Genomic DNA, 72,089 nt, shown 5'->3' with positions numbered 1-72,089 from the left:
TGTTTTTTTAGACTGTGGTTACGTGCTCTCTCAGCTCTACATTCTATTCATTATACATCCCTCAGGCTCTATAAGATGGCCAATAGTAGGGAGCCTCATTGTCATAGATGTAAAAGAGATCATGGGTATTTAATTCATTTACTTTGGCGTTGCCCCAAGATACATCACTATTGGAGACAAGTACTGGATACCCTGAATGCGGTATTCAGGGTAAATATCCCCTTGGATCCTAAATGCTGTTTTTGTGTCCGTGAAGGGGTTGTAGAGGAGAAATTTCCCAGGATAGCCATAAGACACACCCCTTTTCATGCCTGAAAGCTAATCTTACAACTTTGGAAATCCCCTGATCCCCCTATGCATAAGTCTTGGGTAACCTCTGTAGGCAATTTGCTTCTTTTAGAAAGCCATATTTACCTATGCAGGGGCTGCCCCGATAAGTTCAAAAAGCTGTGGGGACCATGGCTTGATACCCCTGGACTTAGCCCAAGGGAGCTTGTATACCAGAGACTATTTCTGTGCCGGATAGGCCATAGGAGTATGACTCGTATTCAATTACGATAGACCTCTGAAATAATTTTGGGTGACGTTACTACTTCATTGTGTAGATCAGTGGTCTCCAAACTACGGCCCTCGGGCCAAATGCAGCCATTTGCCTGCCTTTATCCTTTATCTTGGGACACTACTCCCCCCAGTGATATAAAACACTATTCTGCCAACTGACACCAACAATAAAGCACAATATCCCCCACTGACACCAATGGATGGGCACTGCTTCTCCCCCTAATACTAAATATGGCAATTTTTACTACCACTGCTGCTGGCCATGGTCTGGCCCCCCGAAAGTCTGAGGGATAATAAACTGTCTCTTTGTTTAGAAAGTTTGCAGACCCCTGGTGTATATGGTATGCTGAAGATAGGTTAGATGGCACTAATCATATCTATATTCCACTATCTGTACGATTCTTTATATATTTTTTTCTCTTGTGCAAGATGATGTGTACCACCTTGTCCTGGATTATCAAACTGTTTGTATTTAATAAACATTTTTCTGATAAAAAAAAAAAAAAGGATCTCCTGGCTTCTGCTTCATTCTTCCTGCGGATCTGTGCCTTCTTCATATTTTCTGCCGCTTCCTAAATATTAACTCACCAGTCATATCAGCAGTCATCAGAGAGGCAGCTCTGAGATGAGGAAGCAAAGCCCTGCTACTCCACCGACATGGCCACCTTCAAACAGTTACAGTGTGAAAAAAAGAATTGTAAGTTTGTAATAAGGAAAAGACCAGTTGTCATTAGACCACAAGTAATACTGGAGACTAGTCCATTCCCCTCTGCCAGCTTTTTTGGGGCACAACTGTGCTCAGGTCCTCTTTAAATTGCCAATAAACACGGCAATTTGATAAAGTGTTTGCAAGTTAAATTCCAAATTGCAGCGATCAATTGCATACAATAATAGTTTTGATTGACTGCAAGGATATGGGATTGAGAGTTTCCCAATCGAATATGTCTAAAAAATAATCTGATAGATTTTTTTCCATGTTTTGATTCCATTTCAATTAGGTTTTTTAATAAACTGTGTTAAAGCTGTTAATTGATTGTCTAGTCTCAACTTCACAATTAACCAACCATATTGCGATTGTATTATTTTAAATTGAATATTGTTTTACCTTCATAAATGCTTTACATCATACTGTACTGATTAAAATTTAACATTTGCATATTCTGATTACTTCTTTATTTTGAATCCTCCAATTGTTTTCACAAGCTTATTTTCCAGTCATGTCACCATTATTTACTCAGCCTGTGCATCAGGTTTGCCTGAGTGTTTTCCAATGTTCCAGTGTTTTCAACTAATGGCCAAGAAGAAAAATTCCACCCAGGCCATTTATTTAAGTTAAATATTTTAGCAAACTTTATTGCATGCTTGATTTGGTTCAGTGACTCAAAGTGGTGAAAACAAAATGATCAACAAAGTAGCCATGCATTTAGCAATTTTAAAAGGGATCAGTGAGAGCCTAATGCCGCGTACACATGATCGGATTTTCCATCAGAAAAACCTTGGATGGTTCTTCCGACGGAATTCCGCTCAGGCTTGGCTTGCATATACACGGTCAAACAAACGTTCTCTGAACTTTCGACCGTCGAGAACGCGGTGACGTACAACACTATGATGAGCCGAGAAAATGAGGTTCAATGCTTCCGAGCATGTATTGAATTGTTTCCAAGCATGCGTCGGAATTTTGTGCGTCGGAATTGCTACAGACAATCGGAATTTCCAATTGCAACCAGCTCTCAAATTTTTGTTGGCGGAAATTCCGTCAGGAAAAGTTCGATGTAGCCTATACACGGTCGGAATTTCCGTCCAAAAGCTCACATCGGACTTTTATTGTCGGAAATTCCGACCGTGTGTACGGGGCATAACTGCTAAGCGGTAGGGTCTACCTGGCATAATCACATGATCAGTCACATGTTGCTGTATGAAGCAATACAAAGTTGCGGTATCCTTTTAGATGAATATTATGCTTTCCATGCACAGGGATACCTGTTTAGTGCTACCCCACCACCAAGGCAACAGTCCATTTAATCTGGCTCCAATAAAGGGGCTGTTTTGGTGGTTTATTCCTCAAAAAACTTGTAACAGGAGAGGGGCCATCGGGGCATGAGATACTCCAAAATGCTCAGTAGTTGGTAACTAGAGAACAATCTTTCCTAGTAGTAGTAGTAGCTAGCAGTGAACAGTCCAAGGCACCATAGCTGAATACCATGGGGATGGTTTTTGGGTGTTTGGTTACCTTGTGCTACCTCTAAGCTGTTGGTACCCGGGGGGGGGTCCAGCACACAGTCTCAGGGGTCCGTTTAGGTTCACTACTCACAAGTCCCCAGGACAGCTGCCTACTTCCAGCCTCCTCCAGACACAATCCAGTGAGTGAGATGGCACCTCCCTGAACCAGATCCCTTGTGTTGTGGTTCTGTGATTAGTTTTGAGCTGAGTCCATTCAATTCTTTAGTCCTGGCACTTCTAAGGCCTCTTAGAGCAGCTGTACAGACCATAGGCTGCTACACAGCAGCAGCTTCTGCACCTATGTAACCCTCCCTGGGAGAAGATACCCTCCTTTCCAGTGTCTCACACTATTTATTCACATCCCAACCTCCTACTGGACACTTCCCCATCTGACTTTTTCTGTCGGAATTTCCGACAGCAAAAAATTTGAGAGCTGGTTCTCAAATTTTCAGACGGGAAAAGTTCTTGTCAGAAATTCCAATCGTCTGTATGCAATTCCGACGTGGAAAAAAAACACACATGCTCAGAATCATTAAACTTAATTTTTCTGGGCTTGTTGTAGTGTTGTACATCAGCACGTTCTTGACGGTCGGAATTTTGTGTGACCGTGTGTATGCAACACAAGTTTGAGCCAAAATTCCGTCGGTAATCCACGGTTTTCTTGTCGGAATTTCCAATCGTGTGTACACAGCATTAGACTCTGAACAAGCCAGACCAAACAATCACTGCTCCCTTGATTACAGAAGGAGCCAAAGTTAAATTTGCCTAGCCACCTACACTAGAAGGGAGCTGCACCTCTTGTTCTTGGATGAATGAATATTGGTTCACCTCTATGGTATAGGGGTAATTAATACATTTAAAATCAGCACATTAATACCCGCTTTTAATACCTTGATTTCTGTTATATTATTAGAATGACCGTGATAATATTACAGGATGTGCCTTCACAAAGAAGTTGCTGACACCAAACAATATGGTGGAGAGAAAACCAATGTTCCTCTTTCAATATTACTTGCACAACACAGGAAGAGCTGCGGTTTTGCCTAAACAGAATTAAGATGAATAAACATTAGGGCCAGATATCATCCATCCCTGTGTTACAATAATAACAGATTTCCTATAAGGTAGACCCATCCAAAATATTTTTGTGCTTTAGATAGTTTAGAAAGGGGGACATCTGTCAGTGATACAAGAAGAAGTTAAGGCAATTTTCCTTAAAATTTGGGGAAATCCCACCCTTGACGAATGTTAGTGAAACAGGTGCCCCCAGTGGGGACAAAGACAACACTAAAAACATAACAGAAGCTCGATCCCATTTCCAAAAGCTAAAACCGTAAAATGTTTGGTCTGAATTTCCACTTTAACTCCATATAAAAAAACTTTAGTGGTTTAACAAGCAAATGAGGGTCATATCATTTTATACGGAAATTTCTGTGGGTCAGTATGGTTCCATGTACAGCCACCTTAACCACCTGCCTACTGGGCACTTACACCCCCTTCCTGCCCAAGCCATTTTTCAGCTTTCAGCGCCGTCACACTTTGAATGAAGATTGCGTGGTCATACAACACTGTACCCAAATACACTTTGAATGACAATTGCACAGTCATGTAACACTGTAGCCAAACAATTTTTTTTGCATTTTCTTCACACAAATCAAGCTTTCTTTTGGTGGTATTTAATCACTGCTAGGTTTTAATTTTTTACAAAAAAAAAAAAAAAAAAGATGAGCCAGGCAGAGTGTAACAGCGTCACAGATTCTCCTATTAAATGGGTCAGAGTAACAACAACAGTTCAGTGTTCTTATTTAGGGAGGTTTAGGCAAATGCCCCTCTCACCATTCCTGTGTCCAGAAAGAGAATATTATGGTGTTGGTCCTTATGGGTGCCCGACTGGCCACCTCTGTTGTAATATGTTGGCCGATTTATTTAGGATATTGTATTAAAGTACCATATTGACCAGGAATTCAGTTGAGTTGTCGAAGCCAACTGAATTTTAACATATCAAAGGGACAGCTGAAGACCCTTTGATGTGTTGATCTTATGCGAGTCTACCTAGGTGTGTGAGGTGGCCTGTTAACCTAATTGAACATTTCAAAGGGTACATTAGTTATATCAGGGGTGCCCAATCTTTTTAAGAGCGAGGGCCACTTAAATGACTTAGTAACAAGTTACGGGCCCTTTGATCTGATCAGATGGAAGGATACACTTCTGTTTCTGTTTTAGCAGATTGGATTGGAGGTAGGTGGATGTAAACAGACAAGTCTGTTTACATCTGCTGCTCCATAGAGGTGAATGGAGGGTCCGATTGGGTCAGACCAATTGGGGGAAAGGTGCCTAAGGCTGCTTTTAAACTGATGGCCTGCGGTCTACCCACATCGCAGGTGCAGCACAGTACACCTGTAGCTTTCCTGCGGGTTAACTGAAGGTGTGGTTCACTTTCTGAAAGTGCACCAAATCCACAGGTAATAACATAAGTCTATGGCTCAGTGCAGATAACCCACAGGTACACTGCACTACACCTGCACATAAGTTTGGAAGCAGCCCAGTAACCACTGCAGAACAGATATGCCCATACATACACTGTGATTTTAGTAATACACTTAACTTTAATAACAGTCTTTCATTCAGGTATGGCCGGCTGTTGCTGTCCCAGACAGAGTGCATTTGGTATCACTCAGCCTATGACAGGAGCCGGTGCTATACTATACAGGAGCTTCTGTGGCTCTGCTCTGCTCAGCACCTGCCTGCTTCCTTTGCTGCTGGCTTCATTCACAACACTGATGCTGTGGAATGGCAGGTCGGCAACCTGCAATCTGGGCTTGCCAACCCACCATCCCAGAGCAGGAGTTTGTGGGCCAAATCAGAGGGCTCTGCGGACCACTGGTTGAGCACCTCTGGTTTACATACTTAAAGAAGTATTTATTGATGGTACTTAAGGGGGTATTCATGGGAAACATTTGGTTGACCTAGCAGAAACCCTCCCCCACCCAGTGTCAGAACAGTATTTGAGAGGACGTTCAAGCTGGCATTCAGTCTTGTCTTGTCTCTCATATGATTATGAAAGCACAGATCTAGGAAAGATGGGACTCTAAAGCTGGTATTCGTTGTCATATTTACTCTGTTGGATTTTTGTCATCTGTTGCAAGTATTGGACTTTGTTCTGCGTTGGAAGTCAAAATAAAGTGCTCTCTCTGGAAGAATCGGGTTGCTGCTGGAACATAACTTATATCATCATTATAATAACTAAATCTTAATTATCTATTATCAGTGCCCAGGTGTGCCCTCTCATTAAGACAGCCCTGGTGTGTACCAGGGCTGTCTTAATGAGAGGGCACACCTGGGCACTTCCCAGGGGCCCCAGCTGCATGGGGGGCCCCTGCACTTTCCCCAAAGCAGCTGGTCCTTGAGCCCACTCTGCCCTGAAATTGGGGACCCCATGATAGCACTGAGAGCAGTAGATACACAGGGGAGGCAGTCTGCATCCTACCTACTTGATGTCTGTTTACCTGCACTGTCATCATTGTAGGGGCCCCAGAGCATTACTTTGCCCAGGGGCCCATGATGCCAATTAGATGGCCCTGCTACACACTATTTAATACTTCACTACAACTTCCTCACGGAAACACCACACGCTGACAGGGATGCCTGGAGATACTCCTGGGGTCTTTCCTTTAGTTCTGGATGTCAGGCTGTAGCAGGAATGATCACACAGACTTATGGCCGCAGCACACTTCTCCAGCATTCAGTCTTTTCTCTCCCCTCGGGGTAAATCTAATTTCCCCCAGGAAGCCTCTGGGGGTAAGATCCCTTCTCGTCCAAAAAGCTGCTGGAATCTGTAGTTCTCACTATATGAATTACAATGAAACAGCATGTGTTGAGGACTCCATTTCCCAGAGTTCTTTGTTGTACCAACATTCCTCCATTGATTGACCAGCTTCCCTCTGCCAATGAAGAAACAGCAGAAGGAAACAGAGTGGGCTATACTGCCAGTGAAGGCCTCTGACTCATCCACACCGGGAAGGAAAAAGGGAGGGGGGAAATTCCTCCCAGCTGCTGACACTCTGAACTTGTTACTGTCAGCTTCTTATGTTAATGTTAGTCTTAAGGCCCCTACACACGATCGAATGATATTCCGACAACATTAGTCCGATGGACGTGTTTTGTCAGATAATCCGACCGACTGTATGCTCCATCGGACAGTACTTCCAACAACAAATGTTGGATGGTCATGCTCTCAAATTGTCCGACAACAAATGTGTTCCATCAGATCATCAGATCGTGTGTACACAAATCCGTCGGACTAAAATCCAAACACACATTCTCTGAACCAATGCTAACCATAAGACAAAATTTGCATAAGTTGCCCAAAGGGTAGCGCCAAAGAGCAGAAAAAACACGTAGTTTCGTGAAGGCTGGCTGAAAAAGTTCTGCCGTCTGTATGCTGAACAAATTCCGGGCCAGCTCCCACCGGTCAGCACCTGCTACATACTCCCCCTACCAAAGACCCTTTGGTCCTCCAAAGGCAGTAAAGTCCTGAACCTGTTACATGCTTTATAGTTACACGCGGAGGAAAGAAAGGTTAATTCACACAAAAATCAAACAGTTTTCATTTGCATAAGAAGCTCAAACAGCTCATTTCATAACACAGAGTTGACAGATGAACCTCCCACCAATTGTCATGAGAGGGGAGGTTGTTCTATCCACAAGCCACAGAGACTGGGGTGACGCGTATACATGTGTCAGGGGGGTAAATTGGGGTTGTCCTCCACCAAATCAGTGATGGGAGGATCCAGCGCTTCAAGAGACCTTTGAGAGGTGAGAATAACCTTCTTAGAGTTTTCACCTAGAATGTCATACGTCTGCCTCTTAGGTGGGCGAATAATTATTCTCTCTCTCTCTGCTCTTTGGACTCAGAGGTTGTGCGCTCACTAGCCCCTTCCTCCTCCGCTTCTTCCTCCTCAGCAAGGAAGTGGTAATCAGCAAGGTCTGCTGCCGACAGAGGAGTTTGAGAGTCTTTTGAATCTTCTGAAGGCTGACTGAGTAAATTCTGGGGCCTCCGGCCTGAGAATCCCAGTGTCTGTCACTTTGGGAGGTGAAGAAGGGAGAGAGGCAGACTCTGACATTTGAGATGGCCACAGCCAGTCTACTCCCATCTCTTCATCCTGGCTGTTGTCTTCAGGGGTACTGACTGAGATCTTTGTGAAGTTGTAAGTGTAGGCCGGGGGCCCAGTTGTGATGGCACACAGACTGCTTCCAACAAGGGCAACAGATGATTACGTTTCCAGATCTTCTGCGGGCCCACACTTCCCTCTGGTCGGATCTGATATACTGGTAGCCCTGGTGTCTGATTACAGTCCTATGTAATTCGTAATTAGCCAACTGTTTTCCAGGGACACCCAGGTTTCTCAGCAACACTCTATCACCCGGCTGTAAGTCCTGCACTCGCACCCTGAGATCAACGTTTCTGTTGTTTCTCTGTCCTTGGGCATCCGAGGCAGCTTGGGCCGTCTCATAGTCGGTCTTTAGACTTCTCAGACGATCCACATACCCTTTGTGAGAAGCTGCTTGTGACAGACCCCCTTACTCAAGATGAGTCTATCCACCATAAATGCTTCCTCTGTCTGGTACCAGCACGATCCAAAATACCTCAGAGCACCCAGTCATTAGCTGTAACTCAATGTAGGATCAAAGCAACAACAATAAAACAATGTGTATTCAAACACATGTAACAACAGATATACACTCAGGGGACAATCACCGATCCCTTTGATTCAGGGCGGGGTAAACTGTACAAAACACCAATAAGGGACACACAGGTATTCAACATTTTAACAATAGACCACTGTAACGGGAGGGCCCGTGGAACCCAGAATCTCTTGGAAAGTATGAGATACCCTTGCTTCAGCTCCCCACGCACCTCTTATGTCTAAATCACTCTATGTCCATTAGGGGCATAGGGTCACTGAACAAATATATTTTGGACTACTTAAAATGGGACAGTAATATTTATCCACAATATCTCCCAGGATATATGTAAAAGACTATTCTTGATTTGTTTGATTCTGAACTCAACAGGTTAATTGAAAGAGGCTGATGTGTTTAACTCCAGCCACTTGTCTATTTTTTATGATGTAAATTAGTCCAGGCTAACTTCTAAGGATCTTTTTATTGTGGCTTGTGCTAATTGATCCTGTATTGTATGAAGGAGCCAGGCTGCTTAAAGGGATTAGTTAATTAGCTCATGTTAATTAGGTCAGGTCACAGGTGTAGTTTCAGAGTAATATGAGCAGAATATGTATGCACCTCCTCTCTTACTGTATATAAACCTGTGGTCTCTCAATAAAGATTGTGATTCATTCTTGAACCTCATACAGAGCGTTGTTTCGTATTTGGAGGAGAATTATTCGTATGGGGTCTTATTCGACTGGTTGGAGTGTCTGGTAGCTGCCTTGTGTTTGGGAATGGAATATCCTAAATTACGTTAACCCCTCTCATACACGGGGTGTCATAACAACCACCTTATCAGCAATGGTCTTAAAGGTGAAGGATATTGCTCACAAACATTAATGTCCCAAGTGAAAAGAGCCCCTTCACTTCTTCAGCACAAATCACACACACAGAATCCAGGACAACAGTGTCAAAAGAAAATGCTGAGTCCGGTGTGGTTGTACAGTGATGCTGCTTACACACGACCGCTTTTCATGACGAGAAAAATGCAATTTTTTAAATTGGTCGTCAAAAACGGTCGTGTGTAGGCTCCAGAGCATTTTTCTCGATGAGAGAAACTTTAGAACATGATCTATTTTTTCTCGTCATTTTTCACATCGTCGTGTGTACGCTTTAACGACGGGGGGAAAACCGCGCATGCTCAAAAGAAGTTATGAGAAAGAACATTTGCATAATCAACCCAAAGTGTGGCGCCATTCGAATGGAACTTCCCCTTTATACTGCCGTTGTACGTGTTGTACGTCACCGTGCTTTGCTCAAGCACTTTTTTTCACGATAGTGTGTATGCAAGGCAGGCTTGACAAGAATCATGTCGAGAAAAACAGTTTTTTTCCATGACATGAAAAATGGTCGTGTGTACGCGGCTTGAGTTGGGTTAGGCAGACCCAATTAGAGTTTTCAGTCACCCTGTGCCCCTAATATACACAGGATTACTTACACATAGGAGGGGCCAGGAAAGCTGGACAAGGAGCTTCCGGTTCTCTCCAAGGTAAGCTGTGTTCTGGTAGCCCCTCTGTCCAAAGTAACTCCCGTCACAGGGACCTCTGCTCTAAGGTATTCCTGCTCACTTCTCTGTCTAGCAGTTACTTAAAAGATCATGTAGTGAAGTTAGGGACAGAGAGGCTGGGCTAACACAGGTAGTAATAAAAAAACTCCCTTAATGCCGAACTTCCCTGCATCCCTCAGCGTTCTACAGCCAATGCAGGGTTATGGTCACTGCATCCCTTGGTTTCCTCACAGCCAATGCAGGGTTATAGTCCCTGCATCCCTCAGCATTCTTACCATCAATGCAGGGTTATGGTCACTGAGTCCCTTGGTGTCCTCACAGCTAATGCGACCCTTGGTGTCCTCACAGCCAATGCAGGGTTAGAGTTCCTGCATCCCTCAGTATCTTCACAGTCAATGCAGAGTCATAGTCCTGCATCCCTCACAGCCAATGCAAAGTTATGGTCCCTGCATCAGAGGATCTTAGACCACATGACTGCAGGGACCATTTTATATTTGTTTTTATTAGAAAAGTTATAGTGATGCAAACATACAAGAAACATAACTAGTCATTGTACAGTCACAACAGCATTTGGGATTTCAATACCAAGGATTCTGATGTCCAAAATTCCCAATTGGGATAACATGAAAGCATCATCAAAAAAAAAAAAAAAACAACAACAAAATGGAGAATTTATAAACAAGCAAAAACCTATTGTTTCCCTCAGCTTTGGGTGATTGACCGACAATGATCCTATAAATATAAACAAACCAGAAAAGATGATACCAAAGCCGAACAAACCAACATGGGCTTAATCCGGTCAAAGTGATAGAGATGTAAAAAGGGTAGTGGGAACAATGAAATTAGGGAGAGAAAATAAAGATAAAGGGAAAAGAAATAAGAGGGGGGAAAAAAAAGGGGGGGGAGAGAGCCACGGATCGGCACTCCAAGTCTCAGAACTGAGAATTAGAACTAGGCCACGTGCATTCTGGGATCACTTGTAAGGTAGCGGAGCTGCAGGGACCATTTTAGCAGTGTGGAGGAGCCTTTGGTGGCAGAAGATCAAGTACATTAAAGGAATTTTTTTTTTTTTGCTAAATACCTTCTTTTACCTTACTGCAGTACTGGTTTCATGTCCTTATTGTTCGTTTTTGCTTTGAAGTTGCTGTAATTCTGCTGTGATCTCCACACTTCCTGGTTATCTGGCTCCTTATAACCATCGTACTGGGAGCTTTTCACTGTGGTCTAAGCTGTCATTACTGTGTGTCTAAAACTTAACAGAACCAATCAGATTAATTTTAAAAACAAAACACTGCCCTGGATTTGTTTGTTTTTGTTCTGTGTGTCTCTCTAGTTCACAGGAACATGAAACCAGTTTAAAAGTGAAACTAACCTGCAGGCACATTATATGATTGATTTTTATCTATTTGTAATCATTTTTAAAAGGAATCAGTTAAATTTTATGTCTCTATACCCTGTAAACAGTCATTTCAGCAAAACATTTTTTTTCCTTTAGTGACCCTTTAAACTATGTTTGGTTTTTGCCATCACATTTCAGATGTATGTTGAATAACATAAATAAAGAACACGCACACAAAAAACAACAACATGGCTTTATACTGTGATTTGAAGACAATTTAGTACACTCATTCTGTCCTATGGAACACACAGAATAAGATGGATGGTCGGCTATGTGGCTGCCATCCAGACAGATTCATTATCTTTCTACTGTTGGTGAGAAAGATGATAGGCTTCGCTCATACACTGTATGGATTTCAGTGGAAATTTTTTTTTCAGCTGCTCTTCCAGTGAGTGACTCATCCTGCGTTCTCAGATCCTCATCTGCAATGTTTATCCAGCTTGTTAATTGGTCACTTCTTAGGAAATTTAGGTGAAAACCAACAGGCCCAGCAATATGGAAGTGAAAGTGCTAAGTTACCCAATTGATTTTTAAAAGTTTTGATATACGATGTAGAGTAGGGAAGCGTAACAATTTCTGCATGGTTTTTATTTGTGTCTGTGACCCCACTGGGGTTTTCACTCACTTCCTGTCCTTCCTGTGGCACCTAAGCAAGAAAAGGGAGCACAGTTGTCATTTGGACAGAAAGTCAAAGATGCAATAAGGCTATATGCACACTAACGTTTTTTAAGCTCCTAAAAGCTGTTATTAGCATTTTTTTTCTGCTCCTAAAAGCTAAATAGTGTTATCCTATGTGTCCATGCACACTACTTTAGGCTATTAGCATTTTTTGAGCTGCAGCATCTAGGAGCAAAAAAAAAAAAGTTTTTCAGGAGTTCCCTGCAGCAGAAACGCTCCTAAATGCTAATAGCATTTTTTTTGTAGCTTTTTTTTTTCCTTTCTCTCCAAAAACGACAATATAATGCTAATGCTCCTAAACGCTTTTACCACTTTCCGACCACCGCACGCACGTCAGGAGAATGGCAGCGGATGGCAAATGGGAGTCCCCTTTAATTCGCGGGCTACTTGGTGCGCGTGCACCCGCCGCATACTGCGTGACCGTGCCTGCGGGTCCCGCAGACTTGATGTCCTGAAAAGAAAAAAAACAGTGCGTCCACCCATGTCCCACGGTCATAGCACAGAGAGGCAGAACGGGGAGATGTAAACAAGGAACTTCCCTGTTCTACCTAGCAACATGACAGGGATCTACTGCTCCCTGTCATGGGGAGCAGTGATCGCTGTCATATCAGTGGTAGCCCATCCCCCCCCCAGTTCGAATCACTCCCTAGGACACACTTAGCCCCTTGATTGCCCCCTATTTTTTACCCCTTCCCTGCCAGTGTCATTTACACAGTAATCAGTGCATTTTTATAGCACTGATCGCTGTATAAATGACGATGGTCCCAAAAGAGTGTCAAAATTGTCCGATGTGTCTGCCGCAATGTCGCAGTCGTGATAAAAATCGCAGATCACCGCCATTACTAATAAAAAATATATAATAATAAAAATGCCAGAAATCTATCCCCTATTTTGTAGATGCTATAACTTTTGCGCAAACCAATCAATATACACTTATTGCATTTTTTTTTACCAAAAATATGTAGAAGAATACATATCGGCCTAAACTGAGGAAAATATTGTGTTTTATATATATTTGGGGGATATTTATTATAGCAAAAAGTATAAAATATAGCTTTTTTTCAAAACTTTCTTTGTTTATAGCGCAAAAAAAAAAAAACTGGAGAGGTGATTAAATACCACCAAAAGACAGCTCTATTTGTGGGGAAAAAAAGGACGTCAATTTTGTTTGGGTGCAACGTTGCACGACCGCGCAATTGTCAGTTAAAGCGACCCAGTGCCATACCACAAAAAGTGCTCTGGTCAGGAACAGGGTAAATCCTTTTCGGGGCTGAAGTGGTCAAAACACTGCTAAAACACTACTACAAAAAGCAATTACCAACATTTTTTTGTCCAGTGATTTTTTCCAGCATTTTTTTTAGCTTACAAAAAAAAAAAACGCTAGTGTGCATGGAGCTTTAATCTGCAGAAGTTCTAACTCAGGGGTGTCCAACCTTTTGACCTTCCTAGGCCACATTGGAAGAGGAGGAATTGTCTTGGGCCACACGTTAAATACACTAACAATAGTTAGTAATAAAACGTAAGTTTTCAAAATATAAAACTAGTGCAATATTTGAAATTGTTTTTGATAAACAAACGCATCAATATCTGGTTTGTTCGATGTAGTAGCAATTCTCAATGAATTTTTAAGATGATCATGAGATATTTTGGTTCTAATTTTGCCCTTCGTCTGCGTCATCCTTGAAAATAGTTGCTCCTAAATACGAGTGCTGCTGAAATCTGATGATATGAATAAGGCGTGATTGTGAATTTTTCTTTGAGAAGATAAAATTTATAATCGTCCAGTAAAGAGACAGTCAATTTTTTCTTTGGCTGCATGTGTTCTCTAAGTATAAACGCATTTTTATAAAGAAAAAAAAAAATCAACATTTTTAAGTGAGTTTACGATTTTGTGTTGGGCCGCAGGTTGGACACCCCGTTCGAACCCTTCCCCACTCTTCTAAAACCCCATACACACGGTAGGACTTTTTGACAACAAAAGTCCTATGGTGCAAAGTCCTATCGTGTGTACAGAAATCCACCAGACTTTTGTCCGAAGTACAAACGCGCATGCCCAGAACCAATGTTAAAATCAACCAACAATAGCAGAAGTTGACCAAAGGGTGGCGGTAAAGAGCAGAAAAGAGCAGAAAAAACACGTGATTTGGGGAAAGTTTGGGGAAAGTTTGCAGAAAAGTCCAGCCGTGTGTATGCTATGGGTGTGCCCGGCCAACTCCCTTCAAACAAAAATCCACGAAAAAGTTTGTTTGAAGTCCGATCGTGTGTATGAGGCTTTAGACTGTTTATAGCTTTTGGGCCAGATTCACGTAGGAGGGCGTATCTTTGTGCGGGCGTAGCGTATCCTATATACGCTACGCCGCCGTAACTTAGAGAGGCTAGTACCATATTCACAAAGAACTTGCGCCCTAAGTTACGGCAGCGTAAATGGGCCGGCGTAAGCCCGCCTAATTCAAAGTAGGCTGGTAGGGGGCGTGTTGTATGGAAATGAATCGTGACCCCACGTAAATGACACGCTTAACGAACGGCGCATGCGCGCGCATGCTCAGTATCACGTCAAATTTTCTCCCAAAGTTACGCCGGCTCAATGTTTAGTCGACGTGAACGTAACCTACACCCATCCTCATTCACTGACGACTTACGCAAACAATGCAATATATGACGCTGTTCCGACGTCCATACCTAACATGACTTACCCCTGCTTTATGAGGGGTAAAGTTACGCCGGTCGGACGCCTTGCGTAAACAGCGTATTTTAATACGCCGGGCGCAAGTACGTTCGTGAATCGGTGTATCTAGCTAATTTGCATATTCGACGCGGAAATCAACGGAAGCACCACCTAGCGGCCAGCGTAAATATGCACCTAAGATACGACAGTGTAAGAGACTTACGTCAGTCGTATCTTAGACAAATTCTGGCGTATCTGATTCTTTGAATCAGGCGCCGAGATAAGACGCCTCGCATTTAGACTTACGACGGCGTATCTGGAGATATTGTACGCCGTCGTAAGTCCTTTGTGAATCTGGGCCCAGGTCTGCGTCCACCATGTTCTGGGAAGAAGTGAAGAGCAATCTTCCCAACAGGGACACAGCAGCAATAAGAACAACATTTAAAACCATTCCCTTTCTATCCATAGTAAAAAAAATATATAAAGTTTTGGCTTTAAATCATTTAGAGAACAAATCAATAGCTGTGGTAGATTGTTTGATGACTTTTTTCAGAAACATTTAGAAAGGGAGGCGTAGGACAAGTAATATGTGTGCAATGACTGAAAATGAAAGCTGAACGTCTGGGAAATGTCAAAACTACCCCCTCAGTGTAGGGGAGTTCCCACTAAGGCTGAGTTCACACTAGTGCGAATTGGATGTGTGTTTCATCCAATTCGCACAGCAGGAGATTGTGACTGGCTCTCTGTAGAGTCGGTTCACGTATCTCCGCAGCGGTTCTGGTGCGATTTGCATAGGAGCCCTGTGAGTCTTTTGGCCCGTTTCAGGTCTGAATTCAGCCAAAAACTAGGTGGCATAGGACTCTTGCTGTGAGCCACTGCGTGCTCATTTGTGAACCGAGCCTCAATGTTTGTTTTTGTCTAGGGACTTTTAAAAACTCTTACTTACCTTATCCCTAACTCATCCGGCAGTCGGGGCTCTTCTATTTCCTCTGATGCTCCAGGATGTGGCAGTCTCACTGCTGGTCCTGCATTGTGCTTGATGACATCAATAAGGCTGCAACCAATGTAGCATCGAATAAGAAGTGGCTTTGCAATCTGGTCGCACTCTTCTGAGAAAGCCTGCAAGCACAATGGGTAAGGTTGAATGGTATCCTAGACAAAAATGAGCAGTACATTTTAAATATTCCCCATAGTTTAGCTTTAAATGAGTTGCAAAGGCAGAAGTTTTTTTTATCTTAATGCATTCTATGCATTAAGATAAAAAGCCTTCTGTGTGCAGCAGGCTCCCCAGCATCCCCTAATACTTACCTGAGCCCCATCTCTGTCCAGCGATGTCCATGAGTCCCTTGGCCACAGAGACTCTCCCTCTTGATTGGCTGAGACATGGCAGTGGCACTATTGGCTCCCTCAGCTGTCAAAGTCAGTTAGCCAATCAGGAGAGAGAGGGGGTGGGGCCGAACAGCAGCACCATGTCTGAAAGGACACACAGAGCTGCAGCTCAGCTTGTATGCCCCCACAGCAAGCTGCTTGCTGTGGGGACACTGGACAGGAGGGAGGGGCTAGAAACACAGAAGACACATGTCGCACCTTCAGCGAAGACTGCACTATGATCTTCCTTTCTCGCTCTGCAATTAAGCCGGCAAGAAAAACATATAAGCCTCCAATGTTTCTGTACTGCTAGTGTTTATTAAATATATACCATAAAATTTGAAAAAAGGAGGAAAATTGGACTATAGAGGCCAGACATGGAGAGAACAACTCGTATATCTCATAGACTGCAAGCTCTAACGAGCAGGGCCCTCTGATGCCTCCTGTATTGAATTGTATCTGTACCACCCGGCTGACTCTCTACACCAGCCCACCCGGCTGACTCTCTACACCAGCCCACCGGGCTGACTCGCTGGAGATCTCCCATGGAAAGGTAGAAGCCCACCGCTGTCTTTAGGGAGACTTACTATGTGGCAGTCTCCCCCCCTTTGTTACTCACTCTGTCCTCTCTTTGCTCCTGTGTCTTCAGGAAAAGCCTCCTCCCTTTGTTTCAATGGTAGGGTCCTTCCAGCACCGAAGCCTCAGTCCACAGCAGGACCCCCCCAGACTAGGGGGTACCCTTCAGGGACACCGACAGCCTCTTCAACACTGCAGCTCCATCTTCCACCCGACTGCCCTGCTGGCATGACTCATCAATATTTAAAGGCACCCTGCCAGGCCCACTCCTGGGGATTGGCCAGGGACCTCCAAATATGCTAAGCAGCCCCTCCTAGTCTCCACCCACTATCTTCCAGAATGTTCTCCAACACTCTGGAAACAGGGGGAAGCACCAGAAAGCTGCTGAGAGGAGTCATCCAGCCCTGGACTCTAACAACCCTGACCCAATTGCAGACTCCCAAATTTACAGCATGAGTCAGAGTATGTTTTGCCTGCTATACTTCTAGCACACATTAGAGAGTGGTGTATGGGTATATATATATATTGGTACTCAGGTGGTTAAGGGCACAGCTAAGTACAGCACAGCTAAGTACACAATTTACTTCTTGTTCTTGTGTAAAAATGTCCCTGTCATTCCAGTGAGGCTAAAGAACAAAAAGGCTGCTTTTTCATTCCTGTCCTGTATCTTGTATGCTATTTATTATAAAAAAAAACCTCCTTGTGGCTTTGCTATCTGATATGTGAAACAAAAGTGAGGTGCCGGGCTGAGCCATTAGTGCACGGATTGCCAAACTGACTTGAAACTGAAGTGTCTCAGGTAGTTATGAAGACATGTGATGAAAGAAAAGCTATGCTGTGGGTGAAATAAAAAACAAACAAACAATCTAGCAAAGGAAAAACCTTTAGGCTGGGTTCACACTTATGTGAATTGGATGTAGGTTTTCCCACATGAGAATGAGATGAGAATGGGGGCCTAACAGCTGTCTCTGTCCACCTCCTCCTATGTAGATGTATAAAGGTGGCCATACCCTAAACAATCTGATTGTACAATTTTATTTAGATTTACCAATACTATGGAATAGAAAGACCCACCTATCTATCCATTTACTCTGTATCCAATCAGGCAGGTCCTTGCACTACACCAGGGGTGTCCAAACCTCCAGCCTCAGAGAGTTTAGTATGCGGCCCATTGACAAGCCAGGCAAATGCACGTGTGGAGGGATGCCGTACAAACCTTGATGATGGGTGCAGGGCGTGTTTTTTAATGAGGTCAGCTGGTAAACTGCTTCCTGTGTCTTACTGGCCCTCACTCCCCAAATCTACATACCAGGAAGTCATGAAGTTTTCTATGAACATAGCAGGGGCTTATGTAAGGCCTTGTTCTAAAAATGTATTTTCTGCAAGAGAGGTCCAGGGACCTCGGCTGTGGAACGCTCTACCAACCACCATCCGATTGGAGTTAGACCACTTGGCCTTCAGGAGAAAGATTAAAACCCATCTCTTCTGAGGTCAAGGGGTGCCTTACCCAGGGAATGGATACAGCACCCAGAGGCGATTCAGTTTGCATGTGTTGCTCTATATAAGTTTCTCACTCACTCACTCATTAATGGTATATTGCTACATTGGTGAGCTAGATTTTACAAAAAAAAAAATGTGAACCAAGCCTTTGGAGCTCCCACCGTACTTCTTTTTTGCAATGAGATGTCCACAGTCTCTTAGGCTGAACGATGCCTAGCTCCCCCCAACTTGAAAGACTGAGAATATAATATGAACGCTGTGCACCATGGCTTCCTGAGGACCCTTTGGCATGGTACCCTTCAATCATAGTGTATTGATGCAGAGGGCATACCTGTCCCCTGTCAGAATGGGGATCCGCCTTGTTTACAAAGATCCCCATTTTGCCTCTGTATTAGGCTATCGCAGGCCGCCGGCAGACTTTAAGTCCCCCCCCGACCCGCTGGCACGCTCCCGCAACTGCGCCTGTGTGACCCGATGTACAATGACAGCGGTTCATTAAGGAGAGCCAACCTGCCGCAGTACAGCTCTGGCGGGCAGTCTTTAAGTGGTTAATTTGAATTTACTAAAGCGAGCTGACTGAAAAAAAGATTGATGTCTCGATGGGACATGGCATTACTAGGAACGTGTCATGTAGGTTTCCCAAGCCAAAAGCCAGATGTAAACAAAGGGGTTTGGGGATAGTGGAATTGTCATTACTCAAATATAACATCGTATAAATGTCACTGGTAGGACAAAGCACATGGTAGTGGGCAGTTTCCAAAGCAACCATTGGAACAAATAGCGGCTATGGATCTGCCCACTGTTTGTGCCATCAATCAAAAGTAATGAAAACCCCATCAGGCTCTGCCCTCTCCTGGGACAACACTCTACAGCCATGTATGTGGGGAGGGAGGGAGGGAGTGAGTGGAGGAAGGTGTGTCTGTTATGGACACTCCAGGCACCAACAGATTCATGACAGGCGCATGAATCTGTTGGTGCCCTTCAGTGTTGTGCCCCAAGGGCTTTCTAAAGGGTGTGAGAATCCGTTCATATGTAAATATTTCTAGCCAGGGCTTTTTTTCTCAGAAAATAGGTGCAGGAACTCAATCACGACCCCCCCGAACTCCCTCACATACACCCTCCAAACCTCATCACATAGTGGGTTAAAAATGTGGTTAAATTTCACTAACAGTGGGAGGGTCTTAAGGGGCATTAAATACCAGGAGTGCATTACATACACAGTGCAGAGTTCAAGGGTGCACTACAAAGAGTGCAGAGTTCAGCCTTCTTCCACAGCCTCGTACCTCTGCATCCCACTTTCACCCATCTTCAACTCTGACCTCTCCATGCAGCCCTCTTCCTTAAAAGCTCCATCATCCACATATCTTACTTTTGTTGCTGTATTAAACTGATGCACCAAAAATTTCAACCGTAGGTGGCTCTGTTGCCACCACCTTGCTCGACAAACTTTGTTCTGAAAAATTAAGGAGCCAGGCTGCAAATTCTTGTGTGAACAGTGATGGCTGTCAGAATACATAGCCGGCAGGGGAGATTCCTCCATCCAGGCTGATCAGCATCGATGGAGTAACCTTAATGTGTATGACCAGCCTTGGTTCCAGGCATAGAGAAGCATGTCATTCATTCCATATGAGAACACATGTGCTTGATCATTGGCTCAGCATTGTCACAATAAAACTCTCAAACACTCTTTTCATTTTACGACCCACACACAAAGTTATACAGCCATGTTAATCACAGGGAAAATCTCGGAATTGTCAGTTTGTAGATGAATGATCAATGAAAGGCAAGTTTAGGGTAAGATTACACTGTTGAGTTTAGTAAATGGAACTTTCTATTTGACCAAGTTTTGCCTGGAATTCTTTAAAATAATTATTTCGGAAAAAAACATGAGCAGTAACACTCTGTAGTGGAAAACGTATCTTTTCCACTACATGCCTGCAAAGCACACATTCTAAAATGCTTTTCCCCAGCAACTGGTGATGTCATAGAGTTCTAAAAATTTTATTTGGTAGTTGAGCAAAACATTCAGTAGCGTTTAACACACAGATTTCCTGAAACTGTTTAGAGGGTTTGTACACCGTAGGTTCAATTTACAAGGAATAAGGATCTATATTTTCTAAATAGTGATAATGAGTTTTCCAAATTGCATAAATATTCCTATCCTTGTGCTAAAGCTTTGTGAAGCAGAAGGAAGATGCATATAGAGGAACCAATCTCTCCATTTTCCTCCTGCAGCCGCTGAATGTCCACTTCTCCTCCTCTCCCTCCTGCAGATATTCAGCAGCTTCAGGAGGAAAATTCATTGATTGGTTCCTGTATATGCAGCTGCCCCCTCTGCTCCTATTCAGGCGTATATGGGGGCCTCACAAGCCCCCTGCAGGATAGGGCCGGGGTCACAGTTGCGAGCCCTGAAGGAATACCAGGTGAACAAAAAAAGAAACCTGAAAACAAGCCCAGCTACCAGACCAACGAATAGTAAAGTTCAAACATATTACATTTTTGGTTTTGAGTTTATATACACTTTAACCTGAGGCCTATAATTTAGAAACAAACAAAAAGCACTGTCATATGGGGTGAGGTGATAGCCATGTGTAAGCTTAAATTGCAGATCTTGAACTTGAACTTATACAGAGCTGTCTTTCCTGATTGGAGTGGCAGGGGAGAGAAAGTGATGTCAAGCCCTGTACACACGGCGTGACTCCCGTCTGGAAAAAAAAAACATTGGGTTTCCCGACGGGATTCCCGGCAAGCTAGCCTTGCCTAGCCCTGTGTACATACGGCCATTCAAAAGAACCGCCGTTCTTTTGAATGGCAAGAACGCGGTGACATCATTGACTACTACATACGCTCGTCACATTCGATGCCGTCGCCGCCATCTTGCTACACCCTACACTATCCTTGTATGCTACCGCACATGCGTCAAAGTCTTTTCGAGCATGCCGGGGTACAAGGTAAGCATACAAGCCTCGTACACACGCACGGTTTTCTTGGCAGGAAACACTGTCGAGAATCCCAACGAGAAAAATAGAGAGCAGGTTCTCTATTTTTCTCGTTGAGATTCTCGGCAGTTTTCCCGACGAGAAACCATACACACGACCGGTTTTCTCAGCAAAAAGCTCTCACAGCAGCTTTCTTGACGAGAAAACCGTGCGTGTGTACGAGGCTTAAAGGGGTTGTAAAGGTTTGTTTTTTATTTTCTAAATAGGTTCCTTTAAGCTAGTGCATTGTTGGTTCACTTACCGGTACCTTTTCCTTCAATTTCCCTTCTAAATGTTTTTGTTTTCTTTGTTTTCTTTGTCTGTATTTCTCACTTCCTGTTCCTCATCAGTAAAATGTTCAGTAAGCTGTTCTAAATGACTTTCCACCGCTCGGATGCTCGGATGATGGTGGAAAGCTTACTGAGGAGAAACAGGAAGTGAGAAATTCAAAAAAAGAAAAAAAACATTTAGAAGGAAAATCAAAAGAAAAGGTAAGTAAACCAACAATGCAGTAGCTTAAAGGAACCAATTTAGAAAATAAAAGACGAACCTTTACAACCCCTTTAGAGCCGGTTCACACTGGGGCGACTCATCAAGCCTGACGAGTTGCGTCCCATTCAATGCAGTGGAATCTTTCTAATAGGAGCGACGCATGTCGCTCCGACTTAAAAAAAGGTTCCTGTACGACTTGGGGGGCGGCTCGGGGCGACCTGCATTGACTTCTATACAGAAGTCGTTTTGCAGGTCGCCTCTGAAGTCGTCTTCAGGACAACTTGCAGAGTTGCCCCCAAAGTCGTGCCGCGGCTGTGTGAACCGGCTCTTAAGTACTGCTTGTTGTGGTGAGGAGCAATAAACTGAAAAAAAGTATTGCTTTTCTGCTGACTTTCATCTATAGAAGATCTTTAGTATCTTTTGAAACAGACTTTCCCTACAATAACCCTGGTGCTATTTAAAGCACACCTAGCTATCCAGATATACCTGTAGAACCAGACAGTAAATACCTTTCCCACTGCCTGCGCAACTGAACTCCACTGTAAAGTTGAGGAATCATCCCTTAAAGTCCACTGGTAAATTGACACTTCCAGAAGTGTCAATCTCCTGGGTCCTCCAAAGCTCCCACTGGTTCCTCCTGCTGACCTCTTTTCCATTATAGGCTCCAGTATTGACATGAAGCTTAGCATGGGGAACCAGTGAGAGCTGCAGGGGATCTGGGAGATGGACACTCCAGGGGTTCCAGGCGTTCCTAGAGCATTGGAGCAGAGTTTGGTGGTACAGGCAGCAAGAAAGATAAATATCTACTGCCTTAATTTAGAGGTATGGCTTTGCTAAGTGTTATGCGCAGCAGCAAGCTGTCCATATAATGTACATTACAGTGTGAATATACAATCTCTGTACTTTACCCTATGGTGGCCATAGAGGTATTGAATTGTAATCAATCTTGTTAGTCTTAAAGGAAAAAAGATTTTAACTCAAAATCTCCTCTTTCATCTAACTGTCGCTAATGTCCATGTTTAGCAGTCCTTAGAGAAAGACAGGCGATTGCCCCCCTCCCCTTGTTCCATTTCTGATGAAGCCAATATCAGTGGGACAAAAATGAAGAAAAACCTCTCTAACAAGAAACAGATGGCATTAAAAATGCATTAAGGGCTCTCACCCCGATACACTCTCATGCTGGTACATTTATTTTGCATTCACACCTGAACGCAGTGCATTCCTGGCAGTTTTTACAGGTATTTACAAGCATTTTTGCACATGTATCAAGCTTCAGGCCTTTGTTTCCTGGTCTGGGCAAGTGGAAGTGAGCAGTTCTATAGAAGGAAAGGAGCTCTTCAGGTGTAAAAATGCATGCACAAATGCATGTAAGTGCATGTATGTTTAAACACAGGAGAAAGTGATCTCCTGCGTTTAAACATTAACGACAGGTTGAAATCTGCAGCAGCTGAACTCTGTACCGAGTGGTGCTCATGTTAAGGCGTGTATGAGTTCATGGATGCATGCTCAGGACACAGAATATCTGTGTTACAGGTATACATCCCTGAGAGCATACAACCCTAATTGCCAGAACCACTTGGTACAGCGTCCAACTGACATGTATTTCAGACACTCATAGATTTTGACAGGCTGCTGGCAACGGGGCTGGACACTACACCTCTGCCTCCCTGGCACCTGAAAACATCAGAATTTAATACACATGGGCTAAACGCCCAGCGTCCATGAGGCTCTAAACGCAGAAGTGTAAACAAACTTTATCCCGCCCAGATCACTATTTGAAAAGTATTCATACCCCATGAAATGTTCCACATGTTAGAACCAAAAATGCATTTTATTGGGATTTTATGTGATAGACAGCACAAAGTGGCACTTAATTGTGACGTGAAAGGAAAAAAATATCTGAAAAGTGTGGTGAATTTGTATTCAGCCCCCTTTACTCGGATACCCCTAACTAAAATCTAGTGGAACCAATTGCCTTCCGAGGTCACCTAATTAGTAAATAGAGTCCAACTGCGTGTAATTTAATCTCAGTATAAAGATAGCTGTTCTGTGAATCCCTCAGAGGTTTGTTAGAGAACCTTAGTGAACAAACCGCACCATGAAAGTCAAGGAACACACTAGAAAGGTCAGGGATAAAGTTGTGGAGAAATTTAGGTTATAAAAAATATCCCAAATTCACGGAGAGCTGTTCAGTCCATCATCTGAAAATGTACAGAGTATGGCACAACTGCAAACCTACCAAATGGCCATCCACCTGAACTGACAGGATGGGCAAGGAGAGCATTAATTAGAGAAGCAGCCAAGAGGCCTATGGGAACTCTGGAGAAGCTGCAGAGATCCACAGCTCAGGTGGGAGAATCTGTCCACAGGACAACTATTAGTCGTGCACTCCACAAAGAAAGGGGAGAAAAAAAACATTGTTGAAAGAAAGTCATAAAAAGTCCAGTTTGCAGTGTGCGAGAAGCCATGTGGGGGACACAGAAAACATGTGGAAGAAGGTGATCTGGTCAGCTGAGACCAAAATTACCGGTAACCTTTTTTGCTTAAAAGCAAAATGCTGCGTGTGGCAGAAAACTAACACTGCACATCTCTCTGAACACACCATCCGTACCGTGAAACATGGTGGTGGTAGCATCATGTTGTGGGAATGCTTAACATCAGTGGGAACAGGGAAGCTGGTCAGAGTTGATGGGAAGACGGATGGAGCCAAATACAGGGCAATCTTAGAATAAAACCTGTTAGGCCTCATGCACACTGGACATTATAAAAACAAATCTGTGGCAAGACTTGAAAATTGCTGTTCACAGATGCTCTCCATCCACTCTGACAGAGATTGCTATTTTGCAAAGAGGAATGGGCAAAAATGTCACTTTCTAAATGTGCAAAGCTGCTAGAGACATCCCCAAAAAGACTTGCAGCTGTAATTGCAGCAAAATGTGGTTCTACAAAGTATTGACTCGGGGGGGGCTGAATACAAATGCACCCCACACTCTTCACATATTTATTTGTAAAACATTGTGAAAACCATTTATCATTTTCCTTCCACTTCACAACTATGTGACACTTTGTGTTGGTCGATGACATAAAATCCCAATAAGAGACATTTACATTTTTGGTTGTAACATGACAAAACAAGGAAAATTTCAAGGGATATGAATACTTTTTACTTTTTCACAGGCACTGTACATGTGTTCGGAGTATCTAACCTGCCCCTGTACCCCTGGAAGCACATAATTATATTTCCTCTAAACGCAGCTCTACTGAATGCACCTTAACACAGGTAAGTGCAGAGTAAAAATCATTGCAGGTATTTAAAGCGGAGGTTCACCCTAAAAACATGTATATAACATTACATTCTGCATACTTCCAACATTTACAGTATGCTGTTTGTTTTTTGCTGTACATACCATAGTAGTGTTATTTTCCACACGGCTTCCGGGTGCTCCTATGCAGAGGCGCAGTGTCATGTGGGACTTCGCCCAGATGATTGACGTCTTGAGAAAAACTTCCCCCCGTCGGTTGAAGGGGCGTCACGAGTTTCCGAAAGTAGCCGAACTGCGAGTCGGCTCTATACGGCGCCTGCGCACCGACCAGGAGCCAAGTAGAGCTGACTGTGCAGGCGCCGTATAGAGCCGACTCGCAGTTCGGCTACTTTCAGAAAATCGTGACGCGCCTTATCCGCCGGGGGGAAGTTTTTCTCAAGACGTCAATCATCTGGGCGAAGTCCCACATGACACTGCGCCCAGTGAAGGGTGAACCTCCGCTTTAAGGTAATTTAGAAATATCCTATTAACACATTTATGTCCCTGTGAATGAGGCCTAAATAAAGCAAATACAGAAGGTTAGTGTGAGTGTAACCTTACCCTTCCTCACTATCCAAAGCTAAAAAATAAAAATGTTGGTTGGACTTACACTTTAAATAAAAAAATAAAAAAAAGAGTACAAAAAAAAACATATCACTATCACATTTACATTGATTTAAAATATGTCTTTTGTATCTTTTTTTTACACTATTATCTTTTTAACATTATCTTTTTGTTACACTATGTAAGGTAAAGTACTACTTGGATGCTTGATTTAATGAATACATTAGAAGTATTGGTGTAGCTACCACACACAAAACAGGTCTACCCGACTACAAGTGATGCAGTGCAGCAGCCAATAGGATGGCGAGATTCTCCCTAGACAAGCGAAGCTCAGCCCAGTATTATTCGGGTATTTCCAACACTGAGGTTGGATAAAAATATCACTTTCACTTCTCAATGTGGTTTCTATAGACTTTATTGCAGTTGCAAGCTAGTCCAGCGCAGCATTCCGCTTTGATCTCAGCAAAAGTCCAGAGAGAAGTCACCGTCTCAGGTGTGCAGACTACACTTTAGAACATGGCAGATGAGAGCCAGAACCTGGTCCAGAATGAGGAGACCGTGGTGGAAACCGGGGAGAGACAATCACGGTACAGATCTTCAAACACTTGTAAACCTGCGCTTTCTGCTTCTAGAGCTATTGCATCTCAGTAACGCTTGAAAAAAATGGGAATGGTTCATTAAAACCACAAAAATCTATAGTGTAAGGTACAATTTGCCACTTGGGGGCATTCCCATAAATCAAGCCGGGGAACACGGATTGAAATTCAGCCTGATCAGCAGGGACAAGTAGAATTTCGATCTGTGTGTGTATCTCCATCACTCTCGTCTGTCTCTGCTCTCTTTTTCTTGTTCTCTATGTACTTCTCTCCTTGTCTTTGTACCTCTCACCCTCTTTTTCACTACATACTTCTCTCTCTGTCTGTGTACTTCTCTTTCTTTACAGTAGATTGTGTTAAAAAGGGCCTGGATTCTTTCCTAAATGTACATAATATAACTGGGTACTGACATTATAGGTAAAGATGATCTAGGGAATATCCGACTGCCTCTCGGGAATCAGGAAGGAATTTATTCCCCTGCTGGGGCAAATTGGATCATACTTTGTTTTGTTTTTTTGCCTTCCTCTGGATCAACTGTGGGTATATTATTGTGTAGATTGGATTGTACATTTGTAACTTTTATTGGTTGAACAAAAACCAGATGGACACTTTTTTCAACCAGACTAACTATGTAACCACATACTTCTCTTGACTGCGTACACCCTCCCCTTTCTCGCTATACTTATCCCTCTGTCTGTGTGTACCTCTTTCTCTAGGTACTGCTCTGTCTGTCACTGCATACATCTCTCTCCTTCTGTCTTTCTTTACGTATTTCTCTGTCTGTCCCTGCATACATCTCTCTCATTCTGTCTTTCTCTACGTATTTTGCCTCGTACACACGTATGGGATTTCCGACGGGAAAAGTTCCCAACGGAACTAGAACCTGCTCGGTTCAGTCTTTCCCCTATACACGGCCGGTTTACTCATCAGGAAAACTGCAACGGGAATCCCGGCCGTGTGTATGCTCCATCGCAGTTTTTCCCATAAGAAAGATTACCAAAAAACTGCCGGGCAAAGGTCCGCCGGGAAAACTGATCGTGTGTACGAGGCTTTTTTCTTTCTGTCTGTCTCTGCATACTTCTCTCTCCTTCTGTCTTTCTCTACGTATTTCTCTGTCTGTCTCTGCATACATCTTTCTCCTTCTGTCTTTCTCTATGTAAATCTTTTTGTTTTTCCCTGTGTACCTCTCTCCCCTTCTGTCTTTTTCTACATACTTCTCTCTGTCTGTCTCTGCGTACCTCTTGCGCTCTTTCTGTCTTTTTCTACAAGCTTCTCTCTGTGTACCTCTTTCTCTCTCCTGTATTTTTTTACATACTTCTCTCTGTCTGTCTTTGCGTACCTCTTTCTCTCAGTTTTTCTGTCTTTATGTACATATTTCTCTCTCTGTGTACTTTTCTCTCTATCTTTGCATGCCTCTCTTTGTCTTTCAGGCTGTCTCTGCATACCTCTTTCTCTTTTTTTCTTTCTATCTCAGAGTACATCTCTCTTTCAGTCTTTCTCTGTGTACTGCTCTTGTTCTCTGCATATCATTTTCCCTCCCTCTCTCTTTCTGTCTCTCCTTCCCTCTCTCTCTCGGTCTCTGCATTACTCTCTCTCTCTCTGTCTGTCTCTGCATTACTCTCTCTCTCTCTGTCTGTCTCTGCATTTCTTTCCTTCTTGGTCTATCTCTACACACTGCGACTCTTATTTATTTGGAGAATAAAAAACTCAAAACAAATGTGCATATTTTTCTTCTTGAACCCATCTTTGTTACCCCTCATGGGCTGCTTATGTATTTCCTTCAAAATGATCAATCTTTACATTTTACAACTCTCGGATAATCTTTTGCTTGTCACTCTTACACACAAAAAAAATCTGTTAGACCTCATAAAAGTGATTGTGAGAAAAAAAATTGTATGGCCATTTTAAGCACAGGAGAAATCTCTGAATTGCCCATATATAGAACGGTTTGTAGTGGTAGGAGTTGGCCAGACAACGTTAGATTAGTTTTTGCACCAGTGGCTGATTGGATACAGTGGACAATTTTCTGTCTGGGTTCTTTAAATTTTCAGTTGAAGGATATCGGGCAGGAGGGTAGGGAAAATGACACCCAGGAAGTGAATCTCGGCCGATTTCTCGGGAATCGGCTGAAATCTGCATAGTGTATGGCAAGCTTTAGTATAGGGTGAGATTACACTGTTGTTTTTAGTGCCAAGTTTGACAATGTAAGCAAAAAATATAAGCAAAAAAATGAACTACTTATCAGTCCTGTCTGCAAAGCACAGGTTCTGAAATGCTTCTCCCAGGAACTGGTGACGTGAAGCAGTTCTAGAAGTTTAATTTGGCAGTTGAACAAAACAATCAATAAAGTTTAACACACAGTTTCCTGGTATTTTTCAGAGGAGCCATTCTCAACCAGGGTTCACTGAAACCCCAGGGCTCCTACAAAAGTTGCTGGGGGGTTCTCTGATCTGTGACCTCTTGTCTGATGGGGCATGCATAGTTCCACTTCCAAAGCCACTTAGAGCCAGTGACACAACATCATATATGTTTTAGCTGTCTGTAAGGGAGGTGCTGCTTGCTATGGAGGCACTAGTGTAGGCTCACTCCCGAGCCGACTCTGTGTGTCCTTAGATACGCAGAGCCTGGCTTGGCCCAATCGCCTGCCTTCTCCCCACTGGCTGTGATTGACAGCAGCGGGAGCCAATGGCTTTATATGTTGCTTTATATCAGGGGTCTCCAAACTATGGCACCACAGGTTGTTCAGGAAATACAAATCCCATCATGCCTTGTCATGTCTGTGGATGTTAGAGTTTTACAATGCCTCATGGGACATGTAGTTCTGTAACAGCTGGATGTCCGTAGTTTGGAGATCCCTGCTTTATATGTTGATCTCATTGGAGTAAGGAGAAGGAGGGTGGACAAAGGGCTCCAGCACCAGCTCTGACAGAACAATAACATTTAAACAAGGTTTTCAATCTTTGTCCCTTCAAATAGGTTGCAGGAACTATAAATAGCTTTGGACCCCAGAGTTAGACATGCAGTTATAACACTTTTGTATATACATTAAGCATTCTTAAATGCCGATACCTGAGGATCAGGATTTCAAATAGAGCCCTACAATCAATTTTTGTTTTCCCTAAATTCTTGAATATGCTTTACCGCTCTTTAGTACATGTTTTTGGTTACCTATAGCAAATGGGTTACAAAATAAATAACCAATTGACACTTGGGGTTGTATTTACAAGAACATTTGCATATCAGTTTGCTCAGTGGAAGTTCATGCTATTTTAGGCTATTTCTTAGTCAAATGTTTTTCACATGGATATAAAATGGAAAATACTGCATTTGGAAACTAAATAGAATTTCCTATAAAATACATTTAGTTGTATTTTCTGTTATAAATCAATGAAAAATATTTTACCAACACAGGAAATAGCCTAATACCGTTCCTTTTTGTCCCCCATTTATACAATGAATGTACACTTTCACTTGGTGAATTGCCATTCATATGTTTTGAATGATAGACCCCTTGGTGTCTTTACCGCAATTGGATTGATGTAACAGCACTGATGAACGGAGTGAACCAGAACTGTGGTTAGCATGGATTTCAATGCGTTTCTCTATGCGACAACTCAGTATTGGGCCCCAGGCATCACTCCTCGCAACAGGAGTTAGGGGGATCTATACATCATCTCTGTGTCACATAAAGGAAGGCGTTGGGCTACTAAGCATGGACGCATTACGACATGTGACCAGAGCTTAGCGTTTAAAATTATAGTTCAAGATCAATATTCCAATACACCTCTATATGTAAGTGATTATCGGTAAGGGACCCCAGGCGTCACTCCTCGCAACAGGAGTTTGGGGGTTCTCTACATCATATCACCTTGAGCATATAGGGATGTATTAGGCCACTAAGGGAGATGCTATGAAATAGCATCAACCCCTAGCATAAAAAAGTTAGAGCGAACATTTTCAAAGAGTTAGGTCAAGGCCTATAAGTAATTTATACTTCTGTTAAGCACGTAGTAAATTTGAGTTGTAGCAACAAGTAATAGTTGCGTATGAGAGGCAATATAGCTCAGGTACTTTGAGAATTCACGTAGTAATACACGGGTTGTACTGGCAACTAATAGTAACGTATGAGAGGCAATATACCTCAGGTACTTTGAGAGTACATATAATAGTTAGGAGCTGTAGTAAAAACTAATAGTTATATATGAGAGGTGAATATAGCTCAGGTACTTTGAGAGTACATATAATAGTTAGGAGCTGTAGTAATAACTATTAGTTACATATGAGAGGTGAAATATAGCTCAGGGTATTTGAGTGTAGATGTCCCTTTAACATATTCCTTAGCAGACAGTACTATAACACAACAGTATTTCCTAGATATGTTGAGCAGCAGAAGACATGATAAACAATAGCAGTTGTATAGCTGGTATATAAGTAGCAGATCTTGCTATAGCACTACAAGTAACAGAATAGCTACTTATCTGTTTTGCAGGCTTCAGTATAGGTACTAGGGATCCTGTGGTGAAGAATGTTCAGTAGGGAAGTCTGAAAGGTTGGCCCCAGCAATGGCTCCAAGTAGCAGTAAGTGTAGATGGTATTAAAGGAGTAGTTGAGGCTGGAACGGTGTTTCGGCATGGGGAGCAATGGCACCCATCTCTGTAGCATAGGCCGAGCTACGGCTGACAATAATAAAACAACCCTGAGTGACTTTATAGGCAGGTATGCAGCTGCAGTGCATCGCACTGATTTGAAAGAGACCGCCGTACTCCACGGCGCACTTCCGCATTCCACGCTGGAACGCAGGACGGCGCCGGGCGATGACTTCATCGCACGAGCGCCGTATGTGTTCCAGCATTACGGCGATGAAAGCGTCTGTCTTAGTAGAAGTAACAATTATCAACTGATAAACGAAAAAAAAAAACACTTTCAAGTTGATTGATGGAACCTACAAGCGGGCAAGATCTTTTGTCAAAACCATGAACAGTTGGCGATTATTTGCTTATTTTATTCAAAGGCTGGTTGGAAATTATTTTACTATTGGCTGAAAATGCCTAGGTGGAGTGGTTAGCCTCCATAGTTGTTCAATGGCTGTTATGAGGCCTGGGGGTGTAGAGGGGCTTAAAGCATTTGTTCTTCTGAGACTTGGCATACAAATCAACAAATGCAGCTTGATACCACCTCCGTTTTGAGACCAGACCACACTTTGTTACTGTAAAGCTCATCAAGCACTTTTGGGAAGTGCCAAAAAAGTGTATAGGCAACAGACACACTTTAAATTACTGCTTTTATGTCTCAGAACACAACGATACCGTTTCAAGAACAAACATCTATCTGCAAGGAGTGCAATATCATAAGCGTGGAATGTAACAACGCTGTAACATGATACAATGTAAGCTTACATCTTGATCATTTAAAGTGAGTTAAAAAAAAAATCAGTAAACCTCTGCAGTACAAGCACATTTACCCATGTTTTACCTTTTAAAAAATGCTGCCAGTACAGAAAATACCAGTTGATCTGCCAAAAATCCAGTGAGCCCCTAACTTCCTGTTAAGCCAAAAACGCTGCTTCTGTTGCACTGAAATCTAAAGTGGTTTTGCCAGCCATGCCAGTCTACTGGACTATACCCCTTTCCATTTGTTTTAGAGATGAGATTAGGGGAAGGTATTCTGTATTCCACCAGAGTAGAACTGGGCGGGGCTCACAACACTGCTTTGGAATTCAGTGCAGCAGAGGCAGCATTGTCAGCTCATGGGATGTTAGGGGCTCAATGAGTTTTGGAAAATTATCAGGTTTTTCTCTGTACTTGCAATGTTTTAAAGGGGTAAAATATGAGCAAATGTGCATGTATTGCAGATGTTTTTATTTAATTATAAAGATAATTGCCTGCACTCAAAGTGCAACAATTAGTCACATATCATAAGTGTGAAAATCAACATAAATTTAAATACATCAATCCCACAATGCAGTATAATATTACAATAAAAATAAAGGATATATGTAAAAATGTGCTGATCAATTTTTTTTTTTTTTTTTGCACTTTTATGCATATATTTTATTTTGATTGTGATATTATACTGCACTTTAGAAATCATGTATTTACATTTATGTTGATTTTTGCACTTTAAATAAATATGTAACAAATTGTAACACTTTGTAATTAATTGTTGCATTGTGCGGTGCTGCAGGTCATCTGTATGATTCCATAGGGTTTTGTATTGTATATCAAACTTTCTTCTAGCAGCCTCCTTTATCACAGCGCGGACCTTATATTAGATATTTGATTTTTATTTAATTGCTTTTTTTTTGTTATATTTTTTGTTTTTCCCAGACATATGCTTTAAATGGGATGTATACATTTATACTAAGTATTCTTTTTACCTTGTGTAACACTGCCTCAAGTAAATACCCAACCTTATGGCTCGGATGTCCTTCCTTTCCGCCAGCTGTTCTAAAAAGCAGAGTACGGTTTTACTTTTACCAGATAACGCCCCACTTCAGTAAAAGATGTAAAATGGCTGCCATATCAAGCAGTATCCCTGGCAAAAACTGGCAGATTTTCAAAAGGTTACAAAGGTAGTCACTCAAGAAAAGCAAGTTCAAATGCACATGAAAAATACCTATTTGTAATTTTAGATCTGGCAAACTGCCCTGTCCACATACCCTTTAAGTGGCACAGATTTATAAGCTCTAATCTCAACAATGGAAGAGTGGGGAAAAAAAAGATCCATGTTTGCATTTGGGAAGGTCGATGTGGCCTTTTGTTTGAATGGCAAATCACATATGTAGAACTGCATGATGTCACCAGTTGCTGAGGAGAAGCATTTTGGAATCTGCAGATTAGCTATAAACTGTAGCAAACTTCAGGCAAAGATCACAGTGAATAATTGCCTGACTGGTATTAGGACTCACTAAAGCATGCAACCAACTTCTCAACAGAAAAAACCCGGAATGAAAAGTTAATGTTATGTCAGGCACTGATAAAACACAGTTGAGATTGCATATAAATAAAATTGGCACACAAGTAAGGGGAAGACAATTCCTCTCCGAATATAGGGATTTTTGATGTGAGGTGTGTTGCTCTTGGTATCAAAGGTAGGCGCCCAAAACACAAGGTTTTTAGTAGTATCAAAAATAATTTAATTATATAAATATAAAATATCATATCATATTTCATACAGTTATTAACATAATGAGATATATATATGGTCAAAACCACAGTTTCATGATAAACAAGGTAAAGGGGAGACAGGTTATTTGAAGGAAAATTGATGCGAGTTTGCCAACTAGTTTCGCACTATGTGTGCTTCATCAGGGCTTGCATAATGTTCCTGTTCCTTTAATACATGTAGTGGTCTGTGTATGACATAAAGGTTCATCATTAATACAGATATAATGCAATAATTTAATATTTTAAACTTTGAAAAAATGTGTGTTTAACACATATATATACTGTACAAAGGGGGTATAACGCGCTTACCACTTCCGTTAAAAAGCTCTGAGAACCGGGCAGAAAGACCTGCCTGAGAGTCAGCGAAGAAGCACTGGATGCAATCAGGAGATTCGTTACTCCACTTGTAATCAATGGAAGCCAGATCCACTTGATTTTGGCAGGTGCGGACAATGAAATGTTTGTGAGGAGTTCAACACACAAAGAAGGAGAAGATACAGATAACAAATAGTTGTATCAATATCTTTCCTAAAAGCAAGCAAAAAGATTGAAGTAATAATAAGGAATTTATTATTTTTATTTTCTACAAACTTTGATGGGATTGTGAGTGACTGTTGCTCGAGAGGAAGTCATTCATTCACTTACACAATTTATTTCTTCATGGCACACAAGTAACAAAAAATTTGTAAAAACTCATTTAGATTTACCAAGACTACGTAGCATAGTATTGATTCAATTTGTATACAGTCAGGAAGGCCCGTGCACTACAAGTCTTTAATGCGCTCCAAGACAGCAGCATGAAGGCCTTTTTCTGTCCTAAAAGATGAGAACTGCTTTCAGACAAAGTAAACGTTGTCTACTATAGTAAAAGCCCTGTGACAACAAAATTCCAGTGAAATAAAACATAATAAAAGCTTCACAATTTAAAATAATTAAAGGTACCTGCTTGTGTCACAAAAAAATTATGAAGCTGCCCCCTGTAGTGAAATTAAGTCAATCTGTAAATGATATAAAGAAAATAGGGGTATAGAGCTAACACCAATTCAAACTTATACACAAATTTCACAAAGAAATACTTAAACCATAAAAAGTCCATAGTCATTCCTCAAAGTGCATAAAAAATCTGCCACCATGAAATCTTCTCTGTGCCAATAGATATTGCTCCTGATTATGCCACTCAAATCACCAGCCTCTGTGTAAAAAATGTACACTCACCAGCAGTCCAGTCGCCCCTAAGGTCAACTAGCGCTTTGGGATATATAGCCAGTTTCAGATAGACTGGCTTAATCTTGAGGCAGCTTAGCGTATCGTATATACGCTACGCCGCCGTAAGTCAGAGAGGCAAGTGCTGTATTCACAAAGCACTTGCCTCCTAAGTTACGGCAGCATAGCGTAAATGGGCCGGCGTAAGCGCGCCTAATTCAAATGATGAACAGGGGGGCGTGTTTTATGTTAATGACTAGTGACCCGACGTGATTGACGTTTTTAACCAGTGTGCATTGCTCCAAAGTACGCCGCAAGGACGTATTGGTTTCGACGTGAACGTAAATTACGTCCGGCCCCATTCACGGACGACTTACGCAAACGAAGTAAAACTTTCAAAATTCGACGCGGGAACGGCGTCCATACTTAACATTGGCTAGGCCAGCTTTTTGTTCGACTAACTTTACGCCGGAAAAAGCCTAATGTAAACGACGTAAAAAAATGCGCCTGGCACACGTACTTTTCTGAATCGGCGTATCTAGCTCATTTGCATATTCTACGCCAAAATCAACGGAAGTGCCACCTAGCGGCCAGCGTAAATATGCACCCTAAGATACGACGGCATAAGAGACTTACGCCGTTCGTATCTTAGCCTAATTTAAGCGTATCTGGTTTCCAGAATACGCTTGAATTTACGACGATGTAGATTCAGAGTTACGACGGCGTATCTACTGATATGCCGGCGTAACTGTCTCTGAATCTAGCTAATAGTCTCCAGATCGATCACTCCATAAAACCCAAGTCTCTAATTGTCCCCTCAGTCTTCCAGAGACACCACAACTATAAGCCAGAGAAGTATCATAGTGTAGTATTTATTAACCCAAATGTATAAAGATGACATATCACTCACTTGTTTAAGTGCCCAGACTCGGCACCAATGTAAACCACCTTTGTAAAGAAATCAGCACCGCCACACTACTTGTTTTGTGGCGTGTGTTCCAACCACTGGAAGTTTTGGCCAGGACATGAGGTCACACCAGAGCCTCTACTAGGTTCACAAAATTGCGTCTTCAGGAAGCTACCTGAAGACATGATTTTGCAAAATGAGTACTTCTCTGGCTTATTGTTGTGGTGTCTTTGGCGCTAATATGGAAGACTGAGCGGATGCTTTGAGACTTGGGTTTTATGGAGTGATTGATCTGGAGACCATGGGTCAGATTCACAAAAGAGATACGACGGCGACCTAACTATGCGGCTGATTCATAGAATCAGTTACGCATAGATAGCCCTAAGATCCGACAGGTGTAATTGACTTACACCGTCGGATCTTAGGATGCAATTCTAGGCCGGCCGCTAGGTGGCGAGGCCATTGCGGTCGGCGTAGAATATGCAAATGACTAGTTACGGCGATTCACGAACGTCCGCGATGCCCGTCGATCTAAATTTACGTCGTTTCCGTAGCGATACGCGTCGTAAAGTTAGGGCTGCCTCCTAGGTGGTCTAAGCAATGTTAAGTATGGCCGTAGTTCCCGCGTCAAAATTTTAAATTTCACTACGTTTGCGTAAGTCGTCCGTGAATGGCGCTGGACGCCATTTACCTTAACTTCAAACCAATGACGTCCGTGCGACGTCATTTAGCGCAATGCACGTCGGGAACGCGCCTAATTTAAATGGTGCCCGCCCCATTTGAATTAGGCGGGCTTGCGCCTGACGGCTTTACGTTACACCGCAGTAAGTTTACACGCAAGTGCTTGGTGAATCAGGCACTTGCGCTGAAAACTTGCGGCGGTGTAACGTAAAGACGATACGTTACGCCGCCGCGATTCTTTCTGAATCTGGCCCCATATTCCAATGCGCTAGTTGACCTTTATTAAGTTAGAGGTCACTGGACTGGTGGTGAGTGTGCAAAGAGCCTGGTGATTTGAGTGGCATAATCAGGAGCAATATCCATTGACACAGAAAATTTCATGGTGGTGTATTTTTTATCCACATTAAGGAATGACTATGGACTTTATTATGATTTTATAAAATTTTGGAGAAATTTCTGTATAAGTTTGAATTGGTGTTAGCGCCATATCACTTTTTTCTTTATTCAATAAAAGCTTCAATAAAAGCTTTAATAAAATCTTCATTCCCTTGTTTGTTTTGCTCAACCATACGTTTTATTGTGAAATTGTACATGCATACACAGATAAACAGACATCAAAAGGGAAGGTAGAATTCTGCATATTGTTTGTTTTTTGGGTATCCTGTGCTTTAATTCCTGGCTTTATTAGTTTAAATAGGCTGTTAACCTTTTCGAAGCGACTGGTGCCCAATTATTCATGCCCCACAAAGAGTATAAGATCCAGCTCTGAGGTAAAATGTCAGCTCACCCAGACACTTGGGGGTCCAGGCTCCTACAATCAGAGCTGCCATCTGGGGGGGTACAGCCCATACAGATGTAAGGGGCCGGGAGTCCTGAGGGGCCCTGGCTTCCAGAGGGACCGGGCCCCTCAGGACTCTGGGCCCCTTACAAGTTGGCACCTCCCCTTTGTTCTTTTCCGCCCCCTACACTAGTCCCTACTCCCGCTGGGGTTGCCCGCTGCACTGGCTCCTGACTCCTAGCCAGTGGTGTAGCGTGCAGGGGTAGCTAGTAACATCACCCTCCCTGTCCCTCAGACTGCTGTCCAAAGGTGTCTCTGTTGCTCCTTCATCCAGAGTGAGGGCACTCTAATACAAGAGGTGTTTAACTGACCGGATCACCAGGGGAAAATAAAAAGACCAAAAATAAAAGAAAACAAATGCAGCCACCACATCCAAGCATTAGTAAGCTGTAAATTGTATTCCTCTCCATTCACAGCAGATTCGGTTAGCCAATAGGTGGGACCCTGGGGAATGTCGGAGGTCAGGCCCAGGTGGGGGGGGGGGGGGGCCCAGTCCTACAGCTGTGTAAGGGGCCCCAAAATTTCTGATGGCTGCCTTGCCGACAAAAAGGTGACCAGTTTTTTTTAAATAATAAGTAATGGTAATGCAATCAGCGACTCTCTGCCCATCGCCCGCCTCAAGGCCTGTCAAGTCTTCCTCTCTGGGCCCCGGATACTACTGGGTGGGGAGTTCAAATGCAATCTGGGGACAAAACCGGGGACAGACTTGGTCCGGGGACTGTCCCCAGAAACCAGGGATGTCTGGTCACCCTAGCCTACAATACATGTATATTTAATAAAAAATTACTAGCAGCTAATTAGACATGTCTGACTGGCCAGTGTAGCCGTGATATCAGGCTAGGTAGATCTTTCTCTTAAGACCCCTTTCACATTGAGGCGTTTTTCATGCGGTACAGCGCTAAAAATAGCGCTGCTATACCGCATGAAAAAATCATGCCCTGCAGGCTTCAATGTGAAAGCCCGAAGGCTTTTACACTGAAGCGGTGCGGTAGCAGGACCGCTCCAAAAGTCCTGCTAGCTGCATCTTTGGAGCGGGGGGTTTACCGCTCCTATACCGCGCCTTCCTATTTAAATCAATGAGAAACCACGGTAATACCGCCCGCAATACGGGCGGTATTAACCCTTTTTCGGCCACTAGCAGGGATTAAAACCTCACCGCTAGCGCCCAAATATCGCGGTAAATACGACGGTATAGCGGCGCTGAAAATAGCGTGGCTATACCGTCACCGCACCTCCGCTGCCCAATGTGAAAGCAGCCTAAGTCTACTGGTTACCTGGTTTGACTGTTCCAGCAACTCTTAAACAGATGATTACATATCTCCATTCAAATCAATAGTATAATAGTATAAATGATAGTTTATAGTTTGTACTGCATATGTCCTGATGGAGTAAGAACATGAAGAGATTGCAGTGTGCGTATACTTGACGGGCATGGTTCCACAATAGTGGCCAAATACACTTCGATAAATAATCAATTTATTTCCGGATTGGAATAATCAAATCTATGGCCAACAAGCCATTCACTTAATATGACACACGAGGAAGAAATTTTGATAAATTGATAGGACATGATTGTTACTTACAATCGTAAATGATCAAGCGCATCTGTTTCCACCTTGTAAATAAATTATCTGATTATCTGACAAAGTATCTCAGTGCTGCAGACCGATGCAAAATGATCAATAGAATTCCAACCTTGCTGCTCAACTCAGTTTGGTCTAAATTGATCAGAAGGGAAGTTATGGCTATTGGATTGGTTGTGGATTTTATCAGTTTGATCAATTTGCACATCAATCTAAAAAAACAAAAAAAAACAAGGAACCGCGTATGACCACCATAACCATAAGGATGGCTGGAGAAAGACATCACATCCCAGTAAGTCTAATTTACCTAAACTTGCAATTCATAAAGAATGACAATGCTTTTAATAATATTACATTCATTAGGGTCTATGGGGAAAATGCCATGCATGAGTAGTACTGTGAAGCTTGCTGGCTCTAACAGCAGCGCTTTACCTTGTAGGCTTTAGTTTCTGGTCTGATGCATCTTGTTCATTCAATTTGTTGTTTCTTTTATTTCCACAGCACTCTGACCTGTAACAAAAGTACAGTGGTGCCCGTCCTGTTCATCTTTGTAGGTCTACTCATCGCAGGTCAAGCTGTGTCTGTCTACTTCATCGCCCAGCAGCATTCCACCATTAAGGGGCTGTCGGAAACCACAACTGCATTAAAGTTAAAGGATATGATCAAGAATCTTCCTGGTTCATGTAAGTAGCAAGCTCTATTCAACGCTGTATCCTGGCCTAGGCCAACAAGGCCCAGGCCTAGGGCAGCAGTTAGCAGGGGGGCAGCACAGAAAGAGTCCCTGCCGGCTTGCGCTACACTGTTAGTGTAGCACCAGTCTTATGGGGGGAACTGGGCTGGGAGGCAAAATAGTCTAGCGCCCCCATAAAGCAGCTGTACTCCTTCTGGTATGCGGGTGGCCTGCATTCCGCAACTGGGGGAGGTGGGCGCTGCTTTTAATTTTGACTGTCCTATCATCCTGGACCACAAACCTTCCTCACTGTTCTATATGTTTTCTTTTGCACCATTGGCATGGTTATATCTTCTTAGTCCTCTCCATAAAATTATCAGAAAATTGTGCTTAAAGTAGAACTATAGGCAACACTTTTTTTTTTTCATTTTGGATAGAGTAAGGGAGGGTTATAACCCCTGTCAGTTTATTTTTTACCATCCCTGTCCCATTGCAGATATTTACCTACACTTCCTGCCCCATAGCCAAACAGAAAGTGAGAGGATATCCAGGGATGTGGCCTTGATAGAAAGGCAGTGGCGGTTCGTCCATAGAGGGCGCTGGAGCGCCGCCCCCTCTAGCTCTCACCGCCACTAAGTCTAATAACATAGATTCATGCATTGCACGAATCTATGTTATTATAGCCGCTGTTCTATTCAGATGGTCGGCGCTCATGTCCGGCCATCTGAATAACGGCAGCTGGTTGGCTGTACGGAAGTGCCTATCCGAGCCAACGGCTCTGATAGTCTTTTCCGAGTACAGCCCTCGGGTCCCGGAAGCTTATACAAGGAATGCACTAGGGATGCGCTCCTTGGATAAGACTGACAGGCGTCTCAGCCAATCAGGTTGGCTGATTCTGGCTACCGGTAACCTGATTGGCTGAGACGCCTGTCAGTCATCGAGGGCGGTAGAAGACATCGAGGGACGTGGATGGCTGACTCCAGTAAAGGTAAGTGCGGGGGGGGGGAAGGGGCACTTTACAGGGCACAGCGGCGACATCAATGGGCACAGTGGTGACAATTAAAGGGCACAGCGGTGACAATTAAAAGGCACAGTGGTGACAATTAAAGGGCACAGCAGTGACAATTAAAGGGCACAGCAGTGGCAATTAAAGGGCACAGTGGTGACAATTGATGGCACAGTGGCTGCGTTTGATGGCATGGCACAGTGGTGACAATTGATGGCACAGTGGCTGCGTTTGATGGCATGGCACAGTGGTGACAATAGCACAGTGGCTGCGTTTGATGGCATGGCACAGTGGTGAAAATTGATGGCACAGTGGCTGCATTTAATGGGCACAGTAAGGCTGCAATTTTTTTTTTCGTTTGCGCCCCCCCAAAAATTTTGAGCACCAGCCGCCACTGTAGAAAGGGGTGGGTCATATTTAAATTAGGGGGTGCACAAGTTTAGTAAGCCCCAGGGCATCACAAAACCTAAATAGACTACTGGCTCTATTATCAACCATTGTAGAATCTGTGGGGTAGATTTGCTAAAGGCACAAAGACTGTGCAGTTGCACTCATTTTCCCCAGAGCTTAGTAAATATGGTAAAGTTCTGCTGATTTCCATCATTCAATCAAATGCAAGGAATTTTTTTTTCCTTGTACCTGATTGGGTATTCTTTAGAAAGTGAAGCTCTGGGGAAAATGTGTGCAACTGCACTTTCAAAGCGCACAATCTATTTGCCTTTAATAAATCCACCCCATTATGTTTACATTGCTTTAAAAAAGTTCCACTAGCAGGTGGGATAGCTTACATATGTAATAGCACATTTCAGTCTTTGAAACTAGGGAAGTGACAGAATAAATGGTCTATAAGCCAATATAGGACTTACAGTAGACTGCACAGCACTAAAAAAATAAAAAATAAAGATCCCCTTGTTGGCCACTAGGTGTAGACTTTACTTCACCAAAGACATCCAGTCAACAAACAAGTTTCACGTTGGATAATTTTTCATGGAATTGGCATTTACAATCCTGTCTAAATTATGTTTCTTGATTGAACTTAATTATTTAACGTCTGCGATAATTATAAGTACGAAAATACATAAATTAAATATTTCAAGAATTAGCCCAAAAAAATTACAGACTTCCTTAGTATATACAAAACTGACATCATCTGTACAAGGCAAAGACGTTTTTGAAAATGAAATGTTGCTTTTTCCAAGCTCCATTTGAATAAATTAATATCTGTTATGTTTTCCACCTACAGCTCCCTACCAGCAAAATCGCCAGAAACTGAAGATTGCAACATTTAATATTCCACTGGCATTCAGCGATACGGACGGCTCTCCACAGGTAACGTTTTCCGTAGAATACTAGTTATATATTAACAGTAATAGCAATAGTTCTAGTGATTTAATAACCGTAATAATAACAAGCAAGTATAGCCATTACGGTTATGGTGAGAAGTGACTAAAAGAACCGAGAGTCCCCCCACTGAATCAAACTTTTCAGAACAAAAAATGTGTGAAGCTACATTTGTTGGCACCATAACTAGCACTTAAAGCGTTCCTATACCCAGGACCCGGCATTCACTATATCTGCTCTCCCACAGTACACAGAACATGGAAGTGTAATTATTTTATTAAATATAAGCTGCTAAATACCTGTTTTCAACAGCAGTATATAGTAGCAATGTTGTGATTACTATCAGTGTCTGGTTAAAGCTTGCAGGAGGAGTTTTCATTCTCCTCTGACTATCCTATGAGTCTGCAGGACCCCTGACCCTCTGGAGAGTGCCGATTGACCCTGTGCTGATAACATGCACTCTCCCAATAAGAAATAAATAAAAAAAATCTAGGAGGCACATGCCCCCCCCTCCCCTTATACATAACTGAGCCCTATCTCGAACCAGCGCTGTACCCATTTGCAACAGTGCTGGTCTCTCTCTCCTCAAAGGACATGGAGAGGGGAGAGGGGATGGGGCCTATAGACACACACAGCTGCGACCCTATAGGAAGCAGCTTCCTATGGTGCCGCACTTAGAACAGGAGGACCCAGGGGTGACGGCAGGGACCCAAGAAGAGGAGGTTCAGAGCTGCTCTGTGCAATACAATTGAACAGAGCAGGTAAGTATAACGTGTTTATTATTTCAAAGAAAACCCAGAGCCTTCACATATGTTTTAAAGATGAAGTATAGTATATATTTTTTGGGATAAAGCACAATACATATTACCGTATTTATCGGCGTATACCACGCACTTTTTTGCCCTGAAAATCAGGGCAAAATCGTGGGTGCGTGATATACGCCGATACCCGCGCCGAGTTTGAACACTGCGCCGGCATATACCGAGCGCAGTACACTCGTGTATAGTCGGGCAGGCTCGGCTCCTCTCGCGCTCACGTCCTGGACGTACAGGACGTCCAGGATGTGAGCGCGAGAGTAGCTAAGCCTGCCCGACTATACACGAGTGTACTGTGCTCGGTATATGCCGGCGCAGTGTTCAAACTCGGCGCGGGAAAGCGGGGAAGACACCGCAGAAGGACGCCGGACCCGACGAAGAGGACACCCAAAGCCACAGACGGACGCCGGACCCGACGAGGCCGCCGCGCAAGACACCAAAACTGTAAGTACTAAAATGTTTTTTTTTTACAGGAATGCGGGTCCACTTTAGGAGTGCGCGCTATACGCCGGAGCGCGCAATACGACGATAAATACGGTAGTTATGTGTAATGGCATGTATCCCATTATCTGCTTCTGCTACAAATCCTGCACTCTGTTCTTCCTCACAGCCACCAGATACCATGCTCAGTGACTGTCTTCCTTCGCTGGAAGTCATCCACGAGGCACATAGTAGAGGACTTGTAGCAGAATCAGATACCTGCAGGTATTGGGATACACACCATTACACATAGCTAATGTGTAGGGGGAGATTTAGACCCCTTTCACACTGAGGAGTTTTTCAGGCAGTACAGCACTAAAAATAGCGCTGCTATACCGCCTGAAAAACTCCTGCCCAGCAACCTCTATGTGAAAGCCCGAGGGTTTTCACACTGAGGCGATGCGCTGGCAGGAGAGAAAAAAATCTGTCAGCAGCATCTTTGGAGCGGTGAGAGGAGCGGTATGTATACCGCTCCTTCCTATTTAAAACAATGGGAAACCGCGGCAATACCTGCAGAGGCGCATTGCGGGCGGTTTTAACACTTTATCGGCCGCTAGAGGGTGTTAATACCGCCCCGCTAGCGGCCGAATCCCGGGGCAAATCCGACGGTATAGCCCCGCTATTTTTAGCGGCGCTATACCGCCACTGCGGCTCCTGCCCCAGTGTGAAAGGGGCCTTACTAAAACAGGTGCACTCCAGTGCAGCTGTGCATGGTAGCCAATCAGCTTCTAACTTCAGCTTGTTCAATTAAGCTTAGACAATACAAACTGGAAGCTGATTGGTTACTATTCAGAGCTGGACCAGACTTTGCACACCCCAGCTTTAGTAAATAACCCATGTATTGCACTTCATCCCAAACAATTTATACCATACTTCAGCTTTTAGTATGGTATCCCACAGCACAAACTGTGATTTCAGAAAACATCCTGGTCTGACAGCAGAGTGAATTCTGATTGGTTGCTGCAGGTTATTCCTACAAATTAGAATTGACGCTCTTTATTGAATAAAATGATCAAGTTTTACAAGACAAACTTCTTTATTTGTAGAACCTGGAAGCTATTGCAGAGGAGAGCAACAAGATTGAAGATGCAGTTAAATACATGCTCCTGGTGAGTGGCTGTATCTATTCAAATGACATTAACTAATTTCACGTAATATTTTTTTCCATTTAAAATCAAACTCAAGGAAAACAGAACACAGTACACAGATGAAATATATGGGAGCTGTTACGTCCATATCCCCTGCGTGGGAACTTGTCTGTTTTTCCCTATATATATTTAAATAAAAATATTGTACCAGAAATACAGTATATGGGAGCTATTTACCAGCCAAAGAATTTGTATGTTTGTCCATACATTCCTGAGATATACACAGCCCTGCCCCATAACACAACCAGTTTAATGCCACTTACATTTAAGGAATACAGTGGAGTCTTGTTTTCACCGCAGCCCTATGACTGGATAGTAAAAGAGCAGCAAAAAACTGACAAATGTCATCACTCTGGTCTCTCCTCCCATATGCATTTTCCTTGTCAACACATTTGCATGTAGAAAACTTGATTGGCTCCCAGTCAAAATCATGTATTCACATTCATTACATTATATATATATATATATATATATATATATATATATATATATATATATATATATATATATATATATAAAAAAAAGAAGAAGAATGAATTTGGCTTTTGCCTGGAGCACAGCTTTAACAAAGAAATGTGTAATTAAACTTGTTCAGTAACAAGTAATGTCGCTCTGCCTGTGTCTTATCTCTATTCCTGAACCATGAATGCCCTGTGTTGCCCGTACATAGTATATACATGATATATTGATACCTTTTTCAATGTGCATTTCTTATCTGTAGAGAACTAACCCCCTGAGAAAATACCAAACACTGAATGGCACCATTCTCGACAATATGAGGAAGCTGAAGAAGACTCTGAGTGACCAGGAGTGGATGGTCAGTGTTTATAAATCATATGGAAATCTTTCCTATCCCCTCTACTAGGTTTATTCTGGTTATTCTGGTTAATTGGTAAAAGCAGAATAATTAAAACAGCCCGCACAGAGCTTGTCAATAGTCCTGCAGCAGCGCTGCAAACTCCTGGTTTGATAGAGAAAATGGCTAGTGTAGAATGGCCAGATCAGATGTAGTCAGAATATGTGCTCCAATCACCAAACAGGCCAATCACCACGTGGGGGGGATATAGGGTCCCCTTCGGGGGAAACACTCACCAGACGGTTTCTTTTAAATAGCGTTTCAATCTATATCTCCTTGTGTGCTGCCCTTAGATGCTGAAATCTGCATACCCTTCTTACTTCTGGATCACCGTTTGTCTTTTTACTCTCAAGGTATCGTATCCACAGATGTATAAGGGAAGGAAAAAATCCATATAGTGCAGTATCGTTTAAAAGCTTTAATGTCACCCAAAAAATACATGAACACCAATCCCCTTAAAAAACATGCGTACCAGATAGTAAATCAGTCAGGCATATATATAACATATAGATGTGTCTTTGTGCAACTCTCACTAAGACCCCATTCACACCTTCGCGTTTTGTCGCATGTAGCGCGACACGAACAAACGCCAGAGGGACGAAAAGCAATGAAAGTCAATGGGGATGGTTCACATCTGCACGCTGATGCGCCTGACGCGCATCGCCTGTAGTCAAAAGAAGTTCCGGACCCTTTTTTGTCGCGCAATACGCGCGATATGCGCGTATTTGAGCGTTTTTGGTTTTCCATTGAAATCAATGTAAAACGCCAGATACGCGCGTATTGCGCGACAACAAGCGTTTGCTACGGGCGTTTTGTCAATAGAACTTGTCGCCCATGCAGAAGATTAAAAAAATCTACCAACATAGCAACAAGTGATGAAAAGATGATAGTTTTTCCTATTGGCTAAAAAAAAAACGTCTAAGTACAAAAACGTCGGACAACGCTGTATGCAAACGCGCAAATAAGCATGAATACGCGCGAAAAAAATGCCGGAAAACGCCGCTATTGCCTACGCCTAGGTGTGAATGCAGCCTTAGGGTCTGGATACCTGAAGACCGCTCTGAAGGCTTTCCTGCAGTGTTTAACTTCCTGGGTTCACAGACAGTGGAGCGCAGATGTCACTTCCGGTTGGATGCTGGATCGCAGCGCTCGACGTTTCGTCCGTTCGGACTTTTTCCAAGAGCGTGCTGGTCCCTTGCATCCACCGGATAGATATAATGTGCAGCACTGACTGCCCACCAATGACAGACACAGCTGGGGATGACGCTCCACCTGTGTGTCATTCGATTCTCCTCCCCTCCGAGCGCCGCACAAGGCCACGCCCCCCGGCGGGGAGGAGATAGCTGGGGTTTCCTTCAATGCTGTGCTCCTATTGGCCCACACTATTCTCACCATCTAGGATATGGCTAAGTGTTTTGTGGAGCACAATGGTCTGAGCTACCATTAATCTTAGCAAAGGGGCTAATAAAGTGTGAAAGGATCTGGGTGTGTTATACACAGCCAGCGAACTTTTGTTAGTGTGATTGTCCTGGGCTAATGTCTCTCTCCTCTCCGAGCACTGCGTTAGGCCACGCCCCCCGGAGGGGAGGAGAGCACACAGGCATCATCTGCTTTGTACTTCGCTCCTATTGACCTTCACTGCTCCCACCATAGAGCAGATCGAGTGTCAGCCAGTCTGTAGCTGCAGGGAGAGATAATCTATGCAGGTGATAAAAGTTTTTAAAAGTTTTAAGAGATATTTGGTGATCTGTGCCTATATTCAGAGGGCACAGACTCACAGATACTTCCCTGATAAATTTAGTTAAACCTTTAACTTGGGCACAATATATTCTATGTGTCACCTAGCGGGAGACATCTGTCCGTATGCGCCCTGTATTTATAAATTAATATAGTGCATTATAATTACAATGACATTAGATCATATATCTAAGATCACCAATCTCAGTGAGCTACATGATCGTGCGGCAATATTCAGTTGAAAGAGAATATAATAAGATTTGAAAATAAATTATAAAAATTATAGCGATTCTAAAAATCTACTAGAAGCACACAGTGCATGCAATTTACACATATATATATAAAATACCTAAAAAAATATATAAAAAAATATATATGATGCATACATACGTCTAAAATATGAAATATAAAAATATGTATATATATGAGCACCCAACCATCATAAGATAAAACCATATAAATATATATATAAAAAATATATATGTATAAAAACCATATAAATATATATAAATATATACATAAAAAACACCCCTATTGTGTATATACACCCCACATATATGTAATGTGTGAAATAAGCACATAAATCACATATCTAAAATCAGGAGAGAAACATTCATGTGTCCTAAAAGCAACACTCGTATATGATACATAATATATCTATACCTAGCCAGCCCCGTGGTATAGGATATAATATACTAGATGAATGCTCCTGTTTTTTATGGGTGCCCTTAGAGAGGGATAATATACAGTAGGGTGAGTTGATGTTTCAGGGGGGTTTTTTAATATTAGATGATTATATATATTCATTCTAATATATAACCCCTCCTGTACTGCTCTACAGTATCCTCATTAGAAAACCTAGCTTGTATATCTCATTGTTAGGTTGATTATGTGTCACTGATGAAGCAATTGATATCAAGTTCCACATTGAGTCCTTTCGGCACTAAAACGTCTGTTAGAAAAATCCAGTTAGTTTCTCTCTTTGACAGTTCACGTATTCTATGTGAACCCCTCCAATGCGTTTCGACCTGTTCAATGCCCCAGAATTCCAAACCCGATGGGTCCTGATTGTGTTTTGTCTTAAAATGGAGAGACACATTGTGATCCGTATACCCCGACTTAATATTTTTTATGTGTTTCCCCTATTCTGATTCTCAGTCGTCTTTTCGTTCGACCGATGTATAATAACCCACATGGGCATCTTAATGCATAGACTACATGGGTACTATTGCAGGTAATGAAATGTTTTATTTCAAAATCTTGTTTATTGGATGGTGACGTATGTGCGGGCTGTTTTAATTATTCTGCTTTTACCAGTGACTTTTATATTTTAAGCAGCTGCTTTTATTATTATTTTAGTGTGTTTATTTGAATTCATTGTCTCTGACTTTGTGGGTTATCCTAAAGCGCAGGGCTGTACTATAATTAGAGGGCCAGTGATTAGTACTTTTGCACACTTTATTCTGGTTAATTATCCGATATACCAACTGTAATAGAAGATGCTTTGAATGGTTGGGATTTTTGACCTTCACACCAGATAAAGCCAAGAGAAGGAACTTGGCCCTGGTTTAGCCTAACTTTATATTTCTTTATAGGTTCATTCTATTCTCTTCATAGAAGACATTATTATATTAGTTCAATCAACTTAATTTCTCAATTGCTCATCAAATAGCTGCCATGAAGCTATGATGACACTTTATGTTACATAATCTTATCCTACAATCCGCTAGGTTATCTATATTATTTACATGAATGATTATGCCTTTTTCTATTATACTATTGTACATGTTCTGTTAATGGAATATCTATTTCTATTATTGTATATGCTCTGTTCATGGAATTTTGTTGATAATTATAAAATTCAATAAAATATTTGAAATGGGAAAATGGAAATCTTTAGACTTCCACTTTTAAAATTAACATATATGTAAATCTGTTTTTGTTTGTTTATATAGTAAAGGAGGGTTAAACCACCTGTCAATTTTTTTTTTTTGCTTTCTGCGTCCCATTAGACAAAACAGGAAGTGAGAGGAAATCTCTCCACTCGGATGCACACAGCAATAAACATAACCGGACAGAGGTTTTACTCCATCTAAAATGAGAAAATTAAACACTTTAAAGTGAAAAAATCATTGACTGTACAATGCTGTAACAATTAAAATATATCTTTTATAATGACCTTAACAATTTTTCTTTATCTTCTTAAGGTTTTTGATGCATGGATGCAGCAGTGGTACTTGTTCTATTTGGTGCAAAACCCTGAAACACCCACAACTCCAGCACAGGACCCTAAAACACCCAAGCCAACTCCAGCACCAACAGGTAGAGGTGTAATAGATCCGGCACTGCATACAGGCTTTGTGCTGCCATGGTGCAACATGGGAAGGCAAAAACAGCTGCTCTTAAAGCCTTTTGTGTTCTTTTTTTAGGCTTCAGAAATATGGTGCTTGCACAGAATTGTGGTATATGAAGTATGTCGTAGCTACATATGGAGAAGTTCCAATAACTTGACATCAGAATGTTAAAAGTCAGCATTAGCAGGAAACGGCTCTTTAAAGTGGGAAAATTTTGTCATATTGGCACTGGCCTAGTGGAAATATGGAAAATGTACTCCAGTGAGGAGAAACAGGAAATTGTAGCCATTGCGAAGGCTCCAAGCCCTTGCCCAGACTATTTAATCTATTCTAATTTGGATGGTCTTTTGTAAGAAAAAAAATCAATAAAACTTTAGAGCATTAAGGCAGAATTGGACCTTAGGCAAGGTAGCAGCTTTGGCCCCTCATCCCTTCGATTGACATTAACAAGCATTGCAGTAGGCATATACAGTAAAACCTTTGTTTGAGAGTAACTTGGTTTGAGAGCGTTTTGCAAGACAAGCAAAATGTTTTAATACATTTTGCCTTGATATACAAGCGATGTCTTGATATAAGAGTAGAGTCATGTCACAACTGAGTATAAAAAAAGAAGAGAGGGGCCTCTAAGTGTAGCAATATTGTTACATTTAATGAAGGTACAACATTTAGCAACTTATTGCTACACTTAGAAGTGCCTCTCTTCTCTTTTATACCCTGTAAAAAAATGCTTTGATATACAAGTGCTTTGCATTACAAGAATTTTTCTGGAACAAATTATGCTCGCAAACCAAGGTTTTACTGTAGAAGCTTTCCCATTTGCACTGTCTGTACTGGCATAGCTCACCCCATCTGACAACTGCCTACAAGTGACAGGCAGGTGCACAGTTTTGACCAACACTGCGGTTTACTTTACGAGCATGAATTTTTTAGCTGGGCTACCTAGACATAAACCAAGACCTAGGGTGATCCCTAGGTATTCTTGTGTATGTTCCAGCTCTGCATTAAATAGATAAGTACTATTGAGACTTTGATAGATTTAGGATACGTATGTGGTGCATTTTAGATGGATTATACATGTTTTACCTTACATCACCATGGTGTGTTTAATGGAAACCAAACCAGTGATGCAGCAAGTAATGTGTTTTTTTTTTTTCCATACAAGAACACACAAAAACGTACTTGGACTAACAAAACGCATAAACCACGTATCTTCTGCTTTGGCGCTGACGTCTCAGTCTGTCTTTGTACCTCTCAGCTAATAGATGCTGCTAAGCCTGGACGTATAGCATATAAAGTCACCTTCTGTCCAGCACCTTTCACAGTCTCCAAAATTTGTTCCTCAGGCGCTAGAGACTTACTGGAAATGTGGACAGACTACGATCGCCCAGCAGAGCTCGGCCTTAGCGAAAACATGGTTTATGCTTCTGAAACCAGTTACTACACCGACACAGAGCCCAGTATTATTGATGAAAGTCCAAGTGGTGAATATGTTCTATCCTCTTATATATAGTAGTACACAAGAGTACAAAGCCATCTTACAGAGAGACTAGTGGATAGAGATTCAACTGCTGTGTCACGAGCATCCATTATGAGCATGTATGTGGGTTTTGAAGGTTATTATAATCAATGGAGCTTGACACTATGTAAAGTCATCTGTGACTTCTATGGTGAACATAAGTTTCCGTACTATCAGTATTAGTTGGAGATTGGGCTTACTTTGCTGGGCACAGAGGTGGCGCTTGCTGTGGTTTATCTGTTACAACACTAAAATATTAAGGCCCTGAGTGATCTCTATTTTATCTTTCAATTATTTTTATTAAGATTTTGCAGTATTACAAACAAAAAGTTTGTCTTTTCATTGTGAAATATACAGTGTCGTTAGGGAGACATATCTATATACCAATATCATTAAGGAAACCTCCTTACATAACATGCATAACCCAGTGTCACTTCCCGTTTGTGCCATTTCATACATGTCCTATAGCATGCTCCCTATCTCAAGACATAGAACGCCCCCCACCCGCTGGGAGGAACCAGCTCCCCATCCGTCTTCCGGGGGGAGTCCAGCACGTGATCTCTATTTTTAAAAACACTGGGCCTTAGCTATTTGTTGAATTTCCAATAGGAATTGTACACTATATGGCAAAAGCTTGTGGATACCTGTCTGCTACACCTATCTGTATGGCCAAAAGTATGCAGAACCCCTCCAAATTATTGAGTTGGTGTGTTTCCAGTGAATGATACTGCTACAGCATACAAAGACATTTTAAACAGTTATGCGCTCTACTTCCAACCACGTGATAGCAGTTTGAGGAAGACCCTTTTCTGTTCTAGCATCACTGTGCCCCTGTGCACAAAGCCAGGTGTATAAAGACAAGGATTGTCAAGTTTATTGTGGAAGAACTTGAGTGGAAATACAAAGTCCTGACCTTGACCTAATTTAACACCCTTGGGATGAATTCGAATATTGTGAGCCAGGTCTTCTCACTGTACATCAGTACCTGACCTCACAAATGCGCTTCTGGTTGAATTGGCACAAATTCCCACAGAAAAAATATTGTGGAACCCTTCCAACAAATGTGGATTCTGTTAGAGTTGAAAAGGGGAAAGGGGGGGAGAGGGCAACTGTATTAATGCCTATAGTATTGGAATAGGATGTCCAGCAAGTTTATATAGGTGTGATGGTCCGATGTCCACTTTTGACCATATACAGTAGTACCCTAGAGTTATCAATTTTCTGACTAAACAAGAAAACGGAAGGTTTGAATTTGCTGGAAAGGTGGAATGTAACGTAAGAAGACCCAACAAAAGGGAGCAGCAAAAGAGGAAAACAAGTTCATTCAGCATTTCTTGGCTGCACAATAATTTAGCTTGCATGAACTTTTCATGTGTGTAGTGTTGAAGCTGCCCTCTGTGATAAAAATCTTGTCATTCCTTTTAATATTATTTTACATTGATTAAATGTTCACTTATGCATTTTCTATACAAGCATATGTATTTTACAAAAAATGTATAGGATTTTAGATTATGCAAATGTAATTAAAGCTGAAGGTTACCCACAAAAAAAATAAAACTCCTATATCCTTGGTGAGCTAACTTACCTGTGCTTATCCATCGCTCCCAATGGGGCGGTGGATGTCAATAGACACGTGTCAGTTATCACCCGCCAGCATCTGGTTGCGCTACAAATAGACGGATGGGGATTCATTCCCCATCTGTCTGGCAGATCAGATCGGATGACAGGCGATCAGTTTCCATCAGACAGCCCAAAGAAAGCAGTGGACTGTGTCCGTGTCTGCTTTGCATCAACTGAGCAGACGCAGACCTGTCATCCGACTGCTTAGTGAGGGATCAGGCGGACTGAGCAGGCAAACTCTGCCAGTGTGAAGGGTGCCTAATGAAGTATGTCCAATGCTGTGCAGGCAGTAGAACTCTGGAGAAATCTTCACTGCAGGGATGCCCTGTCCTCTTCCTGTCTCTGAACTTTTGGCACTGCAGGGGTTAATAGCTTCCAGGTCTTCTGTAAAGCTGCTGAGAAAAAGGACACACCCCTCCTCCTTCATTGAGAAATTAAATTCAATCTGTGAATGTGGAGTCTATGGAGTCTGATAAGTGACAAGATCCTCTCCCCAGGGGCGATGCTAGGTGCCAAGAAGACCAGGGGCTTCAGCCCGAAGCCTAACCGGGAACCCGGGGGGGGGGTTTCGCGCGTGCGGTCGGTGGAGTGGCGCGGCACATGACAAATGAGTGTGTGTGTGTCACATACACTGACATAACCTGCATACAATAACATGTGACCTGACTACACTGGCCAGTGACCTGACTACACTGACCTGTGACCTGACTACACTAACCTGTGACCTGACTACACTGACCTGTAACCTGACTACAGTGACCTGTGACCTGACTACAGTGACCTGTGACCTGACTACAGTGTCCTGACTACAGTGACCTGTAACCTGACTACAGTGACCTGACTACACTGACCAGTGACCTGACTACACTGACATGACTACAGTGACCTGACTACACTGACCAGTGACCCGACTACACTGACCAGTGACCCGACTACACTGACCTGTGACCTGACTACAGTGACCCGACTACACTGACCAGTGACCCAACTACACTGACCAGTGACCTCACTACACTGACCTGTGACCTCACTACACTGACCTACATACACAATCACTGACCCCCATCCACTCCAGATCTGACCTCCCCCAGTACATTGTGTCCATTGTTTATTTCGGGTGGACTATTCCTTTAATATCATTAGATCATAGCTGGATCAGACACGGAGCATTGATCAGATTTGTGCACAGATCACCGATCCATCATCAGCCACAACACCGAGCACAGCGGAAATCAGACCAGATGAGCCCATTACACATCCCTCCTCCTCCCCCCACCTCGGGGCACACTGACCCACTGGACACCAGGAGGAAATCCGATCAGATAAGTGGGAGACATCCATCCATCCCCTGTCAGTGCAAACAGAGAGCTGTGCGTTTAAGGAGTTATTTTTTGTTTCACAAGATTTGCCTTCTTGTACCTGCAGGCTGCAAGTGCTCGGGTGTCCTTTTCTCCTGTCACACTGCCTTGATGGCCGCCGGCGCAACGATCCACCTCCTCATCACAGACTCCAGCCTGGCTGCTCACGCTTGGCGCGATTTGTCTCCCGTTTTGAAGGGGCCAGCCGTGCATGACGTGATGCATCATCACGTCCCGGCCGCGAATCGCGATAGCCCATTGGTCCACTGTGATGTCCATCATAACAGCGCAGCGCCTTTGATGGACAGCTCACTGGCCAATCCTGGGATCGTGGGCGGGACCGTGGATGGACGCTCCCGTCGCACGGCACAGACTTATCAGGCAGGCACAGTTTTTCAGGGGATTCGCATTCGCCGATTCGGGGCTATTAATGTTAATATAAATGGCCGAGTCTCGGGGGTTTTCAGGGTACGATTCGGGGTACGATTTGGGGCTCCAGCCCACCAAGCCCCGCCCTAACGACGCCCCTGCCTCTCCCCTAATCACGGACCATCTTACAGGCAGTAAAAGCAATGAAAGAACACTTTTTCAATGGAGAAGAAGGAAGGAGGAGGTGGGTCCTTGTTAGGAACTTTTTCACAGCAGTTTCACAGCTGCCCTATAGCTATTAAAGCTCTGTAACACCAAAGTTCAGCATCAAGGAGAGAACAGAGAATCCCGGCAAAGAAGATTTCTATAGATTTCAGCAGCCTGGACAATACAGGCAAGTTATCGAACTAAAGCTATAGATAATTTTGGTTAGCTAAACTTTAATGTAAATTACACTTGCTATTGCTATGAATAAAAAAACGGTGTCCTCGTATATACACTATATTACCAAAAGTATTGGGACACCTGCCTTTACACACTTAGGACCTTTAATAGTATCCCAGTCTTAATCTGTAGGGTTCAATATTGAGTTGGCCCACCCTTTGCAGCTATAACCGCTTCAACTCTTCTGGGAAGGCTGTCCACAAGGTTTGGGAGTGTGTCTATGGGAATGCTTGACCATTCTTCCAAAAGCACATTTGTGAAGTCAGGCACTGATGTGGACAAGAAGGCCTGGCTCACAGTCTCTGCTCAAATGAATCCCAAAGGTGTTCTATTGGGTTGAGGTCAGGACTCTGGGCACGCCAGTCAAGTTCCTCCACCTCAAACTCGCTCATCAATGTCTTTATAGACCTTGTTTTGTGCATCCCCAAACTGTTCACACAAAGTTGGGAGCATGAAATTGTCCAAAAAATGTCTTGGTATGCCGACACCTGGACACGCTAAAATGAAGGGGCCAAGCCCAACCCCTGAAAAACAGCCCCACACCATAATCCCCCCTCCACCAAATTATTTGGACCAGTGCACAAAGCAAGGTCCATAAAGACATGGATGAGCGAGTTTGGGGTGGACGAACTTGACTGGCCTGCACAGAGTCTTGTCCTCAACACCATAGAACACCTTTGAGATGAATTAGAGCAGAGACTGCGAGCCAGGTCTTCTCGTTCAACATTAGTGCCTGACCTCACAAATGCGCTTCTGGAAGAATGGTCAAACATTCCAATAGACACACTCCTAAACCTTGTGGACAGCCTTCTTATGCCCTGTACACACGATCTGACCTTTGTCTGACCAAATTCACATCGGAATTCCGACGGAACTCCATCGGCGGAAAAGAGAACATGTTCTCTATGTAAACTCAAATGGAATTCATCGGAATTTCCGATGGAATTACTCAGATGGGGCATACACACGGTCGGAATTTCCGATGGAATTACTCAGATGGGGTCGGAATTTCCAATGGAAAAAGTTTGTCTGACCTTTTCTATCAAATTCAGATCGTGTGTACGGGGCTTTAGAAGAGTTGAAGCGGTTATAGCTAAACAAAATGCCATTAAAGTTCATGTGTGTGTAAAGGCAGGCGTTCCAATACTTTTAATAATATAGGATAGCTTTAAATTGAATTTGTGGGCATTCATATGTGCGTATTACAAAAAATTGTTTTAGAAGAAGTAAAGCAGAAAAATTCAAAACCTAATCCTTTCTGATCAATTGCATTCTAGTCACTTACGTAAGATGACACATAACCTATCAATGAAGGTATGATTCAAAGGAAGAGTTTGCTTGTTTGCTAAGGGTCTTCTGAAAATAGTTTTTATATATTCCATAACCTACTTTTTAACTGGACTCACTTATTTGTATGTGGTTATATGTATCAGGTGCCTCTGTGATGTCAGAATGCATGATGAGGGCCAGTATGCATGCTCTGCCTGGTGCTTACATACCACAGTGTGATGAGACTGGAGACTACAAGCCTGAGCAGTGCTGGAGAAGCACCGGATATTGCTGGTGTGCCTACAAGAATGGAACTGAGATTCCAGGAACCAGATCCCGTGCAAAAATTGACTGCAAACGTAAGAACACACATGTCTTACTCGCATAGCTGAAGGTACCATAAGATGGAGAAGGACTGCCACAAACATTGATTTGCGAGAATGATTGCTACATATACAGTACACTCATAATAATTGTGCTGGTCTTATCTTAAGGGGACACAGTAGTAACATTCACCCTATTGCTTACCCATAGCTAAATATCTGTTTTGCTATCAGATAAAGTATAAGAGAGACTATACCTGCACTGCAGTTAAATAGCAGTCATCAGGAGGTGCCACATCAGAACTGCTATGTCAGAGCCTGGGGCTGTTGAAGCCCAGAAAACCCATATTGTGAAGTATGGGCCAAATGGGTACATCCATGCTGTAATCTGGAGAGCCCGATATCACTAGGCAGCTAGCGATACTCCTGGTATAACAAAATCAAATAGTGGATCAGGGGTGAAATGCTAGCCTCCTACAGACAAGCTCTGCAGCTTTCAGCTCATACCTGCATACAGGCTGGCTGTTTACAAGCTGCATGGCTTGTGAATAAACTATAAGGCCTCTCATCAGCGACCTTACAGTCCATTCAGAACTACAAGTGGTCAAAAAAACATGAATGCTCAAAAGCAAGTTATGAGAAGGTTTTCATTATGATGTCACGCCCAGTACCCCGGAAGTAAACAAAGCCGCAATCGCGGCTGTCGGCATGTGATTGGTGATTTTTATTTTCACCGATTTCATGCTTGTAAGCCTGGAGGAGATATGCGAGGTCTTATTGACCCCACATCTCTCCATAAAGAGGACCTGTCACACTGATTCCTATTACAAGGGATGTTTACATTCCTTGTAATAGGAATAAAAGTGATCAAAAAAAAAATGTAAAAAAAAAAAAGTGTAAAAATAAAAAAAATTAAGTAAAATAAAATGTAAAACATTTTTTCTTCAAAAACGCCCCTGTCCCCGTTATCTCGCGTGCAGAAGCGAACACGCATGCAAGTCCCGCCCACATAAGTAAACGCCGTTTAAACCCCACATGTGATGTATCGTCGCGTGTAACTCGAAAATAGTAACCTGTAAAAAATGTTAAAGCGTCACCTATGGAGATTTTTTTAAGTAACGAAGTTTGGCGCCATTCCATGAGTGTGCGCAATTTTAAAGCGTGACATGTTAGGTATTTATTTACTCGGAGTAACATCATCTTTCACATTATACAAAAAAATTGGGCTTACTTTACTGTTTTGTTGTTTTTTGATTCATGAAACCGTTTTTTTTTTCACGAAAAAAGGTGTTTGAAAAATGATTGCGCAAATACCGTGCGAAAAAAAAAATTGCAATGACCGCCATTTTATTTCCTAGGGTGTCTGCTAAAAAAAAAATATATAATGTTTGGGGGTTCTGATTAATTTTCTAGCAAAAAAATTTTGATTTTTACATGAGGGAGAGAAGTGCCAAAATAGGCCCGGTGGGCAAGTGGTTAGGCTGGTTTCAAGTAAAACATGTTTCTTGTGGCAAGATTGATGCCATGATCACACAGTCAAACTGAGTTGCTTTGCTAGACATCCGATTTTATATTAAAGTCTAAATTGTACAAACATTTTTATTATTTTTTACAGATATTCAAGATAACTTCATTGAGGAGTACGAAATGCAATATAATCCATCCTTTTATGGTAAATCATAAATATTTGTATTTCAATAGCTAATGAAGAGATATGGTACATTCAATATGTGAAAAACTGGCTTCACACTGACATGCCAACACACTACATGCTCACTACTTGAATGGGTTACTTTAATGCAACGCACATCAATGCTTGTACTGTAATTTTATGCACATCAATGCAGGTACTGTAATTTTATGCGCTGCAATTCATTACTGAATTCTGGAGTGCACCCGGCTATGCAAAGTGCAACATGTCCCATTTACTTTTAGCCCACACCAGTGCTGTGTGTAGGTGTGAATGGAAGCCATGGGACATAAGGCAAATTGCCTCGTTCCTGTATTGGGCAATACGGTCTGTATGAACCAGCTGATACTTCCATAACGTTAAATAATGTTTCAATGATTGGAAAGAACCCATAAGAAAAGTGCCTTAGGCCAGCCATAGATGTGTTCGAATCTCAGCCGTTCAGAAGTTACAGGCCGAGATTCGAACCGTGTTTGGGCAGGTTAAATGTACCAAGTTGATTGATCAACTCGGGTACAACCAGCGTGACGGATTCACTTGCTATAGCAGCCACTAGCAATAATAGCCGGTAGCAATTATCAATGTCTTCTCCCGCTGTCATCACAAGCCCGATGCTTGTCAACATAGGCCCTTACAACAATTGTAATAACCCGACAGAGGGTCAAACGGTTCCCCACTTTATCCAGAACAAAGAAAAACATTTTTTTGTCTAATCATACAGTGCGATTGCATGTAAAGACGGCCATACATGGATCGAAAATCAGGCCAGTTCAGCAGGGACCAGACAAATTTAAATCTATGTAAGGGCACCCTGGTCGTACGCAAGCTGATCCATCGATTGACTTGTGTACAACCAGCCTTTTGGGTTTTTCCCAAATGATTAGTGCTGGCAACAATGATCATTGTGTTCTGCTGCCATGGAAGGCTCCCCGCTGGCAGAATCCACTGACGCTGCGGGGATGATTCCCTCATCAACAGTCAATCAATCAAGTATTTTCTTTTTTTTCCCCACAAAAATTGCATAATGTATGGCCTGCCTAAGGAGGAGGCTGAGTGTGTGTACCCTTTTCATATCCCAGAAAGTATTTTGGGTAAGCAATGAAGAGGATCATTGTAATGCTAAAGGCAAGTTCTTGCATGTTTATGGTGATTAACAACTCTCAGATAGCTTAGCTTTGTCATATTATAGTTTACTTACTCAACTGCCAGCAGCCTATGAAGGGCCTAAGGTTCGGTTTACACGGCTGTGGTGCAAATTACATCAGTTTTTCAATGCCATCCTGGTCCAAATTCACAGTGCGATTTTTGTGTGTCAAGTGCAAATCTAATGTGAATTTGTGATGGGGTTGGTCACAGCTGCCTGTTTATGTCTGGCCAATAGAAAAAAAAAAAAGCTGGATTCACAGTAATGTGAATACAGGATTGCATTTTAAATCTGGTCCCTAGAAGTCTATGGAGCTGAATTCGCACAGGATCAAACTCGCGTGACTTTTTTTTTTATCCGAAACATACTGTATTAAAGTAAATGGCCTTCATTGAAAACATTTTTTCAGCATCTGGAACTGATCAAAATTACATCAGAATTCTCATCACTGAACCAGGCCTCAATCTTCTGCAGTTTATAGTTAGTTGAGGACAGTACCAGCTATGATAATTAAAAAAAAAAGCTGAAATACTTGCCTTATCGGGAAAGAATAACAGCTCTTGTATCTTAGTACCGGGTTCTATCACCAAATGCCTAGGGCAAATAAAAAAAAAAAAAAAGGGACAGCTTTGATTTGATTGCAAGCATGGGACAATATAGATTATAGCTCTGAAAGATCCACTTTTGTTTGAATATGGCTGTAAAATCCCATTTGTGTTTTTCTGCAGGTAAAGAGAATCTTGAGTGATCAAGCAAGGATGCAATTGTTCTACTAACAGGCTGCTTAGTTCCAGCTTAGCGCAGAGGCTTTTCTACTTGTGGAGACAACGATTTTTTTTTTCTAATATAAAGTTCTCTCTTTAGGGTTGTTATGCAAGAACTACTGCAGGCAAGACACAAAATCCAGTAATAAATTGAAAGAAAATAATACTTATCTGCTTCTTCTTATTTGTTTTCGGATGCCAAATAAAAAATGCTCCACAATGTTTTAGGCGTGTGTCAGGAAAGAGACTACCTGCAATCAAATTCTGTCTCTGGCCATGACCCAGATAACAATTACGTAAAACAAAAGTTAGACAACATGACTTTCCCCATCAACAAACTGTTCCATTCATTCAGATGTCAAAATTAAGACAACTGGCAGGGAGAGGTTGGTTTTGGGTCCACACTTTGAAGGACCCAGTAAAAAGATAGAAGGGTTAAAGCAGAACTATAGTCAAAAATGAAAATATTTGTTAATTATATACACCACACTGTATAGGCTTTGCTAATAAACAATCTTTATATAACAAATACTCGCTAATCATAGCATTGGGGTACTTCCCCTCAAAGGGGGAATTACTGCAGTCATGTCACCCTCTACAAACACTATTTGTTAGGACTACAGGGTTGTCACCACTGTTACGCCTCCTCTTCTCCCACACGGCCACAACATTCATCTACAGAGTTCTGTGAATGAACTACAAGTACCGACACCCTTTGCTACTGACAGCTTGTAGTTCTCAATGAACTATCAGGGCACTCTTGAGCGCTTTAGTTAATTGATTCTTCCCGACATTGTTCAACTGTCTGACTGTATCAGAGGTACAAGCAGACAAATACACCGACATTCTGTAAGAGTCCTGCATTGCACCCGTGATCTGTTGATCGCAGATGCATAGCATTCCATGCTCCAACCCAAAAAAAAAAAAAAAAAACACGTAAATGCAATTTTACCTGAAAAAAAAATTTGATTGGTGAACTGATCCTTTAAGAGTTAGCTTATGGTATGTGTGTGTGTGTGTGGGGGGGGGGGGTGGGTTGTTTTATTGACACTACCACACCTCGGTTCATCAATGCTGAAAACCATTGTACTATACTCAGGATTTGGTATTAACCAACATTGAGGCTGGGTTCACACCACTGCGAATGTGGATGCGGTTTATCCACATCCAATTCGCAATAGCAGGAGATTTAAACCGGCTCTCACATCTCCGCAGCGGTTCTGGTGCGATTTGCAGAAAAAAGCTGTGCGTCTTTCGGTCTGTTCGCGGTCCGAATTCAGCCCAAAATTCGGACCTGAAACGGTGAAGCAGGACGCACCAGACCCCTGCTGTGAGCCACATCCGGCTCATATGTGAACTCAACCTGAACACTCCCTTAATCGTTCATTAAACACAATTAGACGCACCCAATCATATCCTCCTTGTTGCTTCGCACAGCTGTAGCAAGTGATAAAGTGCAGGAAATTTAAACGCAAGTGACAGGTGTTCTGTAGCAACTTGTTCCCATTTGTACACGGCCCTTAGGAAAATTCTGTGAGGAGCACCTCCAACTAAAAAATACCCAACATCACATTTATTAACTGGTGAATTTTGTCTTGCCTGCAGTTCTTCCTTGTTTTTGTGCTCCTTTGGGTTACTGGTGATTGGTAAGAAAATGATCAAAATTATGGATTTAAACAACAAAAAAAATAATAATAATTTAGTATGTTGTGAACAAAAAATTAATGAACAGCATAAAGGAAGCGTCAAAAACACGTGATCACTGTGATTGGGCTATCACAGTAAGGCTTGGCTCACACGAAGCAGACTACAAAGTCAGACTTTGATAGGCCTTTTACACTCCGTGGCATTGAAGTCATGTCAAAGTCAGATCAAAGCAGGAACATGGTCTAAAGTCGGAGCAGTTTCAGTAGTGCTAAATATGACAGCTCTCATTGACGAACATAGGATTTTGTGTCATGCGACCTGGGGTTTCACAAGTCAGATCCCAACTCGCAGCAATGAGAACCGAGCCTCAATATGTGTTTGGAAGAGCCGGTCTTCCCAACTCCTAATTTTTACTGAGACCAGGAGCTGTTGGTGACATCTCGGTCTCCATACGAGCGGTGCACAATTGTGTGTGCTCCCAGCACAAATATACACACATTATTGGCATATGTACAGCTGGTGGGTAGGGGTTAAGAATAAACAAACTATACATGACCTCCTGTAGATGACCATACTGTGGTGTAATTTATTCTTGGAGATTAAAACAAATACTCTGAAGTAGGGATTTAATTGGCTTTAAACAGGTTACAAGCAGCTGCTCATTGAAGGCTGCCATGTATTTGTCATAGAGAGAAGCTTTGATTTTAGTGTCTGTTGTAAATGAAGAATATTAATTTCACTTCCAGCAGCTAGAGAGGTCAGCGAGGGGCTTGTTACAAATTGAAAAACATGCACACATACATTTTAATTAGGTCTAAAACAATTTTGCAAGAGGAATTTCTTAAAATAATCACAATTTCTAACCAAAATATTATATTACAACACTAAAAATTAGCAAGGAACTTCAGCCTGGCTAGGTGAGTTTTCTAGTCCAGTTTGGATGCAGTAATTACATTTTTTTTTGTTAACTTTCCTTCCATTTTGTTTCTACTTAATAGTTGCCCCTTAATCTGTAAAAGGGACATTCTAGTCTTAAAAGGGGTTGTAAAGGTTTTGTTTTTTTAATTTCTAAATAGGTTACTTTAAGCTAGTGCATTGTTGGTTCACTTACCCTTTCCTTCAATTTCCCTTCTAAAATGTTTATTTCTTTGTCTGAATTTCTCACTTCCTGTTCCTCCTCAGTAAGCTGTTCTGACTGACTTTCCACCGCTCAGATGATGGTGGAAAGCTTACTGAGGAGAAACAGGAAGTGATAAATTCAGACAAAGAAAAAAAACATTTAGAAGGGAAATCGAAGGAAAAGGTAAGTGAACCAACAATGCACTAGCTTAAAGGAAACAATTTAGAAAATAAAAAATGAACCTTTACAACCCCTTTGATCAAAATGTTTAGATTCTTGTGCTACATCCTGGCAAAAAAAAGAAAAAGAAAAGAAGTACCTAAATCACAAAACCATTTTTTTAATATTGTTGTGTGGAGCGATTGCTGTTCATTTATGTACAAATATTACTATAAAGGAACCACAGTGCGTAAAACAGATGTACAGCAGTGCCTGATTCCACATACAGCTGGTGCTGCAGGAACAATCCAACTGGAAATCCCCTTCATACCCACAAATCACTCATCGGTAACAAAAAACAATGACTTAATTGTGCACATCTGTAAACGGATACCACTTTTTTGGGGGGAATTTTACTTGTATAAAAAAAAAAGAGAACTTCTGACATGTGATTTTTTTTTGTTTTTACCAAGTAACAGAACATTGAATTTTTGTAGTTGCATTATGTTTTCTCTCTTTAATTTGCTTGATACTTTTAATAAGTTGGTATTCGGCTTAAAAAGAGTTTAATGTTAACTTTCCTGAGTGTTTCTATTGCATTGCTATACTATCAGATCATCTTGATGAAAATCATATATACACTGACAATGAAATGTGAGAACTATAATAAAAAAAAAAAGTTGTAATCAGTATGGTGTACAGTATTCATTTTCACAAGAAAAAAAAAAGTAACGCACAATCCTGCCACGTTGCAAGATCTGATCTTGAAAGGCTGAGCAGAGAGTTCACAGGCTTTGTAAATAGAATATTTTATATATTTTTAACCATTCATTTTGGGGATTACTACATGTGTGCATTCGGATTGTTGAATGGGGGATATATGTAAACACATCTGTGTAGCTATGGCCATACTTATCATTTCTGTTACAAATCTAGGAATATTTTAGTCAAGATTTGCAGGGTTAACCATTTTAATTGGGCTTTAGCTAGACTAGGCTTCCTCTCTTTAAAATGTTGCCGTCATGCTCTATTGAAAATAAATAATTCCAACAAAATAGACAATTCTCTAAAAAGACATTCTTTACCCATTGTAACACTGCAACACAACCTCCAAGGACCCTACATACAGGCGGTCCCTGGGTTACAAACAAGATAGGGTCTGTAGGTTTGTTCTTAAATTGAATTTGTTTACATATTACATTTTCTAAGTGTCGCTCCAGCCAAAGTATTTTTTTTTACGTTTTTTGGATAGCATAGGAAAGGGTCAACACCCCTGTAATGTTTGCTTTGCCGTCTGTGTCCCTGTTTGGAAGATTTCACCTCACTTTCTGTCACTGTAACGACCATTGGATTTTAAAAATTTTGGGTTGTTGGGAACACAAGGATTGGTGATAAAGCATCAGTGGAGACACCTTTTTTCCCCATGAAAACACTTACAGGAGTGAATTTCCCTTCCTAGGTGTAGATTTCCTCTCACTTCCTGTTGTCTCCCTCCGTTTGTAAGTCAGATGTTTGTAACCCGGGGGACCAGTAAGAAATCGCCATTGCTCTGTTGCAAACATATTTTACATGTTGCCGAGACCCGCTTCCCAATTAGCCAATTACCTGCCGAGGAGGAAGGCGACAGAAGCCACCGAGCAAGGGAAGGCGAAGCTGCTCATGATGCCTGCTGCCGTGATGCCCGTGGAGGAGAGCCGGGGAAGCCGCCCGTGATTGCCCACCATGAATGAAGTAAGGTCACCGACCTACCCAAGGGGAGGAGGGGGAAGGTGACATGTAGAAATCAGCCCTTGTATGCGATGGCTGGCAGAAAATTAATTTATCATTTACAGGTCCTACCACTTATACACAATACTGATATTGTATGACTTGGGTTAGTATGTTTCTGCTATGATAAGAAAAATATAGTTGATGGTTCCATCGATTCCTGGATCCTCAGATGCCCTTGAGCCCAACTATATTGTCTTTGTCACCCCCCTTCATTAAATTCTAAAGAAGCCAAATCCTTCGGTCTAAACACCACATGACAAGCCAGTGGTGACCCGAGGATCTAATCTTAAAATTTTTGGTCTTCCCTATACAACACAAGTTAAACTTACAAAAAAGTTAGTAAACTACCCCTCTAGCTCCACGGTTAGCAAAACTATTGCTTTGTACTGTCTTACTCAAGAATGATTAACCAGTGGGCCTAGGGAACCCTCTGTGGCCCGGGAGCTCATGCTCTGGGATGGCCGATTGGTAAGCCCAAATTGTAGGTTGCCAACACGCCATTCCGGAGCTACAGAGTGGATGGAGCCGATGCCAGAGGGAGCAGGAGCAGCATAAGTCAATGCTTCCTTTGCAGTGTCGACTCCTGTTCCAGGTTAAGTGCATTTGGTATCACTCCGCCTGGGGCAGGAACCCAACAGCCTAGCTTTTCTGGCAGAAGTTGAAAGACCAAAAAAAAAAAAGTAACTTTATAAAACATCACAGTTTTGCAATGAGCATATTAGCACTTAAAAGATCCACATGTACAGTGCAGTGCACCTGCGGCTTTCCTGGGGGTTAGCTACACTGACCTATAGACTTCTATTATATACTGAAGGATTTATTGCGCTTTCAGAAAGGGCACCACAAGATGCAATAGTGGGTAAACATCCAACGTGGATTGGTCCCATGGAAAATGATGATCCCAATGGTTTAAAAATCATTCATTATGCTATTCAAAATAAAAAAAATCCGAAAATTCTGAACCATTTCATTTCAGCCTTGAGAAAGAGGCATGGCCTTGAAACACGTCATTGTCATGTTTATGGGCTGACGCTGCAAGTGGTGGTGAGAGACTCCATCATGCGGCTCCCAGAGGCTATCCCTTCTGTGGTTCCCTTGTGGATGTCCTCCCTGCAGCGCTCTGGTGGCTGTACACCTTGCAGTTCCCTGCAAATCACATTATGGTGTCTGGGTCAGCTGACTCTGAAGGCGGAACCCCCCCTCTCCCAACACACGACAGCTGGAGTTGCTGCCAGCCCACCACCATCTCCTGTGTATATGCGTTTTATAAAAATAAGCCGCTGTTTACCCGATTTGAGAGCGCCGCTCACGTGACCGGCTGCCTCTCTCCTCTTCCCCTTCTGACTGTGAGCGAGGGATTCTCAGCCCTGCCCGCTGCAGCCGTCGGGTCAAGAGAGGAGAGAGGTGGCCGGTCACGTGAGTTCTGAAAATCAGGTATATAGCTGCATATTTTTTTTTTTTTTTTTTACAAAAGCAGACACCAGGGCACCTTACATTATTAAGCAGAGAGGATAGTGCAAACTGAATATAGTGGCCTAACAACCACTTTAAGTGGCCCTCGCTTTTTAAAATATTGAGCACCAAACTCAAAAGTGTAGTAACTCGGATCCCTGTTTGTATATATTTTGGCACCGAAAGGTTTCTTTATATTTTTATGACGTTCCATTTACGAGACACGAACCTATCCTTTATCGATTTTTTTCCCTACAAGACATCTTGCTATAATTTTAGTGAATCGGGATTCTCTTAAGACCCTCTAATATTTTTGTAATATCTCAAAAACATCTAGTGTGGCGAGCAATCTCATTTTTACATCCTCATCTTTTTTGTGTAATTTATTGCTTAGTATATTTAGCTCTGTCTTTGTAGGGCCTCTTCAACCTAGCTCTGTTGCATACTTTACCAGAGAAAGGACTTTCAAACAATTTAAGAGACAAATTCATACCATTATTTTATTAGAATAATGGGACTGTAAACATTAAACAGCCACAATTTAGCTTGTTGTCCACAATTCACAATCATTCCCATAAACTGCAAGACCCACACATATTCTGTTAATTTGCTAAAATAAGACTACATAAAAAGTATCAAAAATGTTTAAAAAAACACGACCTATTTCACAAAGCAAGGAAGGCCTGCTTTTCAAGCTATGGGATTAATCAGATTAAAAAAATATACAATTCTTTTAGGATTCAGGAAGATGGGTTATGATCACAGCTTATTACAAGTCTGAGAATCCCAATTTCTGAAGATCTGAACCACCTGAAACCCTCAGAAGTGGGAAATAAACATTTAAATAATATTTTAAAATAAAGTATTGACATAGTCGTCCTCTTCTAGCTCCTCGGGCATGATGCTATTGACAACATATACATTATAAACATGATGGCTTTACAGTTCTCCTTTGCTGTGCAACTGCAAAACAAACAAAAAAACACAACAACATTAATGTTATATTTTGCGATTACCTTGACACACACACACACGGCTCCGCCCCGTCCCTCCCTCGACAGGATGTTACCGACAGCAGCAGGAGCCAATGCTGCTGCCTCCATCTCCGGTGAGGGGAAAAAGAGGGAGATCCCAATCTCAAGGAAACCCGTTACAAACTCATATAAAAAGAGCGACACCATCACCCACACATTTAGCTGATCATATCTATAAAATATTAGATTGGCATGTAACAATTTATTATGCCTTTTCTCAGTAAGGGATCAGGCACATTTGCCAGTACAGCATAAACATTGGGTGTAGCGCCCTTTAAAACTATTTTCAGTCTTGAGGCACCCCAGTTTATGGGCTTGTTCACATCTGAGGTTGGGCGACAGTAAAAATCACACGGTTGAGCTGCATTTTACAATTCACCAACTGCTCTCCCTTTGGCTGCAGGGGCAGTGGCCAGGGAATTCTATCTTCTCATGTTTGGCAGGCGCTACAACCTTCATAAAGCAACCTATTTAAGTGGATGGGGCTGCCCTACGGTGTGCATTACAAGCCATATGCCGTACACTGGTACTGTATTTAGGGGGGGCAAAACAGGCAGTGAGAGGAGGCAACATATCCTCCTTATCACTTGCCAAATACCTCTGAAGCGATCCAAACATGGATTGTTTTTCAGCAAATCAGCAGTCCCTGTCACTGTTGTGCACAAGGCCTAAAAAAGCAGTCCCAATAGCTTGGAAAAGTAGTTCTGCTCATATAGGCTTAGATGGAAGGAAAGAAAGAAAGAAAGAAAGAAAGAAAGAAAGAAAGAAAGAAAGAAAGAAAGAAAGAAAGAAAGAAAGAAAGAAAGAAAGAAAGAAAGAAAGAAAGAAAGAAAGAAAGAAAGAAAGAGCCCTACTTTGAGGCCTGGACACTTTTGCCTTATACCATATGAAGGTTTTTGCTTAACCCCCCAACTCATAGTAGTTATGTGCCTACCAATCTGTGCCATCTTCTTGGTATGTACTTGTCAGTCATGTTATCCTATGCGACTTTCTCCATAATACAGGATATACTTACCATGGATGCCACAGCCATATCAGCCTTTAGGTAATGCATGTTATTGGAAGGAACTTGGCCTATGACTTTAATGCCGTTTTATAAACCCTGTTTGTATTCAAAGCATCCAGCGATGTCCCCGTGCAGGCTGTGTCCATCTTCTGGCCCCTCTTCCTTCCAGGCCGGACTCTGGCTCTGTGACTCCCGCGCATGTGCATGGGAGCCGCCATTAACTGCGCAGGCTAGGGAAGAAACCGCACAAAGTTTTGTTTCTTCCCAGCGCATTTGCAGTTTACATTATCGGCGGACTACAAGTGAAATATCTCCTAAACAGCGCACGTTTAGGAGATATTTTCACTACCTATAGGTAAGCCTTATTCTAGGCTTACCTATAGGTAGAAGTCACAAAAAAGGGCTTACAACCACTTTAACAAACAGGTCATACTTGCCTCCTTTGTGAAATGGTTTTGTACAGAGCAGCCTGGGCCCCTCTTCAGTGCTTCTTGGCCCCTCCAGTCTGTTGAGTACCCCCACAGCAAGCAGCTTGCTATGGGGGCACCCAAGCCGAGCCTCAGCTACCTGTGGCCATTCATACACGAAGCTACGGCCTGGTCCCACCCCCTTTATCTCCTCATTGGCTGACCGATTTTGACAGCAGCGGGAGCCAATGGCGCTGTGCTGCTCTCCGCCAATGAGGAGGGGAGTCCGGGGCAGTCGAGACACTCCTGCAACATTGCTGGACCTAGATGGACCTCTGGTAAGTATTAAGGGGTCTGCTGCACACAGGTTTTATCTTAATGCATAAAATGCATCAAGATAAAAAACCTCCAGCCTTTATAGTCACTTTAAAGGTTATCATTGAGAACGAACTTTCATGTCATGCTACATTGTCATGTTGCATACCTTAAATAAAAAATAAACCCCACCACAGGTGTAACATGACTTCCTCACTGTCTGTCAGTTTGCCCATGAAGTGCGATCCGAATGCAGATCATGCTTCAAAAGGAAAGGGAGATTTAGATACATTACCAAATGTACCCTTACCGTACCTGCATCTGCACTGCTGGGTGAACGGTTTATTTACAAAGCAGTGTACTGTAGGAGGAGGCAGAGCAGGTCAGGTCAGGAATTCGAAAGAAGCCGCCTACATTCACTGCTCTGTGCGTTCCTGTCCCCCTGATCGAGCTCCCACTGTGCCATTGTACAGTTCCTCTCAGGCCTGTCACTGGAGGTGATCTGAACATCAGCACAGTGGGAGCAGCCCCTCGCCACAAGGATGCCGCTCCACCCTGACCCACTCAGATGGCACTTCAGTTGAGAAAGGCCGCTTACAAGTTCAGAAATGTATGCCCCGAAACACAAAAAGTCGGCTTCAGGATTTTACATTGTTGGGGAAAATGCATCCATATGCATATGCCCTAAAAGTGCAGTGAGTTTCTTGAATCTCTGCCTTTATAGAATATTGGAGGCCCTCTACAACAGGGGTCTCCAACCCCCAGCCCACTACGGGCCGCAGCCTGTTTACCGGCAGGCCGCGAAGTCAGCGCTAAGGTGCGGCGGGCGAGCAGAGAGATCGCTGCCATCACCGCACTTCCGCCCACACAGCCCCGCCGCTACACTGTTAGGGGTGAAGCAGGCGAGCAGAGAGATGACATCTCCCACCGCCTGCATTACCACTGTTCCGCCCACACAGCCCGGCCAGTATACAGTTGGGGGTGAAGATTACTGGGGGTGAAGATTACTAGGGGGAAGGGATTACTAGGAGATTCATGGTCATTTTTGAATAGGTTCAGGTGGAGGAGTAAAAAAAAAAGTGCTTTTGGGCTCTGGAGACTGAAGGCTCTAGAAGGGCAGAGCATTTACCATAGAAATCAAAGTTGCAGAGAAAGCTGCCTTGGTCACAAAAGCCATGCATTGCGTGCCTGCCAAGCCATGTGAATATATGAGAGGGAGGATAATGCAACAAACTGCACCACCCCACATCTATAAATAGGACCAGGTCACAATTGCTGGGGAACCCCCCCTTGCCTTATTCATGCTGTAAGTCCCTAGAAGGGATCAAATGTTGGGGGTGGTGGGTATAACTCTCAAAAGGGTTTCAAGGGTCTGCATGCTATAGGATATAACTACACTTGCACCACCTGAAAAAGTGAGCAATGAACGCAGGATCAAGCGCCCAAACCAAACATAACAGGACACAGCTGTTGCAGTACCTTGGAATGCTTTCAAGATGCATTTCAAAAGTAACCTTTCAAGAGCCGACTGCTAATCGTCTCAGGGCTTGTCAGCAGTTTCCGGATCAGTGTCAAAGTAGTAGCGACAAAGACGGATTTATAAAACTTCTCCATAGGAAAAAAAATAAATAAAAATCTACAGTCAATAGCAAAAAATTTGGGTCCCCCAGAGTTGGTGGGGTTATGAGAAGATGCAATGGGGGCATGCCCAACAAAGTTTTTGCTAATATCCAATCACCTGAAGGTAGCAAAATATAACCCATGGTCCATGACTTCTTGTCCCATGTTGTACGATTAAAAGATTGTAAGAGTATTGTGCTGTGTTAGCCACCGACCAATGCAGTAAGGAATACCCATTATTGCTTTACTAAAAGTTTTTAAATATGCAAGCTTTTGAGGGGTCTTGGATTCCTTCTTTGGGCTTTTTTACAACTGTATAAATTGCAGAAAGAAAGAAAGAAAGAAAGAAAGAAAGAAAGAAAGAAAGAAAGAAAGAAAGGACAGACAATTTAAAACATTTTTTTCCCCTAGAGCTTACAAGGATTTTCCTTTCCTGCCTCATCCTCATTACAGATTTTGGTCCCGTTTTTATTATTTAACACAAATCATTTTGTTTTGGAGAACACCAGTATGGGGCAATGGGACAGAGCTGTATGCCGATAGGTTGAGCCAAAAAGGGAAAAAATTACAATAAGTATCTAAAAACCTTTCTCCTTAATAGAGAAAATCAATACAAAATGTACCAATGTTCCTAAATACTGCCTCACTGCCAATGTTTTTTATTATAAAGTATTAGATAAAACACTGTTCAATACCTTGGTTAAGCGTCTTCATACACACTTCTTCCACTTATGTTTTCCTCTAAATAAAAAAACAAACAAAACAAAAACAAAAAGGGGAGGTAATTTTTTTTAAACAATAAAAATTGCTACAATAAACAATTTCTTAAATATATGAAAACCCATTCGCAGCTCTCCAGTTTGATATGTTATGGGAATGTGTGCTTTACTACATGTTACATGCTTTAGAACAGGGGTCTCCAAACTGCGGCCCGAGGGCCAGATGTGGCCCTTTTCTAGTCTTTATGCGGCCCTTGGGGCACTATTCCTCCCACTGATATGGGGCACTATTTCTTCTACTAATATCAATGATGGGATACTGTTCCTTCTACTGATAGGGGCCCTACTCCTCCTCCTGACCACCAACTGAGGCCACATTTATTCTCACTGGAGCTGGGCCTGGGACATTTTCTGCCCCCCGCCGCTGGCCACAATCCGGCCCTCCTAAAGTCTGAAGGACAATAAAGTGGCCCTTTGTTTGAAAAGTTTGGAGACCCCTGCTTTAGAACATTGTGTTCAATGGCATCCCACCTCCAAAATGCTCTGAGGTGTGCTGCATTGAAAATGGTGCATGTCCAATTTTTGATCTGTTCTGGTATATTGTCAACCCGGTCAAATAAATGGTCCGCCTTCATGCAACCCACCAAGAAAAACCAGTGTGAATAGGCCAAGACAAAAGAAATGATGATAGCACATATCGTAGCAAAATTAGATTTTCAAAAACTGCAGAATCCATTCAAAGATAACTGAATCTGTGTAACATTGCAAAGCGCTACAGCGTATTAGCAGGCAAAAACAAAAAATGTGATGTTTTGCATAAGACTGCACACAGGGAGAAGAAAAGCGGATTGTTTTACAAGTCTTTTTAAACAGAATCTGTTATGTTCTGCAACTTGTGTAAACAGTCCCTAGAGATCGAAGGCCCCTAAAGGTCTAGATTGGGAAGGTGTCAGCTTGTACTACAAAGAGTGGTTAATGATATTCAGGTAGCTGATAAAGTAGCGCAGGTGGTTGCTTTACATTGTAAAACATTTTGACACTTCTGTAAATGTTTCAAACATATTATTCCCAACACACACATTCCTTCAATGTAGGTGTTGAGGGGCGCTGCAGGAATGGTTGTCTGGAACCACAGGAATGTCACACCATGGATCTCCAGAACGGGTCCACAGCTTTTATTCCCGGAAAACGTAATTAAAAACAGAAGCACCGTTTCGGAACCTCTCAGGACCTCTTCATCAGGCATATGACCATGCCGCCTCCCATAAGGATATATTTCAGACACACAACCGTACCTTTTTCTTAGGTTTAGACAGGCCGATTCCAGAATCTGCTGACTCTACAACTGCTGCAGCTATACTTTCAGCTTTTTTCTTTCCCTCTTTGTTTTCCATTTTCTCCTTGGTTTTTGTTTCTGAAAGGAAA

General features: G+C 42.4%; 2 protein-coding genes across 9 annotated transcripts in view; one reads left to right on the top strand and one right to left on the bottom strand.

Annotated features, from left to right (window-relative positions):
• The first annotated feature begins 25,891 nt into the window (after nt 1-25,891).
• Nucleotides 25,892-61,103, top strand: CD74 (CD74 molecule). Of its 2 annotated transcripts, XM_040345031.1 has the most exons (10): nt 25,892-26,124; nt 39,013-39,194; nt 41,431-41,516; nt 43,870-43,932; nt 44,693-44,788; nt 48,772-48,886; nt 50,262-50,399; nt 55,659-55,853; nt 57,433-57,489; nt 59,380-61,103. In XM_040345031.1, the coding sequence occupies exons 1-10, from the start codon at nt 26,054-26,056 to the stop codon at nt 59,397-59,399; spliced, it is 1,023 nt and encodes a 340-aa protein (XP_040200965.1). In that variant the 5' UTR covers nt 25,892-26,053; the 3' UTR covers nt 59,400-61,103. The 2 variants fall into 2 exon arrangements, with proteins under 2 accessions (XP_040200965.1, XP_040200966.1); XM_040345032.1 differs by lacking the exon at nt 50,262-50,399 and having other exon boundaries at nt 25,897-26,124.
• A 4,936-nt stretch (nt 61,104-66,039) lies between these two features.
• The window catches only part of LOC120932553 (nucleolar protein dao-5-like), a 79,562-nt gene continuing 73,512 nt past the window's right edge, over nt 66,040-72,089 (bottom strand). For all 7 annotated transcript variants that reach the window (XM_040345023.1, XM_040345027.1, XM_040345030.1 and 4 more), the window contains 3 exons: nt 71,960-72,078; nt 70,641-70,686; nt 66,040-66,526 (listed from right to left, as the gene is read on the bottom strand). In XM_040345023.1, coding sequence (XP_040200957.1) covers nt 70,675-70,686; nt 71,960-72,078 — 131 coding nt within the window. In that variant the 3' untranslated portion in view covers nt 66,040-66,526; nt 70,641-70,674. The remainder of the gene's footprint in view (nt 66,527-70,640; nt 70,687-71,959; nt 72,079-72,089) is intronic.

Source organism: Rana temporaria, chromosome 3 (assembly GCF_905171775.1).
Source record: "Rana temporaria chromosome 3, aRanTem1.1, whole genome shotgun sequence".
Taxonomy (NCBI): domain Eukaryota; kingdom Metazoa; phylum Chordata; class Amphibia; order Anura; family Ranidae; genus Rana; species Rana temporaria.
Note: the sequence above shows the minus strand (reverse complement) of the source record. Positions and strands in the feature narration are given on the sequence as shown.

Bases quoted from the DNA above. Each gene is read 5' to 3' on its own strand.
- CD74 (XM_040345031.1), top strand. From the start codon at position 26,054: ATGGCAGATGAGAGCCAGAACCTGGTCCAGAATGAGGAGACCGTGGTG. The intron at 43,933-44,692 runs GTGAGTGGCTGT...TCTTATCTGTAG, and splicing joins CAGTTAAATACATGCTCCTG to AGAACTAACCCCCTGAGAAA. The intron at 50,400-55,658 runs GTGAATATGTTC...TATATGTATCAG, and splicing joins TATTGATGAAAGTCCAAGTG to GTGCCTCTGTGATGTCAGAA.